At 50.4% G+C, this 70,456-nt stretch overlaps 2 protein-coding genes across 4 annotated transcripts; one reads left to right on the top strand and one right to left on the bottom strand.

The window, feature by feature from the left end:
* Positions 1-2,294: 2,294 nt before the first annotated feature.
* Positions 2,295-6,728, top strand: Ccdc177 (coiled-coil domain containing 177). Its single transcript, XM_006973094.4, has 2 exons — positions 2,295-2,670; positions 3,533-6,728. Exon 2 carries the CDS (start codon positions 3,561-3,563, stop codon positions 5,664-5,666), a length of 2,106 nt encoding a protein of 701 aa, XP_006973156.3. The 5' UTR covers positions 2,295-2,670; positions 3,533-3,560; the 3' UTR covers positions 5,667-6,728.
* Positions 6,729-42,688: 35,960 nt separating this feature from the next.
* Positions 42,689-69,867, bottom strand: Plekhd1 (pleckstrin homology and coiled-coil domain containing D1). Of its 3 annotated transcripts, none has more exons than XM_015991932.3 (14): positions 69,428-69,853; positions 62,025-62,118; positions 61,566-61,655; positions 61,293-61,369; positions 60,482-60,573; positions 59,484-59,536; positions 50,138-50,232; positions 48,545-48,638; positions 46,967-47,145; positions 46,376-46,508; positions 45,519-45,663; positions 44,999-45,148; positions 44,590-44,758; positions 42,814-42,935 (listed from the first exon to the last, which is right to left on the bottom strand). In XM_015991932.3, the coding sequence occupies exons 1-13, from the start codon at positions 69,826-69,828 to the stop codon at positions 44,592-44,594; spliced, it is 1,770 nt and encodes a 589-aa protein (XP_015847418.2). In that variant the 5' UTR covers positions 69,829-69,853; the 3' UTR covers positions 42,814-42,935; positions 44,590-44,591. The 3 variants fall into 3 exon arrangements, with proteins under 3 accessions (XP_076407071.1, XP_015847418.2, XP_042116787.2); XM_042260853.2 differs by lacking the exon at positions 42,814-42,935 and adding an exon at positions 43,586-43,709; XM_076550956.1 differs by having other exon boundaries at positions 42,689-44,758; positions 69,428-69,867.
* Between the last annotated feature and the right edge of the window lie 589 nt (positions 69,868-70,456).

Below are 70,456 nucleotides of genomic sequence, written 5' to 3'. Positions count from 1 at the left end.
CCCTTCTTTCATTCAGTGCAGGACCCTGGATCATGGGATGGTGCTCCCACATTCAGACTGCGTCTTCCCTCCACAGCTAAACCTCTCCGTAAATGCCCTTACAGACACACCTAGAGGTCTATCTCTAGGTGATTCTGAGTCCAATCAAGCTGATGATGAAGATTTAAGTATCACAGCCCCCTTTGAAAGATTAGAGTGCCCCAGCTGCAACATACGCCTGTTTTGTGTGCAGGATCCACTTAGTCCCACTCTCCCATCAAGAAAACGAACCTCATGTTCTTTCTGTACATGAGCAACAAAGTCGTTTGTTTCCGGCTCAGGAGTATCATGTCTTCTGCCAGCGTCTAGGCACCATGGAGGCTAACTTGCTAGCTTGTCAGTAGGGTACAGTTCAAACCTTACAGCTCTTAACATCATCAGGGAAGAGTCACAGGATCAGTCCCTCCCACTTCCTCAACCACCACTGTACTTTGGCATGTGCTCCCAGTCATTTGGCTATTTGATTCCAGAAGAAACCCACGTGGACTTCTGCAGCCCTTAGCTCCGGGTGCCCGTTCTTCTGAGTGCTCTGCTCACACGGCACACTCTCCTGCTCCTTATTGGTCTCATCCACACATCTCTTTTTCCTTTGAAGTCCTACCGACGATGTCCTCTTATCAACCCATCTTTCCTCCTGGGTGATCTCACTCCTATTATGGGTTTTAACAACTGTCTTGGTTAGGGTTTCTGTTGCTGTGACAGGAACACCATGACCAAAGCGGCTTGGGGAGGAGAGGGTTGATTTCCGCTTACAGTGCTACATCACAGTTTCATCATCGAAGGAAGTCAGGGCAGGAACTCAAGGCAGGAACCTGGAGGCAGAGGCAGCGGGGGGGTGGGAGGGGTGGGGGGGATGGGGGCTGGGGGTGGGGGGGTGCTGCTGGCTGGCTTGCTTCCCAAGGCTTACTCAGCCTGCTTTCTTAGACACCCCAGGATCACCTGCCCAGAGGTGAAACCACCCACGAGACGGGTAGGCCCTCCCACATCAGTCACTAATTAAGAAAACGCAACGCAGTCTTGCCTACGGAGCAGTCTGGGGGCACATTTTCTCAATACAGGTGACCTCTTCTTAAATGACTCTTAGCCTGTGTCAAGTCAATTTAAAACTAGCCGAGACAGGAACCTTACGTAGGTGATGACATCCTCAATCTAGCTCCAGCCCAGACCTCTAATATGACTTACCCAGCCCCCTGGAGAGCAGCCTTCCTCTCTACTCAACTGATGGAGACCGGGCAGCTCTCCGACACCGGCATCCCGTACCAGGTAGTCCTCCTCACTGGACCCACTGTCTGCCCGTGACGCACACGGCATCTCACTATTCCAGGCAGTCGTCCTTGGTCCCTCCCTTTTCTTTACACCCTAGAGCCAAGAGATCTTGGAGTGTTGTTCTATTTACAGAAGCCCCCTCCTCTTTTCCTACCATCGCTCCCTTGCTGGCCCCAACATTCCCTGGGTTGGGAAACTGCAGTGCCTCCCTCACTGGGCTTCCTTAGTCTTGTTGGCCTCTGGGTAGCTTTGATGCCTTTCCTGGAGCTCACTTGGTAGCCCAGGCTGGCCTTGCACTCACAGAGATCTGCCTGGCTCTGTCTCCCGAGTGCTGGGATTAAAGGCATGGGCCGCTGGCTCCCTGTCAGATTCTGACACAGCACAGTTCACGGTATTCTCTAACGCTGTGTCTCACCCGCTCCAAGCTCTTCTCCTTGGAGGATTCTAATCTGGAATCTCTTTGGCCACTACCACTCAAAAAGGGAAGAGGTGGGATGAGGTGTCAGCAAACGGCCCTCATCAAATGCTACCAACGTGTTTTAGCATATGAAACCAGCAATTCAGAAGCTGCATTCGCCGGTCACCTACGTTCTGCCTGCCTCCAAACCCTATGTGTATTTTTGTTGTGTGTGTGTGTTTTAATTTAGGTTAGCATACAAAGTAATGACATCTTCAGACATGTGTCATTATACTTTGCTCTCAATCATTCCCCCATCCTAGTTTCCCTTAAATAATAAAATCACAATTTGGATCAGGTGCCCTGTTTCTACCCAATTACTTGCTGTCTAGTTGGTTTGCTTCTCAGGATCCCTTTGAGAAATATTCCATTTCACCCACTTCGTTCTACCCACCTAAGGCGCCCAAAGATTAGGTTTCTAGTGATATCGCTATATCCACACTTCTCTGTATGTGTGTATTACATACGTATGCATATATATGCTCATATGCATACATAGATATGTGTAGTTACTGTGTTTTTAATTGCTTTGTCGTCCTCTAAGCAAACAAACGAACACCCTTAAGTGGCCACCAGGAGGCGCCAGGGGCAGCGAAAGACCTGCGGTACCTTGGCGGTAGAGGTGGAGATGGATGCAGCGGCGAGGGAACCCAGCTTCCTTTTTTAAGAATCAGTGTGAGCAACGGAGCAGAGGCACGCTATTTTAGGGAGATTGTCGCACTCCCCCTCCCCCGGGTAGGTAGCGTCTGGGATGTGTGCACCCTGTTCGTAGTCCCCCATGGAGAGACGCTGGCTGCTGCAGCCGGCAGTAACCCGACCCTGCCGGCGCAGGGACTGAAGAGGCGCCGGGGAGAGCAGCGAGGGGTGAACAAAAGCCCTCGGCGTAGGGGCCGGAGCCCAGACCTGGGGTAAGTGAACCCTCCCGGGGACCTAGCAGCTCCCAGCATGGAGCGGTAGGGTTTACAGCGCGAAAAGCCCACTTCTCTGAGATGCGCTGAAGGAACTGGTGGGCATCTGGGGCTGGTGTCTGAGTCCACCATACTGGGGCTGATGGTACCTTTAGCTGCACATTCATTCAGCCTTGGAGATCTGGTCGGATCCAGGTGCCTTGTGCATCCCGGGGAAATATCGGGTGGGGGTTGGAGGAAGAAGCTTGCTGGGAGCCCTGCCGGAGAGGCAGGAGAAAGAATCCATCACTCCACTCAGAGAGGAGCCTTTGGAGATTTGTCTCAGCCCTTCCATCTCCCAGGGGCCCTGCGCCCCGGGTCCTTTTGGCAGAGAGAAATCAACCATAAACTTCTTCCTAGGCAACTGGGGCCCTCGCCGCAATGCACTTTGGCATGAACAGGCCCCTTCCCCTTTTGTGTTCCTGCAAAGCAGCATCCCAGCAGCCCGCCTAAGCTACAAACAAATAGCTAATCCTCCCGGGAATCCTCCAGCGCCTCCCTTGCGGGCTGCTGCCTTGCGCCTCAGTCTTAGCAGGAAGGGGGATGCATCTAGCGGGCCTGACGCCAATGTAGTCTCCCCATAGGCCCTGCATTCTAGGACCGAGGGAGCTTGAGGCTGCTGCCTGAGCCCCAGAGTCCCCCCCACCCCCCTCCAACTGCTCAGCCTGGGTTTTGAGGGCATCGGTTTTAGGATTTACGTTCCATCAGGCCCCTGAGCCTAGTCTGAAATCGGATTAAGTTGGGAGGGGTGAATATGATTGAGGAGGGAGAAACAGCTCACTGATGCATTCCTCTATGACTCCCCCCTCCCCCGTCAACTCAGGGACTCCAACAAAGGACGAGACTCAGCTATGGTGGACCCGGTGCCAGAAGAGGAGAAAGAGGGAGCGGGGCCCGGTGGCTCAGAAGGGGATGAGGCCACAGCGTCCGTGCCCCCCGATGCCCCGGGAGCCCAACAGCCTGCAGCCTCCTCGGCCTCCGCCTCCGCGGCGGCGCCCCACAAGGCCGAAGTCCCCTGCGGGGCAGAAGGTGGGCGTCGGGAACAGTCCCCGCTGCTGCACCTCGATCTCTTCAACTTCGCCTGCCCCGAGGCAGAGGGCAGCCGCTACGTCCTGACCAGCCCCCGCTCGCTGGAGGCCTGTGCCCGCTGTGCGGTCAAGCCAGTGGAGCTGCTGCCCCGGGCCCTGGCCGACCTGGTGCGCGAGGCCCCGGGCCGATCCATGCGAGTGGCCACTGGTCTGTACGAGGCCTACGAGAAGGAGCGGCTCGCCAAACTGCAGCAGTGCCGTGCCGAGCGCGAGCGCATCATGCGCGAGGAGAAGCGGCGCCTGTTCACGCCCAAGGGCCCGGTGGCGGCCCCGGCCTCCGCCTCGGCCTCGGCGCTGAGCGCGGGCAGCAGCAGCAGTTGCAGCAGCAGCAGCCTCCCGGCCTCGCCCGCATCCAGGGTTGCTCGAAGGACTTCTCCCAGTCCCCCAGCCAGGACCCGACCTCCGACCACGGGTTCTCGGACAGGTAGGAAGAGCCATTCGCTGGACTCGCTGTCCCGCCGGCGGGACGGTGCCCTGAGCTCCGAGTCCGGTGCCTCGTCATCGTCCTACAGCGGGGAGAGCCTTCGGGAGCTTCGCTGGCCACCTCGAGCTTCAGCCAGGAACAGCTGCCCTGCGGGCTCTGCGTCGTCTGCACCCAACCCGCTGGGCCGCCCTTCGGCCCTCGATCTGGTCCCCCTCACTGCCCGCAGCTTCAGCCTCGGCGACCTGAGCCACTCGCCGCAGACGGCCCAGCATGTGGAGCGCATCGTGCGCCAAGTGCGCGCCGAGCGAGGCCTGCGCGGGGTACCCGAGCGCGACCGCAAGATCGCCGCCCTCATGCTGGCCCGACACCAGGAGGAGCGCCTGTTGCTGGAGCAGCGCGCCGCGGCCCACGGCCAGTGGGAGCAACAGCGCTTGCGCGCCGAGCAGCGGCGGGAGCGCGAGGAGCGCGAGAAGCAGCGCGCGCTCGAGCAGGGCCGGCGAGCCTGGGCCGCGCAGGTGGAGGAGCGGCGGGGCCGCCGGGGCCGGGAGGAACGTGAGACCGCGCGGAGGCGGCAGCAGCAGTGCGAGCGCAGCGAGGAGCGGCGGCGGGAGCTGGCGGAGCGCCAGGGCCTGCTGCGGCGGGAGCGGGCGGAACGCGCGGCGCGCGACGACCGGCTGCGCAAGCTGCAGCAGGAGCAGAACCTGAAGCAGCGGGAGGAGGGCCTGCAGGAAGGGCGGGAGCGCGCAGAGCTGGTCCGCCGGGAGCGCGCCCAGCGCGCGGCGCGGGCCAAACAGCGACAAGAGGGTCAGCTGCAACGGGAGAAGCGCGAGCTGAGCCGGGCCGAGCGGGCGCGCCACGAGGCGCTGCTTCGAGGCCGGGTGCGGCAGCAGCACGAGGAGCGGGAGGGCCTGCGGAGCTCCCTGGAGGCCAGCTTGGGCCGCGCGCAGGAGAACTACGAGCAGTTGCTGGAGCAGCGCGCCCGGGAGCTTCGGGAGCGAGCCCGGAAGGAGGAGCTGCAGGGTCGGCGTGCCAAGGAAGCGGCCGAACGCAAAGAGCGGGAGCATCAGGCGCACTTGGAGGCGCTGGCGCGGGCCGGGGAGCGGCGGCTGCAGCACGCGGCGCAGGTGGCGGAAGAGGCGGTGCAGCAGAAAGCCCGGCGCGTGGTTCAGACTCGCCTGGAGAAGGAGAGGACCCAGCGCGCCAACAAGGAGAAGGTGGAGCGGGATGAAGACTGCCGCCGCCGGGAACTGCTGCAGGCCATTGGGCGCAAACTGGAGCGCAGCGAGCAGCTCTCTCGAGAAAGGCGAAGCGCGCTGGAGAGCGCTCGCTCCACGGCCCGGGCCTCCTTCCACGTGCGGGAGAAGGTGCGGGAGGAGACCAACACGCGCTCTTTTGATCGCATGGTGCGAGAGGCCCAGCTACATGCCAGCCTGGACCGCAAATGACAGCTGCCCTGTGCAGGCCATACTGCCTTATACAGACAGGTGGGGCCTCCCTTAGCCACTTTGACCAAACCCCAGGCATCTCCAGTCCAGATGCCACACCGTGAGCTCCCCGGACTAATGAACCGTGAGAAACTGAGAAACCAGACGTGGTACTTTTCCGTCTGCCACCGTTGCTTTACAGACTTAACTTCGTTTGGAAATGACATGGCACAATTTACCCACATCACCTTTGTCTTTGGATTGGAATAGAAAACAGCTGGGGAGGGGGAGGGTCCTCCTAGGAGAGAGCACAGAGGTGAATGTCGGGGGTTTCTGCCACAGCTGCCTTGGGCATCTTTCTGACATTTGTGTCCAAGATGACTTTCAGTTGCAGCAGCCGAGGGGATATCGCCCAGACTCACCTCTGTCTTCCAAAAATACAAGTTGCACAGAACTTAAAGTCTCCCAAGAAAGCACAGCTCTTCAAAGACGTTAGTTCATGCACAAATGACCACAAAGGCTATTAGTTTTGGGCGCGGGACTATTTATTAATCGGACACCTGAACACATTCTCCTGTTCCCATAATTTTTTTTTCTCAGCTGAGTCCCTAGGCTTTCTAGTTAGACAATCATCTGCAGATAATAATCATTTACTCTCCCACGTGGCATAGGAGATGGGTTGGATGGGTGATGCTGGAGGAGGCGGTGGTTGCCCCAGGCTGCAGTGTTCTACCCCAGGAGGCTTCCCTGGATGGTGACGTGTTTCAGTGGAGGCAGGGTCTGATGTCCACTTCCCTGTGTGGGGCCAGCTCCTGCAGACAGAAGCTATTGCCTTACAAAGCACAGCTACCTTCTGTGCCTGCCCAGGCCACTCTTGCCTAAAGCTCCAGCCTTGAAGGAAGTCTCAAGGGTGAATCTTGCAGAGTCTGGAGTGTGTAGGAGTCCCTCTGTGAATGAGTCAGTTCAGTGCCCTGAGGACAGTTTGGGATCCTTGGCTACTTAGCTGTAGTGGCTGAAGGGCTAGAATTGCCTCTGTGTAGTCGTGCTATTGTTGGTAGGGTATCACTCTTCTCTCGTGGGGGGCGGAAAAGAGTCTTCCCTCTTTAAATTCCTGGTACCCTCTCACTTATACCTGAAGTATTTAATCAGTCTCTTGGTGCCTCACCTTTCCCATCTGCCAGATGGGGCCATCAGAACTCTCCTGGTACCTCAAGGTCTCCTGGATCCAAAGCACCACTTGAGTGTTATTTGTGGTCTCCTTTGTGCCTTTCTTGACCTGGAGTTGGGAGGCAGGAGGACTGCTATTAGCCTCGTTTGTTTCTGGTAATGTGGGTCCCTGGCATTAGACAGGGTAGTTCATCACAGAGAGATGGTCATTAGTGTCTGAGGGGTGTGTGTGTATGTGTGTGTGGCTAGGGAGGGTCGGTATTTGCAATACCAAGCTGTTCTCTGGCCGGAAGTTCAGTTATTGCTAGGCAGTTTTAACCCATAGAGTGCTCCTTCTATAAAGGTGAAATCGACCCCACTCTTACCCATCTATCAGCTGTATCTTCACCAGGGAAAGTGGGAAGTCAGCCCTCCCTTTTTACATTAAATCAAGGTCAGGAAGTAAGAAACTTACCAAAAAGACAGGAATCAGGGTAGAGACATCTTGCATTAGGTGTGTTTTGTGTATATTCTGCTGGCAGAATCGTCCCCAAAATGACTGGTTATTGCCCACACCCCTCATCGACCCTACCCCATCACATGCTAAGAGTAGTCTTGTGTAGAAGAAAGCTGTGTTTAGGTGTCACGTGTGAGATAATGTGAAACAGGAAAGGAGCTATGTACCAAGGCTTATTTCTTGAATGGGTGGTTTTCTCCTCAAATTTCCTTCTTGTCCGTGAGCTGTAATAACTGGTGTTGTCTCCGAGACAGGAGCGTTTAACTAAAAAGTTAATGTGATTATGGTTCTTTGATCTTGTGGTTCCTGAGTTGCTTCTGAAACCTTCATAGAATGCTCCAGCCTCAAAACTGCTTTCTTCATAGCACGAGCATTTGTTGGAGGAGGCAATCTGGTGTAAGCCAAGCACCAGGACACACATAGGCGGTCTTACCTGGTCTTTTACCCAGTTTACTTCCCGCCTTACTGGGTGACTTCGGGTAGATCACCTTTCTGGGCCTTAGCTCCCACACATGCAGGATGGGGATCATGGTTCCTGACCTCTGGTTTGTGCAAACCGAGGATGACAGTGACAGGTGACTCCCATGTCTATCACTCTGGAACTGCAGGGTGACCACTGTGGCTGGAGAATGTCATATGCCATCCTGATTTGGTGCAGAAGGAGAAGTCTTGAGAAGCACATTACAGATACAGTGTCAAATGTGCAAAAGGCCCAGGCCTGAATGTCACCAATTTAGACACTGAGAGAACCACTATGTAAAAACACAAACATTTTAGATTTTTACCGGAAAAGTCCATACGGCCGAGTATAATTAAAAACAAAAACAAAACTCAGATCTGGTGGCGGTAAGAAATGGTTCCTTCGAGTTCCAGACCATCTACTACAGTATGCTAGTGGAATCGGACATGGGGGGGGGGGGTCACACCTACAGCCGCAGCCCTGAGGATGCTGAAGCAGAAGGATAATTAAATTGAGTCCGTGAGACACTGTCAGAACAAAACAAAAACGGAAGAAGAACCACCCATAGACATTAAAGAAATGTTCATGTTTCTCCCTAAGGATGAGTAATGTCCAAAGTCTTTCATGGGCCCCTCATTTAAGTTTCCAGAGAGAAGTTTTATTTTATTCTGAGATGCAGCAAAAGGACACGGGGAGAGAGCAGGGATGACAGGTGGAGAATTGTCCCCACACAGCGTTCTGACAGGCATCCAGAATTGAGCATGCTGGAAATTTCTTGCTACCCAGGAAATCCCAACCTTGAAGTGGCCACAGCCTCACGTTGACTCTCTTGGAGCATCTCAGTAAGGATGCTCAAAAAAGAGAAAATGTAAAGTAATATGAGTGGGTATGGGAAGGGTTGGAAAAGCTTTAATTCGGTTGAATGCCAAGAAAACAACTTAAACTATTTCAGAAGAAATCACTGGTGAAGCTAGTCTAATGTTCTGCTGTGGCAGGGACCAGCGTCTACACCCATCTGGACAGGAAAATGGAAATTTCCTTTCGGAGGCATACAGACTGGGTTTTCAACGATTGGCAACCAGGATTTGCCAAAGGCAAAAGGTCTGCTCGGTAGTGGAGCTAGGGTGATGTTGTGGTCTATTTTATGTGGCTCTAACATAATACCCCAGGCTAAGTTAAAAATAAAGAGATTTGTTGCCGATAGTTCTGGGGAGGCTAGAGCATGTTACCAGTATCTACTTGCCTTCTGATGAGGACTTCAGGGGGCCAGCACATTCAGAGGCACCTGGTGGGGGGAGTGTTTCACAATAAGACAGGAAGCGAGAGACCAAGGAGAAACCAGACACACCTGTATATCAACCCACTCTGAAAGGAACCCAGCCACTCCCACAAGACCGAGCCCATTCTGCAAGACCAGCGTTCACCCCTTCAGAGGGTGGAATCCATAACTGCCTTCCATTGGCTCCCACCATCTCAATACTATCACCATGGGAACCAAGGCCCCAGCACATAAGCTGTCTGAGGGGCAAACTGTATCCAACGTATGACAATGAGAATGTAGTCTGTAGTCTGGATATTATATAATCTGTTACTTCTTAGTCTCCATTACATAGTCCGTTGCGACAGATGTGACTCTACGTAGGGGCTGCATCTTATTTACCACCAAATCGCCTGTAGCCCATGGTATAGAACCTCACTTAGAATAAGTACATAAATACTGGATGGAGAGGAGGTTGGAGGTATGGATGAATGGATGACAGACAAATGGTGACCAGAGGAAATCTGTATAGAACAGATTGACCTCCATTCAGTCAACAAATATTCATTAAGCACCCACCACATGACAGATACTACGCTTGGTTTTTTTTTTGAGACAGGCTTTCTCTCTGTGTAGCGCTGACTATCCTGAAACTTGATCTGTAGACCAGGCTGACCTCAAACTCAGGGATCTGCTTGTCTCTGCCTCCTGAGTGATGGGATTAAAAGTGTACACATGTACAACTGGTCCCAAATACTGTTCTTGATGTTGGTGAAATTGAATCTCTCGGATTACTGGCCTTAGGGGTATTTTGTGCTACAACATCATGAACATATCTGTTTCCCCATTGCGCTTACCTACCTTCCTACCTGGATATATACATTCTCAGGTAAACCTAATTGTCCCTTGAGGCACTAACTTCAAGCCTTTTTGGTCTCCTAGAGACAAGCCATCTGCCAATCAACCATCATCTAATCATTGCTGCTCTTTTTTCTTCACAAAAGACTTGGTTAATTGGCTCAAATTTACAATGCCATATACTTTAAATTATGATTCAGGGGAGAGGGAAAGAGAAAGACCAAGAATATCACCTTCCAGGGTGTCATATGTCATTTTAGAGAGGAGGCATAAATAATGATTGCAAACCTAGAAAGCCAAGCCTCAGGCTATATATACAGAGTCCCAGTTCACCAGATGGGGTGCCTGTTCCATCATTCCGCTATTCTTGCTAAGTCAAGAAAGTTAACATTTCAAAAATATTTCCCATCTAAAAGCTCTCCTAAAGTTAGACTTAACTTCTGGTTAAGTCTAAATTGATGAGAAAGTTAAGCAAGTAAGAATATCCCACTCACAGAAACCTAATTCAGAGCTTCTAGGTAACTGATATCAACCACAGGTTGCTGTCCAGACTTGCATTTCCCCCCACTGTATAAGTACAGCTCTATCTTAATGTCTTAGAGAAGCTTGGCAGAGCATAAGGAAACAGGTGTTTTTAAGTTGTGTTTTGTTTTTGAGACAGTTTCTATGTGGCCCAGGCTAGTCTCAGTCTCGCAATCCTCCTGGCCAAGCCACTCAGTCTCAGGATGGTAGGTGTGCATCATCATTGTCCAGTAACACTTGGCATCACGACGCAGTTTGGAAAGGGCCTCTTAGGGACCCAGCAGCAGACACCTCTAGATTCTTGAACTGCTAAATGTTCTGTGTGTTGCCTGACTTTGCATGTCTGGAGTAGTGCCTAAGTATTACAACTGGCCACATGCTTTGGTTATGTGTGTCTCTACAGACCCTTCATTGACTCAAAACATGGAGCTCTCTGGCATTCACTCTAATGCTCCTCTTTCTGCTTTATCCATACCCCCGCCAGCAGTTTGCCCCAGCCATTCACAGCTACCCCTGACACTGCATGGTTTCTGACAGGTTAGGGTTACTCCAGGCTAGAGGCAGTAGGATGTTAAGGCATGGGATGTGGGACGTTTTCTTCCGAAGATCGCTGCTAACACAATCATTTGCAGAGTTATTGCTCCCCAATTCATCATGCGCAATCATGCCCCTTGTGATGACAAACGCCTTCCCCCATTCATCATGCACGATCACTCCCGTCGTGAGCAGAAATACCAATCCCACGTGATTTTTAAATCATCCGTCACTTTGAAGGGCTTACGTCTTTCTTCCTCTCCACTGGCACAGTGCCAATACCATGTCTTCGCATCTGACTCTTTCACAGTTTACAAGACTGTCAGCAAGATGATCCACATCTGCTACTGTCTGTACACATGTGTGTATGCACACCCGCCCTACCAATCCTACTGTTGAGGTTCTGAAGAGAGAGAGCAAGCCTGTGGCCCTCATGTTCTCCCAGGAAGCAGTAAACTGTTCCCAAGGGAAATCAAGCTATTCTTTGGTGGTGTGTGTGTGGGGTCTGTTCTTTCCACCTTCCTCTAGTGGGCTGGAGTGTTTCATTCAAAGACTGCTTCGGACTCTGGCCTATTAAGCGTGGTATCTGCATTTTTCAGGTCCTCTATTGAACTTCATGGATGACAAAGGTTTTTCAGGTTGTACTGTGCTCCCCACCTTTCCAGTGTGTTCCTTCACTTAGTGTGATGGATTGACTGGGAGATGGAATTTAGGTGTCCTACTGTTGACATTTGGGACCATCTGAGAGTAACAGAAGGAACGGCATTCACAAAGCCGTGACAATCCATTCCACACGGTCACCACACTTTCAGAGCAAGGGATTTGCCAAAGGAGCAAGTGCCTTGGCTCATTTAGATCCATCCAGCATTCTCCCACCTGCCCCTTTGTTATGTGTTAAATGGAGACATAAATCCTACTTGGTAGGACGTTGTTAAAACAGTTCTTTCTTTGAAGGCTCTGGAAAACAGCACTCAGTTAGTGGACAGTATTGGCTGGTCTTGGGGTGTGGTAAAGGAAGGAATTGGGGTGGATAATGGATAAGCCTGGTACTGGGGGGTGGGTGGGTACAAGATTTGGATGGTATCTCTTCTGAAGTTGTCTGTGTCAATCACTGTGTGACAAGACCCCAAATATCTCAAAGGAGTTCTCCTGGGGCTATGTGTTAGTCCAAAGCTGAAGGGGGTGTATTGTTTACTAAACTACCTTGTTAAGGAGTAAAATCCACATGGGTGGTAATTTTGGAATTTGTGCTGTACGGCTGGCTGTACATTGATCCACAGAGACACTAAGCAGATGGACTGGCCTGTGCTGTACACTGGACATGAAGATAAAGAACGTAACAAGCTGCTGGGTGGACTCCCACTTTGTCTCCTTTCATCTGTCCTTGGATCTCCTAATAGGGAAGCCCCAGGGGATCTTAGAGGTCTCCAAGAGCCCTCAGCAAAATGAGAGTAGGCAGAGTGTGCCTCCCAGGAACAGCTGCTTGTTTGAAAAGAGCTCACAGGATGAACAAAATGCATAGCAGATGGGAAAATGTGCTAAGTTTGGGATAGGATTACAACAAGAATGATAATAGCTAATGCATTCAAAGTCCTTACACTGTGAAGGTGAGAATTTTTTTATTATTATCATTTTAATTTTCTGCATGTGAATGTTTTGCCTGCATTCATGTCTACACTCCTGGTGTGTGCCTGGTGCCCTGCCCCAAGAGGCCAGAAGGGAGCAGAGGACTCCCTGGTACTGGAGTTACAGATAGTTGTGAGCTGCCATGTGGGTGCTGAGAATCAAACCTGGCTCCTCCAGAAGAGCACCTGGTGCTCTTAATCATGAAGCCATCTTCCTATCTTCACTGGTCACATTTTAAAGCACTTCTCACAAGATGTCTATGAGATAAGTACGATTAGTCCCATTCTACAGGCGATAAAGTTGAGACACTAAGCAGTTTTTTTCAGAGTCACCCAACAAAAGTGCAGAGCTGGTTTGGACTCAGACTGGCTGGACAATACACATATTTATCCAGTGTGCTTTGTTGCTCCCCACAATCAGTGGGAATGGTATTTTATAATTTTTTTTAAGATTTATTTATTTATTATATATACAGTATTCTGCCTGCATGTACACCTGCAGGCCAGAAGAGGGTACCAGATCTCATTATAGGTGATTGTGAGCCACCATGTGGTTGCTGGGAATTGAACTCAGGACCTCTGGAAGAACAGCCAGTGCTCTTAACCTCTGAGCCATCTCTCCAGCCCCGGTATTTTATAATTTTTAAGAGGCCTTTTCAGTGTGTCCTGATCACAGCTATTTGTAGCCTATCAGTGGATCTATGAGACTGGGTCCTAATGACAGTAAGATGGGATGAAATTCACTGACCAGAGACAAGGGGCCAGTGTACTGATGCTAATCTGACCATATCCGAGATAGTGCACCTTCTAAAAGCAGAGAAACTCAAAGAGTGGTCCACAGACCAGTAGACCAGCATCAGATACCAGGAGTAAGACCTTCCGTCAGGGTTTTAGCTACCTCTCTGGGTGATTCTGACATGCACTCAAGTTTGAAAACCACTACTGTAGAACTATCCTTCCCAAATGAGTACTCATGAGTGACACGTGTCTGTTTAAATTTAAGGTAACTAAATTTAAATAAAACTGGAAAATTCAGCTCCACACATGGCAAGTGGTCAGCAGCCACATGCTGGAGTGGCCATGATATAGGATGGCACAAATCTAGAACATCACAGAAAGTATTACTGCAGCGGTTCTCAACTTGTGGGTCACGATGACTCCTTTGGGGTCGCTTGACCCTTTCACGGGGGTCGTCTAAGACCATCGGGAAATACAGATATTTCCATTATGATTCGTAACAGTAGCAAAATTACAGTTATGAAGCAGCAATGAAAATAATGTATGGCTGGGAGTCACCACAGCATGAGGAATGGTACTGAAGGATCGAAGCAGTAGGAAGGTTGAGAACCACTACTGTTTGAAAGCACTGCTCCAGCATCTTCTACTTGAAGACATCCACAGAGCACAACATTGGTACCACCCAGGAGTCTGTTAGATAACTTGAGCTCCATCTCAGACCTTTTGCATCAGAGTCTGGCTTTTTTTTTTTTTTCAATGTCCCCAGGTGGTTCATGTTACATATTCAAGTTGGACCATCCTCATTAAAGATGACAAGCCCAACTCAAGTTCAGTTTGCCTCTATGGTAAACTCCCATTGGTAGATTCTCCCTACCTCCCTGTATTAGTTTCATAGACTTTTTGTCTATTGTCCTTGCTCTACTGATTCTAGGACTGAGTCAAAATATTATGACTACAGGTGTATGTGGATGATGCAACTGTTCACCTCATGGTGAACAGGAAGCAGAAAGCCAGGCAGGGGTCAGGGGGTGGATATAATCTTCAAAGCCAAGCCTCCATTAACATATCCACTTCCTCAAGCTAGGCCGCACATCAAAGTTTCTGCAGCCACCTACAACAGCACCATCAGCTGGGACCTCATTTTCAGCACATGAGAAATATGTCACATTTAAGCCATAATATTCCTCTACCTCAGAGTCCCTCAGTACCTCTTCCCTTGCAGTTGAATTGTGTCCTCTGGAGTTGACTTCCACATTCTAGGCTTTTCAATGATATCTTCACGTTCAGTGCTGGCACCATCTCTTCATCCATTCCCCATTCGAATGCTATGAATGAGCATCTCCTCAGCCAAATGTTCTTGTGCTGGGAGTTCCCACTCTGGACACTCCATGCATTGTGATGTATGGGGTAGCTGCAAGGGTCCAGAACTCAGGTTCCAAGTATCTCTAGGTTTTCTGGAAGACTTTGTCCTTAGCATAAAACAAACAAGTTAAAAAATTTAAAAAGTAGTTAGAGTACTTTAATAAAAAAAAAAAATCCCATCTTTTGCTCTCAGTATTTTGAAGCTTGCCAGTAGTCCACTTTAATCTATTTTTGGGTATCATCAGAATTCCCAGTCATAAGCAGCTACTCCTTCTGTTGAAGGGGTTTTTCTTCAGGACTGCCAGCTCCCAAATGACCACACAGGGACTTATTACTAAATGCTCAGCCAATAGCTTAGGCTTGTTACTAATTAGCTCTTACAACTTAAATTAACTCATATTTCTTATCTACACTCTAACATGTGGCAATACCTTTTTTCAGCATGGTATGTTCTCTGTTTTCTCTGTATCTGGCTGGTGACTCTGCCTTCCTGCTTCCCAATGTTCTTTCAGTCCGGCTCTCCTGCCTGACTTCTTTTTGCCTAGCTATTGGGCAGTTGGCTTTTCATTAAACTAATGAGAGGAAGACATCTTCACGGTGTACAAAAGGATTATCCCACAGCATCCTTCAGACACAGGCAAGACTTGTTTCCACTAGTGAAGCCAGGGATCTGGGTAGGAAAGCCTGCCTAAGATGGGGACTCCACTGAACTGGATTGTGTCTCACTTGAAATGCATGTGACACTAGCCAGAGAAGCCCTTCCTGCTTCTTGCCCAAGATTCACAACATAAAAGGATTAGGAATGAAGCAGTTTTTAACTACTTAATGTGGGTGTAACCAAAAGCTCTGGGTTTCAGACTCCATTGCCACAGGCAAAGGGAGAGAAAGGAGGAACTGAGCAAAACTTCTCCAGTAAGATAAGGGCTGGCTAGCCGGGCGGTGGTGGCGCACACCTTTAATCCCAGCACTTGGGAGGCAGAGGCAGGCGGATCTCTGTGAGTTCGAGGCCAGCCTGGGCTACCAAGTGAGTCCCAGGAAAGGCGCAAAGCTACACAGAGAAACCCTGTCTCGAAAAACCAAAAAAAAAAAAAAAAAAGGATAAGGACTGGCTATGAAAGTTTATTAAAACAAGTAAAGTCAGCCTTGTGTCCAAGAAAGGTGAAAATATGAGAAGAAATTTTAAGGAAGGAAGGAAGAAAGAAAGGTAGGAAAAATAAGAAGGGGGGCAAGCAATAGCTCAGTGGTTACAAGCACTGGCTCCCCTTCCAGAGGACCTGGGTTCCATCCTCAGAACCCACAGGGCAGCTCACAACTCTCTGTAACCCACAGGGGTTCTGATGCCCTCTTTTGGTTCCTGAAGGCACTGCATACAAGTGGTGTACATACATGTAGGCAAAACATGCATACACGGGAAATAAAATTTTAAAAAAGAGCATGTGAACTTGTTGTGGTAGTGCAGGGTTGTAACTGCACCACTTGGGAGGCTGAGGCAGGGTGATTTTAAGTTTGGAGCCAGTCAGAGCTACATAATAAAATCCAGGGCATTCTGGCTTACACAGCAAGATCCTGTCTCAAAAAAGGGGGTGGAGGAACACGGCTCAATCTGTAAAGGGCTTGGTGTGCAAGCATGAGGATCTGAACTCAATGCCCAGGGTCCCGGTGGAAAAGCCGGGTGTGGTGGTATGTACCTGCAATCTCAGCACTGGGGAATGGCCAGGAAGTTCCCGGATGCATTCTGGCCAGCCAGCCTCGCCAAGTGACAAGCCCCAAGCTGATGAGAGACCCTATCTCAAAAAAAGATAAACAGAGATAAACAAAGAATGACACCTGAGGCTATCTGACTTCCGCACGCACAAGTGCGTTCACACACACACACACACACACACACACACACACACACACACACATACACTCACACACACCACTGAACATAAGAGTAATGAAAATGTATAATTTCTTGCACTTCTAGCCAAACCTGTTAGCAAGTCTTTGGAATCTGTTAGGAGACACTTTTGAGATGCCTCTTCTCCATGTGGGCATCGAGATGGATATTGTGTCCAGCTCAAGTAGCAGAAAAAAAAATATACAAACCTTCTCCAGGGAAAGGCAGTCAGTTCTGCAACTTTGGGGTCACAATTTCCAATGTGTACATCAGCTTGGCGTATGTGCATAGTACCAGAATTTAAAACGACTTAGAAGGCAATAGATTATACTCATGGAGCAAGGGAAAAACCTACTGCTAATTTTATTTAATGTTATTATATAATCTTGATATGATAAAAGGTGTCAAGTGTCGCAGAACTTTCAACGAGGTTTAACTGTTCCTGACTTACCAAGCAACATACAGAGGGGTGGCAGGGGCTTCACATGGGCTATCTGAAGCCCTGCAGTGGTCCAGCATGGAGCAGCACATGGGGTGTCTTATTGCTGGGACATCCAGGTCCCATGAGAAGCTGACACAGACAGCCCCGAGGAATGCTTAGGTAAGGATTCTGCTTGCACGATGCATCCATTTTTGTAGGTGTGTCTAGATCCCACTTGGTCTGTTCCCACAGAAACCCCCATTTCCTGAGAATCTGCAAAGTTTTCCACAACCTATGCCCTCTGTCTGACACAAGCTCTGTGTCAGTTTCTGCAGGAAACGAGGTGATCAGCAGGAGGCTGCCTGTCCAGAATGCCAAGTAGCACACAGCAGTACAGGCTTAGGCTCACATCCCTGCACCACAGCCGCCTTCCTTGGCGCCAGCTCTGCCTGCCCTCCCAGGGCTCTTTCTCTCCCTCCACGGTGGTTTTTCTACAAACCCACTTGTTTCCAGGTGGCAGGAATATGCCCACCATGCTTTTAAACCTTCTCCATGACAACTCAGTGTGAGCAGGCTGCCAGCCCAGAGCTAGCCAAGAGAGGCCCTGGGGGCAGATAGTATGCAGATGCCTAGGACATCTGGGGAGGATGAAATTCTGTACCGATAGCAAGGCACTCTGGAGGATAACTCATTCCAACTCCGGTGAAGTGGAGATGGAACAGAGCAAGGAGAACTAGAGTGAGTGATGTCTAACAATGACAAGCCAGAAACCAAAGTGTGCGCGGCAACTGGGACTCCTATTCTGTAAAGCAATTTTGCAGTTGAAAGCGAAGAGAAATGGGCTGGAGAGATGGACCAGTGGTCAAGAGCGCTTGCTGCTCTTCCAGGAGAACCAGCAGTTCCCAGCACCCACATCAGCTCACAACTACCTGTAACTCCATTTCCAGGGGGGCCAACACCCTCCTCTTGTTTCTCCGGGTACCAGGCATGCATGTGGTGCCCATCATATATGTTCAGGCATCCACATAAAAACATAAAATAAATCTTTTATGTAAAAAAAAGAAATAAAAGAGGAGAGAAATGATGGGAGATTAGCAAAGGAGAGATTTCTAAATAAGCTGTTAGTGCCTTGAGACTGGTGTGTGTGTGTGTGTGTGTGTGTGTGTGTGTGTGTGTGTGATTAAACCAGAGCCTCACACATGCTAGGCAAGCCTTGCCCACAGTCCCGGATAAATTTTTTATAAATCCGAAGTGCTGTCCAGATGGTGTGTTTCTGATGTTGCTCCCTGTCCTACACTCTGCATGCCCAGCGGCAGCTGATCTCACAGTGGCCAAAGCCTCTCTCTCTCTCTCTCTCTCTCTCTCTCTCTCTCTCTCTCTCTCTCTCTCTCTCTCTCTCTCTCTCTCTTTCCTCTACTATTTAATAACAGCATGAATCCTTAAAACAGGATGTCAGCACAGCAGAGGTGACGGTTTGACACACAGAATCTGCAGAGAAGTGTCTTGAGTCAGTTGTTAATGTGGGGGCGGGGCCGGGGAGGCCACCAAGAAAAATTATGAACAAGTTAGAATGCCAAAGGAGCCAGGTTGGGGTATATCTGCAAGCTGGAGAAAGAGGTAGACACACAAGACAGACCCATTCCTGCTTCGAAACGTCACTGTTTGATGTGGCTTCTTCATGCTTCAGCCGTACAGCAAGGGCAGGGGTCCAGATCTCTGGTTGGGTCTCATGCAGGGCGCCAGCTGCTCTTTCCGGCTGCTTTCTCTGCCTTGTTAATGCTGCACCTCCCCTCATCCTCACTCACACATTTAGGGAGAGCCTCTTCAAAGCCTTGGTTTCAGTCAGCACAAGACACACTGAGGGCTCTGGGCTCCAACTCACATCAGATGGTATGTTATTAGTAGTCAGGGTTCTCTAAAGGAACAGAATTGGTAGAAGTGTGTGTGTGTGTGTGTGTGTGTGTGTGTGTGTGTGGTGTTTGAATAAGAATGCCCCCTCATAGACTCATATATTTGAATACTTGGTCCCTAGTTGATAGAACTATTTGGGAAGAATTAGGGGATGTGGCTTGTTGGAGGAGGTGTGCCACTGAAGGTGGTCTTTGGGAGTTCAAAAGGATCCTTCCATTCCCAGTTAGCGCTCTCTGTCTCTGTCTCTGTCTCTGTCTCTGTCTCTGTCTCTGTCTCTGTCTCTGTCTCTGTCTCTTTCTCTCTCCCTCCCTGCTTGTGGATGGAGATGTATGCTCTCAGCCACTGACCCAGCACCATGCTCACCTGCTGCCATGCTCCCCACCATGATGGTCATGGATTCTAACCCCATGAAACTACTAGCCCCAAATAATTCTTTCTTCTGTGAGTTGTCTTGGTCATGGTGTTTTATCACAACAATAAAATCCCTATCACACACACACACACACACACACACACACACACACACACACACATACACACACACAATTTATTAGAGTGACTTACAGGTTGTGGTCCAACTAGTCCAACAATGGCTGAATGGCCAACAAGTCAATAGTTGTTCAGTCCTTGAGGTGGGATCTTAGTAGTCTCAGTATGATGTGGGAGTCTAAGAGAATCTCTAAAGAGCTGCTGGTCTTCAGTCTGTGTTGGAATCCTGAAGAATTTAGGTTCTAACACCAGTGAAAGAATGCCTCAGGGACAGGATAGATGAACTTTCCAGAGAGAATGAGGGCAAGCAGACAAAAAAGCAAAAGCTCTCTTCTTCATGTCCTTTTATATGGGCTGCCACCAGAAGGTGTGGCCTAGATTTGGGGTGGGTTTTCCAATCTCAAAGGATCCAATCAAGAAAAATACCTCAGCTGGGCATAATGGCGCATGCCTTTAATCCCAGCTCTTGGGAAGCAGAGGCAGTTGGATCTCTGTGAGTTTGAGGCCAGCCTGGTCTACAAAGTGGATTCTAGAACAGTCAGGGCTGTTACACAGAGAAACCTTGTCTCAAAGGGAAAAAATCGCTCACAGGTGTGCCCAGCTGCTTGAGATTCAGTTGATTCCAGTTGTGGTCAAAGTGACCGCCGAGAGCAGCCATGGCAATATCTGTGCTAGAATCTGAAATCACACCATTTGCCACAAGTTAAGTTAAACTCAGAAAGCCATGAGCTGTCCCCATTTTCCTGGGATTTCCAGATAGGACCAGGACTCCCCATGTCTGTGGTCCTCATTTGTTCTAATGGGTCCACCACTGGGCTCCTGCTCTGATGCCAATGTTAGCTGTCAGTGCAGTATCAATGAATGGACAACCTACCACACAGAGGAAATGGACAAGTGGAAGGCCATGGCAGGCCACCTGTTTTCTGTCTCAGATTACTACTACTACTACTACTACTACTACTACTACTACTACTACTATTATTGTTTTTCAAGATGGAGTTTCTCTGTGGAACAGCCCTGGCTGTCCTGGGAACTCACTTGGTCTATTAGGCTGGCATCACTTGAACACACAGAGATCCTCCTGCCTCCTGAGTGCTGGGATTAAAGGTATGCACCACTGTGCATTATTTTGACTCTCCTACACTGCAGCATTGGCTGTACAATCTGCATGGCCTGTGGCTAAATAACAATGCAAAGCCTCTTGTTTAGGATCATTAAGCATTTCAAGATGGCATTTAGCAGAGTATGAAACCAAGGATGAACTCTTCTAAGAACAGGGCTGGGTAGCTGCACTTCTTAGTTACTTTTATATCACTGAGATAGGACACCCTGACCAAGGCAATTTACAGAAGAAAGAGTTTAATTTGGGGCTTGTGGTTCCAAAGAGGTAGAGTCCATGGCCATCATGGCAGGGAGTGTGGCAGCAGGCAGGCAGGCATGGTGCTGGAGCAATGGATGAGGGCACACATCCAATCCACAATCACAAGGCAGAGAGAGACAATTAGGAATGGCGTGGATTTTTGAGAACCTCTAAGCCTGCCCAATGGCACACCTCTTCCAGCAAGATCACACCTCTTTATCCCTCCCACACAGCTCCACCAACAGGTGACCAGGTATTCAAATATATGGGGGCCTATGGGAACCATTCTCATTCAGACCACCACAGGCCAAGTGCATGAAGCTAACATGCCTTACCAAATCTACACCTTGTAGAAGATGTTGAAGTCAACATCACATGGAGAAATGATTTCTGGAGTTTTTAGCTTAGAGTTCTAGAAATTTTCTGTTGCTGACATAAAACACCGAGCAGGGGCTGGAAGAGATGGTTCCGTAGTTAAATGCACCGCTGGCTGCTCTTCCAGAATACCTGGGTTTGGTTCCCAGCACCATGGTGGCTCACGACCATCTGTATCTCCAGTTCTAGAAGAGTTGATGCCTTCTCTGGCTCCCATAGGCACTCCACCCCCAAGGGGCACAGACGTATACACAGGCAAAACACCCAAACATGTAAATAAATCTTGTTTGTTTGTTTTGTTTTTTGTTTCTCTGTGTAGCCTTGGCTGTCCTGGAACTTGCTGTGTAGACCAGGCTGGCCTGGAACTCACAGAGATTCCCTTGCCTCTGCCTCTCGAGCTGTGAGATTAAAGGTGTGCGCCACCATTGCCAGGCAAGGAAAGAGTTTATTCAGCTTACTCTTCTGTGTTCCAGTCCGCAGTGGAGGGAATTCAGGGCAGGAACTCAAGGCAGGAACTGAAGCAGAGGCCGTGGAGGGATGCTGCTTACTTGCTCCCTCTGGCTTGCCCAGCTGCCTTTCTTTTTTTTTTTTTTTTTTTTTTTTTTTTTTTTTGGTTTTTTTCGAGACAGGGTTTCTCTGCGTAGTTTTGCGCCTTTCCTGGAGCTCACTTGGTAGCCCAGGCTGGCCTCGAACTCACAGCGATCCGCCTGCCTCTGCCTCCCGAGTGCTGGGATTAAAGGCGTGCGCCACCACCGCCCGGCTACCAGCTGCCTTTCTTATACAGCCCAGGGCCACCTGCCCAGGAGCGGCACCAACACAGTGGGCGGAGCCCTCCCACATCAACTGACAATCAACAAAATGCTCCGGACATGCACACAGGCCAACCCGTGGTTCCTCAGTTGAAACGCCTTCTCCCCAGGTGTGTCTAGGTCTGTGTCACGTTGACAAAACTATGGTACTTAGAGCAATTAGGATTTTATAGTTGTAAAAACAGACTCAATACACAGAAAGAAAAGGTTCAGACTCCCTACTTTATGTTTTTATTTGTTTCATTCCTGTCTAGACCCTTTCTTATACATAAGTATAGGGGAGTGCTTTTTTGGGAACCATTAAATGTGGGTGTAGGATATAGTCTTTCTCAAGTTTCTTCCCACTACTGTGGCATTCTATCCTCTTACAAAACTGCAGTGGTTAAAATTGAGGAGTCAAACATCCATGGCCTTCAAGTCACCTTGGGAAAATTATATGACTTACCTGAGTCTTAACTTTCTCATCTGTAAAACGGGAACAATAACGCATATTATTGTGAGGACTAGATGAGAAAAACATATTGCCTGGCTTGTAGTGTGTGCTCAGTAATAGCCTTTGTCAGTCTCATCATGACCTTTTGTTTTGTTGAGGCAGAGTCTCATTATACACCCCTGGATGGCCCGGAACTCATTATGTAGCATGCTGGCCTTGAACTTACAGAGAACCACTGTTCTAGATCCAAACTATAATACTATGCTCCCTAGAACCATGGGAAATCTGGTTGAAATATTCACTCCCGAGGTAGCATTATTGAGAGGTGCTGATGTCCTAAAGAGAGATAGTGCATGGCTGTCAGGAATGAGTTCTCTCTCTCAGGGCTAGACCAGTTACCTCAAGAGTAGACTGTTGTGAAGCAGGCCTGCCCCTTTTGTGCACGCCTGCTCACCCTTCCACTTCCTACCAGGATTTAAAGCAACACAGGGTTCTCACCATGTTCTCGGACTTCCCAAACTCCAGAAACACGAACTAAGTAAACTTCTTTCCTACGTTAATTACTCAGCCTCAGGTATTGTCTTATAGTCTCAGGAAATTGATGAAGACAGTCTGTGAGAGACTTCCTATATCTCCCCTCCTCCTGGATTCCACCAGGCAGAAAGCCTGAGATGCCCATCAAGGACAGGGTGGTAGAGAACAAGGCTCACAAATGTGTGGGATTCTGGTGCGAATAGGTAAGTCAGTTAAGCCTGCATAATCACCCCCACTACGTCAGGGGGCTACCTTGGTTCCTAACCCTCCTAAGCCGAGTTTGGAGGTCAGTTTGGGGGTGTGGACCATGCTGTGCTTTGAGTCTCCACACCAGAGGCTGCTGGACAGTGTGGCAGACAGACTGCTCTTCTGACCCCACTAGCCATAATGAGATTCGCTGTGTGCGGAGAATGCCGAAGGAGGATCTGGCAAAGACCAGGAAGCTATAATTAAAAGCACAGCCACTGGCCACTGCCAAGGCCAATGCCTTGGAAAGCGTCTTCGATGAAAAGCTGGCAGGAGACCAGAGCCTGACTCTGAGATGTTGCTGCTAAGACCTTGGGTCTTGGAGGATAAATGACTCCTGCTACAGTGACCAGAGAAACCTATCACGAACACCCACCCCAGTTAGAGATAGACCCCACAGCTATGTGCAGTGGAAAGCAAATTATAGAGTTCACATGCTTCTTCCAGTTAAATCTGGCATACACATTCCTCCTTCTCTTCTACCAAAATACTAGGTTTTTGCCTAGGTTTCAAATCTGGTGAGGGAAATTTCTGCTACACTCCACAAAACCCTACCAGACTTCCCATTGCAGTGGAATGAACAAACATTTTTATTTTGAGACAGGGTCTTATGTAGCCCAGGCTAGCCTCAACCTTGATATGTAGTAAAGGATGAGCTTGAACTTCTGATCTTCCTGCCTCTACTTTCCAAGGGCAGGGAATGCAGGCACATGCCACCATGCTTGTTTTATACAGAGCTGGGTTTGAACCAAGGGCATTGTGCATGCAAACAAGCACTCTACCAATTGAGCTACACCCCTAACCTTGGGCTCTCCCTTTCTGGGCCCTCTTGTGACCCATCACAGAAGAGAGAGAGGTTCAAATGCCTTGGGAAGAAGGAAGAGGAGCATGGGGATTATTCTTTTGTGTTTGTCTGTGATGACCTTGTAAAAGTGCTGATCCCTTTAGGAAAGAAGGAAGGCAGTTTGAAAGCACGGGGCACCTCCATTGGTTTATTCTGCAACTATTAAGTGTCTATTGCATTCTTGATCCTGAGAAAGTGAGGGCAGATGGGATTGCATCCCTGACTCATGGTGCTCTCAGCCTTGTGGGATTTGCACACCAGTGGTGAAGTCTGTAGTGGTTTGAACGAAAATGCTCCCCCCCCCATAGACTCATAGGGCATAGCATTATTGGAGGTGTGGCCTTTGGAGTGGGTGTGGCCTTGTTGGAGGAAGTGTGTCACTGGGGGTGGGCTTTGAGGTCTCAGATGCTCAAGCCAGGCTCAGTGTCTCACTCTCTTCCTGCTGCCTGTGAATCTGGATGTCAAACTCTTGGCTACCTCTCCAGCACCATGTCCACCTGTGTGCTGCCATGTCCCGCCACAATGACAATGGACTAAACCTCTGAACTGTAAGCCAGCTTCAATTAAATGTTTTCCTTTATAGCAGTTGTCATCATCGGCCAGGCAGCGGTGGTGCACGCCTTTGATCCCAGCACTCAGGAGGCAGAGGCAGGTGGATTTCTGTGACTTCAAGGCCAGCCTGATCTACAGAGCAAGGTCCAGGACAGGCACCAAAACTATACAGAGAAACCCTGTCTCGACAAACTAAACCAAAGGAAACCAAAACAAAACAAAACAAAAAAGAGTTGTCATGGTCATGATGTCTCTTCACAGCCATAGAAACCCTAACTAAGAAAAAGTCTTCAGAGGACACTGTGATGGATGCTCCGGTGAGGACGGGGTGAGCACTCACAGGAAGCAGAGGGTCAACAGAGGGTGCTAGACCGCTTCCCAGGGAATTGTCACACAGGCCAAGGCCTGAGGGAAGAGCAGAAGGCTGTGATGAAGAGGTGTGGTCTCCTCTTGCTTGAGTCTACAGTAGCCAGCTGGTCCAGGCTGGGTAAGGAAGGAGTCCTGGCTGTCCAAGGCCCAGCTTCCTTCTCTCTTCCTTTGCCATCTTCTAGGGTATCTTCCAAACCACCAGCACCACCTGCACTTTCCAGGAGAAAAGATGATGTGCAGGACCAACCATTTCTTCTTGTAGAAGTTTTTGACCAATCACCTTGGCTCACATCCTATCAGCCAGAATCTTGTCATAGGGCAACTCCAGGCTACAAGTGAGGAGGAGAAAGAGTACTTACCACAGTGCTTAGTGCCTAGTACATCCTCTCCCAAGTCTGTTGTTCTGTCTTATCTCTTGCCCTTTCACAGACTTTTTCTCCCTCCTGTGGCCTTGGCTTCTAATTGTCTGCTAGCAACCATCTCCTCTTCAGCGAGAGGATTCTGGTTCCCTATGGCTCTTCTGAATGGTTCAGCATTGGGAGAATAAGTCCCCAGGGGTATAGTGGTTTGATGAGGCCCAGCTGTCTTCCCATGTGTTAAAACTGCTAATTCACAGACTAGAGAGTTCAGGAGGGTCAAGGGTTCCCCCCACTCAAGGCCAAGCAGTGTGAATCAGTCCGGCTTCTTCAATGCTGCTCTTGTCTCAAAGCTGCAGGGTGACCTGGCCCCAGGATTGTGCTGTTGGACAGCGCTGCTTACTGTTGTGGATGTCAGGGGTACTCATTATTCCTTTGGCCATACCCTCACAGCTACAACCTTGAAGACAAATCATTCTGAAATTTGCAGTAGGTTGGGCCTATGAATAATTCAGCAGTGCTCCTGACTGGGGGGAAGGATTCGGTTTCTGATCCTTCTTAACCAACAGAAACAGTAGCTAGAATGCTGCAGAGTAGCGTCTGCTCAGATTGGAGATGGCAGATGGAGGAAGGGAGGAGGAAGAGGAGATGGTTAGGGGAGTGTGGAGGAAAGATGTGGAATGAAACACCTTCCATGGGTCTTAGGAGTTCCCAAGTTCTTTATCCCACTTGAGTAACAGACCTGGAGGGATGCTTGAGTGACAGGTCACTTTACCTACCACCCAGGCAGCCACAGCTGGGTAATAACTAAGTGAAAAGCCTGTCCAGCAGGGGAACCTTGATCTGAACGAAGGCGGAACCCGGTGTCTATGTGTAGAGCCCCTCCTAGACGGCACAGGCCACAGGGCCATCCTCCCATTTCTGCTCAGCATTATTTTAAGACCCCCAAGAGGTTAAAGGGAAGATATGAGGAATTGGGTGGGAAGTTCAAGGCCCAGCTCTGCCTTTTTGTGGGAGTAGGATCATGGGTCTGTCACCCTCCTGTGGGATGAATGGGGTAAGGATGAGATAACAGGGTCTGAATTGTCCCATCCTGTCCCGTCCCAGGATAGGCAAAGGCAACAATTACTACTGAAGATTTTTCTGTCCTTGTGGGCCAGGCTGCCCTATGTAGGGGCACCTTGATAGAAGCGGGGACTCATTGAGGCAGCTTAATTTTCTTTTCTGCTGAATCATAAACCTGTGTAAATATTCTGTTGTAAGGAAAGTGAATCCGAAGGAAAGCTGCTGAGACAAATCCACTGGAGGGCAGAAGGTCCACGGAATTCATCTCCAGAGTAGGATGCACGCTGACTCCTCAGGCAGACCTAGGGCACGTCAGCTTCTCCAGTCACATGGTTAACTCATCGCTCTGCTCCTCAGGGGTGAGAGACAGCGGTGGGCGGGGCTAGGCTTGAGTGGCACTTTGAGGCTCTCTTGGAGCCAACACGCTGACCTGTTTCCTCATCCTTCAAGTAAGAATCATAAAAGCAATAGTCCTGCTTCCTCAGGGGCGGTGAGGAAGCAGAGACTAGACAGGTTGAGATGGTGTCAGCAACCGCAAAGAGCCCCGCTGTGGTGGCTGTACGCCCCCCCCCCCCCCCCCCCCCCCGCCCATGAAATACTGTATGAATGAAGGTGACTGTTGAGGACCGAACCCTCCTGCAGCAGCCCGAGGGGACAATACGGATGGTGGAGACAGTGCTGGCTCACTGTAGACAGTGTGTGCAAGTCCAGTGGGCCACCTGCTGATCAGGTGCTGCTGTCCTCCATACTTTGGGTCACCGTGACTCTCAGTCTGGTCCTTCACTTCGTGGGCCCTGAACCCCAAGAGACACCGATCTACCCTGAGAAAGAGATCCATGCTAGTCGGTCCCTAGTCTAGAAATAACCGTGCAGTCTTGACCCTGGAAGGCCCTCCTTCCCATCACATGCACAGAGCACACATCTCTCTGTGATAGAATTAAATCTCCATCCCAGAGTGATTTGAGGAGACTAGAGGGTTCCCTTATAAAATGAATGAGACCACAGAGTGCCGCAACACAAGGGCATGTGACTGTCTCTAACCCTTCTCACCCCATCTCTTCTTGCTGGGGACCTCGGGGTCCACTGGATCCACAGCAAAGTCATTTTCTAATCAGTCCCTTGCCTTTCTTTTTTTCTATCCTCTGTAAGCCATCTGCCAAGAGAAGACTCAGAAAGTTAGTATGCCTCGGACACTGGCTTCCTTAGGGAGACTCGTAGAGCAATCCCACATCCCACAGCTGCCTCGCCCACCTCCAGCCCCCTGGAGCAGCATTCTCTCTGTGGGTGGACCACCTGTGATCACTGCCCACAAGACCAACTCCATTCTTCAGGAAGCTCCATCCTTCCCAACCATGGCACTTACTAGCAAATAGTCCCTGAGGTGCCCTCGGCTTTTGTGTTGGGAATGGGGCAGATACTAGAGCTCAAACCCAGGCAAAGCACCAAGCAAGTCTCTTCTGTTGAATTACATCCCTGGCCTCAATTCTCTCTCTCTCTCTCTCTCTCTCTCTCTCTCTCTCTCTCTCTCTCTCTCTCTCTCTCTCTCCTCAATTCCTGCCTATAGGACTACCTGCAGTTTGAGTGACAAAAAATTAAATAATATAAATAACGATTATAATTGTAATATCTATTATTTCCAATTGTATCAAAATATTGGAGGTGGTTTCAAATTCTGTAGTGTGGGACCCCTCCCAGGAGAATGCTTCCTTCTCTCTGCTTCTCGTGAATCAGTGTTTTGGGTGACCTCCCCAAATGGTTCTTTCTTGTGCTACAGCGAATCAATCCCTTGGGCATCAAGGGTGGAAGGCTCTAAATGTTCCTGTCACGCAGCCTGTTTGTGTGTGACATAATTATTATGCAATTCAGTAACTAAAGGGTAAATTTACCCAACGGTGCTTTGGGACTCTGAGGGTGATCTGGTGCAAGATGAGGTACCTCACCCAGACTGAGATATATCGATAATCTATGTTCTACTTGTGCTGGGAACCCAGCGAATACTGGGAAAAGCACACCTGGCGCCCCCTGGAGGTTACAGATGTTACGACACATGCACTGTCAAGCAAGCCTTTTCAGTTCATTGCTGGTTCCGGTCCCAGTGGGTCCACTTCACTCACCAGGCCAAGAAGCCTAGAATGTCATAAATGACCACGTCCCTTTCCAGAGCATCCCTGGAGCATTCCCGTGATTAATTCTCCCGCAAAGGCCCCCAAGGCCTTGTCTGTCTGGGATGAGAGACCAGTGTTGAGCATCTCTTCATGGGGTGGGAAAGAGGCAAGGCCTGCTTCTCATTCTCCCAATTCATGTTAAGCGATAACCCCCAGTGTGATAGTGTTCGGGCCTGGGAACAAGGAAGTAACTAAGATGTGACCACAAAGGAGGTCATGGAGGCGCTCAGCGACTTGGCAGCCACACAGATGGTGAGGAAGAGGTGGGAATAAAACCTGCCTTCCTGGCACTGGCAGCTTGGGCTCCAGTCTCCAGATCTGTGGCCATCAGTTTCTGCTGTTCACAGTGCCAGACAGTGATGTTTTACAGCAGCCCTGGCTGAGAGACACAAGGTTGATCCTGCTAGCCTACATCCTCTGCTCACCTTCTCCTCCCAGGGCTCCCAGACTCCCTTCATCTTCTTCTTCTATTTGCCATAGCCCTCTGGGTCTTTGAACACATTACATAATTACCTTTTTTCATTACATATATTGCTTATTCACCACCCCCCCCACACACAAACATAAGCTATATGAAGGTCAAAGAGGTTTTGGATGTGTGTGTGTGTGTGTGTGTGTGTGTGTGTGTGTGTGTGTTTTAACAGAATCTAACTATGTAGCCAGGCTGACATTGAACTTGAAATCCTCCTGACTCAGCCCTTACAGGACTGACACATCACCCCCATTGTGGTGGTTTGAATGAGAATGGCCAGCCTCTGTTCATATATTTGAATACCTGAGTCCCTGTGGGTGGAACTGTTTGGGAAGGATTAGGAGGTGAGTCCTTGTGGGAAGAGGTGTGTCACTGGAGGCAGGTTTTCAGATTTCAAAAGGCCATTCCACCCACCGCTCAGCCCCCCTCTTTCCGTCTCCAACTTGTGCATCAAGAGGTGAGCTCTTAGCTGTCCCCATGCCTCCCAAACTCCCAATGGCTCCTCTTATAAACCATCTTGGTCATACCATTTTATCACAGCAACAAAAAAGTAACAGAGACATCCACCTTAGGACAGAGGTTTTAGCTGATTCGCTACATGTCTAAAGACTCAGCAGTACATCATGGGCTTTCATTAGATGAAAGCGATAAATCACTCCTGACAGGAGCGATGGAGAGCTGCTTATCTCTAAACGGGAAGCCTGGCTAGCCTGGCAGGGGTGGGCAGAGGGCTGAGCAGACTTAGGCCTAGCTGCAGGCAATCAGAGGGGAAAATGTGACTCGGGAGGGTCGGGACAAAGTCCCATGATTGGTATCCCCCCATCTGAGCGTCACCCCTGCTGAAGGGGTCATACATTGTGCCTGAAGAAGACACTGCTCTGTTCCGGGGGAAGCAGGAAGAGAGCGCCAACACACAAAGCTTGTTAAGGCCCAGGGGGAGAAGCTACCCTGGAACACAGGCTGTGGAGGAGTATGAGTGAGGGAGAGTGGCAGACACCAGAAAAGATGAGATCGTGAGGCCAAAATGGCTGTGCTTGGCGTTTGCCGAAGCTTTATTCTGCTGGGAACCTGGAGTCTGGAGGGATTGAAGCAGGAAAGGAAGGTGATGAGGTGCACTCGTTAGAAAGAGGGCTTGGGCAGCTGCTGGACCAGGAACTGGTAGGGGCAGGAAAGCCTTGTAGGGAGGGCTATTCCACCAGCCCGGCACACCCATGTGCTCTGTGGCTGTGTGCTCTTCATCTCAGCCCCCTGTGGGACGAGTCAGGTATGGAAACACATCTTTGTTAACCCCCGAGAGTCATGCACAGGCAGAATGAGCTTGGGTGTTCTCCTGCAGCCTTGGGGAAGGAAAGCCATACTCCACACCATGTATCACTGCCAACTCCTCTACCCGGGCTGAGATAATCGAAGTAGTCTTGTCATCCTTTGTCCCCCCAGGGAGAGAAAGACTCATCTGTAGGCAGATACCCTTCAAAACACTCTCACCCTAGTCTTTTTCTTGAAACCTTCCTCCATCCGGCTGTTGCCATGACAACCATGGCTGACCCAGGCTTCTGGAAGCAGCAGCTGCAGTTCAGAAAAGCTGTGGTCCTGCTGCTGCTGCTGCTGCTCCAAATTACTCAGCTTGTGATGCAGCTAAGGCAGCTTGCAGATCTCAACACACACACACACACCTTCTGTGGCTGTCCTTTGCACATATTTTTCTTGCAACACCCCACCCCCGGCAGTATTGGCGGATTGCCTGAGTAATTATAGGAGCTTATTCTCTCCACCCACTACAGTGATTTAACCGAGTGGTGAGCCCAGGACCTGAGGAACAGGGACCATTCATTCCCTGGGATGAACACTGGAGACCTCAAAAAAAGCTTCCTTCCTTCCCATGGGTGCCTCGTCTTCTTGTACCTTGTCTTCACACCAGATGTTTGCAGTGGTAGAGAGCGAGGTCATCACACAAAGACACAGCGGCAAACAGAAAGCTAGCATCCCTGTGGCAGCCAGACCCTGGGTCTGAACCCTGAGCCCCGGCTCCTGTGGCTAACACTTTGGTTCTACACCCTTTGCGGGTCACTGTGCTCTGTCATCAAAGCCCAGATAGAGTCTTCTCAGTTGGCTCCCACATGCTCAGCCCCCTCTGAAGGGATCGCATCCCCTCTGTGTGTCTCACCTTCCACAGCTCCAGTGATGGAGAGAATGCAGCTTGGTTCCAGCTCTCTCTGCTTTAGAGGGTGCAAGGAAGCCAGAGCAGGTGTAGAAGGCTCCCTGTCAGGACCAGACCAGGGGATTCTGGGATGATGCTCCAGTTAAGGAATGGTAGAGAGACACAGGGGCTGGCCTGAGGCTGGGAAGTCAAACCGGTGTGGCCACACCTGGAAAAGGGCACCTCCTGCCACTGACAGGCTGCTGCCAATAAAGAACACACACATCTGGCCCACCAGAGAGGACACTTCCACCCCAGCCTTCCTCCTTCCCAGAGAAGCCTGTGCTAGTAGCAGGTCTTTGTGACTCATCTCTGACTCTCATTTTACCCCAAATGCTGAAAGGATCGGGCCCCATCATGCATGTGTGTGTGTGTGTGTGTGTGTGTGTGTGTGTGTGTGTGTATGCATACACATGCACATGTACAAGCATGCAAAGGGTCTCAGAAGGAGGAAAGGGGTTTTAAACAAGTAGCTGATGGGCCAGGCAAGCCTTTGGTTCTGGCACTTAGGAAACTGAGGCAAGTGGAACTCTGTGAGATCCAGGTCAGCCTGGTCTATATAGCAAGTTCAAGGCCTGCCAGGGCTGTATAGTGAGAGCCTGTCCAAAACAAAACAAAACAAAACAAAACAGAAATCAATGAAACATGTCAGATATGATGAGCCGGAACAAGGTCACCATCATTCATTCAAGGAGTATTCACTACTAGGGTGGTGACAATACTTGTTATCTCAACATGGGAGGTGACAACAGGATCAGAGGCCTAAAGTTATCCTGGTTACATAACAAATCTTAGGACAGTCTGGGTTGTATGAGACGCTGTCTCAAAAAACAGCCACAGGGCGGGGAGACAGCTCAGTTGGCAATGTGCTTGCAGCACAAGCCTGAACACCTGAGTCTGGGTCCTCAGCACTTCATAAAACTGGGCCAGATGATGCACAGCTGTAATCCCAGCCCTGGGGAGGGGAGGTGCACAGCTGGAATCCCAGCCCTAGGGAGGTGCACAGCTGGAATCCCAGCCCTGGGGAGGGGTGGTGCACAGCTGGAATCCCAGCCCTGGGGAGGGGCGGTGCACAGCTGGAATCCCAGCCCTGGGGAGGGGCGGTGCACAGCTGGAATCCCAGCTCTGGGGAGGGGAGGTGCACAGCTGGAATCCCAGCTCTGGGGAGGGGAGGTGCACAGCTGGAATCCCAGCTCTGGGGAGGGGAGGTGCACAGCTGGAATCCCAGCACTGGGGAGGGGAGGTGCACAGCTGTAATCCCAGCACTGGGGAGGGGCACTGCACAGCTGTAATCCCAGCACTGGGGAGGGGCACTGCACAGCTGTAATCCCAGCACTGGGGAGGGGAGGTGCACAGCTGTAATCCCAGCCCTGGGGAGGGGAGGTGCACAGCTGTAATCCCAGCCCTGGGGAGGGGTGGTGCACAGCTGTAATCCCAGCACTGGGGAGGGGAGGTGCACTGTAAACAGAGTTTTTCTGTGCCAGCAGCCACTCTCGAATAACCACTCAGAGTCTTAATATTAATTATAAATGCTCAGCCAATAGCTCGGGCTTGTTACTACCTAACTCTTACACTTAATTTAACCCATAGTTCTTATCTATGCTTCACCACATGGCTTGGTACCTTTTCTTGGTACGACGTGCCCATCTTGCTTCTCTCTGAGTCAGCTCGTGACTCCTGACTCTACCCTTCTTTCTCCCAGCACTCTCAGTTTGGCTCTCCCACCCAACCTTATCCTGTTCAGCTATTGGCCAGTCAGCTTGTTTATTAAACCAACCACAGTGACATATATTCACACAGTATAAAGGAATATTCTACAGTACACAGTCACAATCCCAGCACTGGGGAGACAGGGACAGAAGGATCCCTGGAACTTGTCATCCATCTAGTCTTGCTGAATCACTGAGCTCCAGGTTCGGTGAAAGACCAGTCTCCAAAGATAAAATGGAAGTGACAGAGGAAGAATGACCTCTAGCCTCCACACATATGTATACCATCACCACACACCAAACAAACAGGAGTATTCATGTGATCTCTCCTCCATACTCATTCTCAATACAGTATGCTGTGTGGATGAAGTTTTGTGATTCAGTAAAATGTCCCCTACTTCTGGATCCTCACAGTGACCTGAGAGGTAGGTAATAAGAGCAAGGCTTACGAACACATAAGCAATTGTGAATGTGTATTTATAAAGGAAGCTTTGGCCTGAAGAGATGTTCATCAGTTCAGAGTACATGCTGCTCTTGCAGAGGACCCCAGTTTGATTCCCAGCACCCACATCTGGCAGCTCATCATCAACTTTAACTTCAGTTTCAGGGGATTCAACATTCTCTGACCTCTATGGGCACCTGAACACACATGTACACCGAGTTTTTTTAAAGTAAAGAAAGGAATTTGTGCATGACAGTACACACCTGTAAACCCCAGCCCTTGGGAGACAGAGGCAGGATGATTACAAGGTCAAGGTCATACCTAGCTACATTGTTAAGTTCAAGGCCAGCCAGGGCCACATGAAACTTTATCTCAGAAACAACAGGGACTGGGGATATGGCTCATTCAATGAGACGTTTGCCTTGCAAGTGTGAGGACCTGAGTTCAGATCTCCAGAGCTAAATACAAAGTCAGGTGTGGGGCGCACACCTATAATCCCAGCGATCTCGAGATGAGAGCCACAGAGGGGCAGAAGTCAGCTAGCCTAGCCTGTTTAGGGAAGTTCTAGGCCAGTGAGAGGCCCTAACTCAAACAGAAGGTGGAAAGCACTTGAGGAACATTACTCCAGGTTATCCTCTGGTCTTCACCTGCAAACACACACACACACACACACACACACACACACACACACATACATGCACGCACTGTGCACACAAACACCTGCATACACATGCACCTGCACACAACATGCACCTGCACACACATGCACCTGCACACACATGCACCCATACACCTATGCAAACACAACAAACAAATGATTCAACTGCTTGGAAATGCTGAGGAATTTGCTTACATCACACAGTTCCTAATTTTGAGACCAAAGTGCCTGGCACCCACTCTGTTCTCCATGCTGGGGCTGGTTGACCCAAACAATACTGCACTGAACTAACAACACAGTCTCTTAAAGCCCCTCTGAGCCACCAGAGGGGGCAGAGTCAGCTGGTTAAGGGACAAGCTTCCTCCACACTTGTGAAAACCCTCTTCCGCCTAAAGGTATCCCAATAGATTCCTGGTCTAGAATAAGCATCACAGACTCTGTTATAGGAATAGGAACCCCACTGTGGCAAAGCTAAGCTGACTGTTTACTTAGGTCGCCCCTGCTAGACAGCAGAAAGCCAAAGAGGCCAAATAACAAGAGAATGAGTTCACAGGGCAAGACGTCCTGAAACTGGATAGATCCAGTGCAGTTAACTCCAGGATCTCAGCGATTCTGAAGGGAGCCAGGCTCCATCTCTGCTTGGCCATCCTGCCCTCCTGCACATGCTGGCATGGTCCTCAGGCCAGTTGTCCTCACGTCCCAAGTGTCACAGGCAGACAGGGCAAGGTCAGTGGAGAGCAGGGTCTGTGGCTTTCCCGTGACTTATTTCAAGGAGGAAACTCCTTTCCCGGGAGTCCTCCAGCAGACTTGGGTCTCCTGCATCCTCCTGGCCACGCGCCTCCTCCTGAAACAATCTCCAGCAGAGAAGAATAATTGCCATGATTACACTGGGTCGATGTATCCTTGAGCTGGAATACAGCTCACCTTCCCCTAGGGGTGAATGCCTGGAAACCAACCAAGATGCTCTTCCTGTGGAAGAAGCGACCCAGTGGCAAGAAGTGCTCATCAGTCTGCATGAAACATTTGACTGTAGAAGTTGTTTGGTACCACTCCCATACACATGCACACATGGTCAGAGAAAATATTTCCCACAGTGCAACCATATTCCCCCTTATTCCAAGTTATAGTCACTGTTTTCAGTAAAGAAGGACAATAAATCATGTACAAATCGGTAAGTAAACACGATACGGCTAACAATGTCCTACCCAAGGTAGAGGAAAAAAGAATGTTCTATACACACACACACACACACCCCAAACAAATAAACAAAAAGCCTGGCGTTTCAGTACATTCTTAGAAAGCTGCAATGCACAAAAAGAACAATGGTCACCCTCCCGTGGATTTCTTTTACATCCACGCTTATTCTGTTATTGCCTTATTTTTTTTATTTTTATTTATTTATTTTTTTTGGAGACAGGCTCTCAAACTTGCTAGGCAGCTGAGGATGACCTCTTGTGTCTGACCTTCTTTTCATTCTCGTTTATGCAGGACTGGGGATTGAACCCAGGGCTTCGGGCATGCTAGGCAAGCTCTCTGCCAGCTGAGCCACAGCCTCAGTCCCACCCTGCAGCCCCACTCTAAGGCAGCTGCTTCACCCAAGGTCCCTGTAACATTGAAACTTAATGTTCCAGTTTTGCAGAGAAGCCAGAATCATTCATCGGTCGCTAGAAGAAATCAGAGGCCACAGTAGGATTTTCACAGGAGAAATGTGGTCATGAGTTTCTTCTGTGGTACAGGAAGGGGCAAGAGTGGGTTTTAGTGTACCAGCCCTCACCCCCCTAGTCCTGGTCAAGTGCTTAGCTGGAGGCAGCATCCTGGGTCTTCACCCTGGATGGCAGGCCCAGGAGCAAGACCGGCCGACCGCTTTGTTGAAGGGCTTATTGCTGCCTAAGGTTGTCTTCAGAAGCATTGATAAAAACAAAGAAAGAAAGAAAGAAAGAAAGAAAGAAAGAAAGAAAGAAAGAAAGAAAGAAAGAAAGAAAGAAAGAAAGAAAGAAGCATTGGTGTTTTCCCTTCAGTTTTATCATACGCCCGGAAAAAACTTAAAATTTGCAATATTTAGCATTTTCACAGTCTGTGCCCACAACAAAGAGTAAGGAAGCGTCTGCCCCATGTCCCCTTGCCCACTCCCTACACAAGTTAGGCAAATGCCACCAGGGACCAATGGAATTCCTCGGGTTAGAGCCTGGGAGGTGGTGCTAAACCCCCCCCCCCAAAAAAAAAAGATCATGAGTGGTGCTGGTATTTGTTGCATGGAAGGTGACATTTTTTTTTCCCCAGAAAGCATCTCTGGAGGTGCGAAGCTACAGTCTACACGGGACCTGGATACAATCTACACTGGACCTGGAGGAGGGCTGTAAGAGCATCCACAGTCACACATGTGGCAATGGCGGTCCAGTCAGGGTTAACATTTTTCAGGGTGTGCTGCAAAGAACGCTGGCCCTGAGCTACAAAACCTGAACTTCCGTTTCCAGGTCATGTGACCTTGGGCAAGTCCCTTAACCACTGTGGACTTTTTTTTTTCTCTTGTAAACCAAGGAAAGGGGTGTTGTGAGAACACAAAAGAGAAACCCGTGTGGGCGCGCCTGGCATATAATGCACTCAATATACGACGGTCAGAACCTTTGTTTTCTATTCTAAGGGGAAGAATGACCTACGGATTCAAGCCAATCACACAGCACTGCGCAGTCACAAAGCCCTCCCCGGGCTGCGGAGGCCTCAGCTCACTTTCCCACCAGAATCTGCAGGCCTGGTCAGGGCATGCTGCCATCTGCTGGGAAGAAGGAGGAAGTGAACAGCCAAGCGTCCCTCAACTGTCGGAGGCCGGAGTGGAGGAACCGCTGAAGAAAAGAAGGATAGAGCTGGACTGTGACCTCTTGTCCTTTGCGACAGGCGGAGCTCCCTCCACTGGTCTTGTCAGAAGAATAGTATTTCCGTTAGCTCTTATTGTTTAAATGGTAGGATGTTATTGAAGGAGAGAACTGTCCACGCTGACACACTGTAGAACCTTGAGTGTTCACCTTGGGTGAACCTTGAGGGTATTATGCTAATGAAGTAAGCTAGTTAAAAAAACAAAAATCTGGTTAAGAGCACCAGGTGCTCTTGCAGAGGACCCTGGTTTGGTTCCCAATACCTGCACGGTGGCGCATAACCATCTGAAACTCTAGCTCCAGGAGATCCAATGTCCTCTCCTGGGCCCTTTTGGGCACCAGGCACTGTACACACACACACACACACACACACACACACACACACACACACACACGCAGGCAAAACAGTCACAAACACAAAATAAAATAAATCTTTAACAAAACGAACAAACAAAAAAATGGGCCGGCAAGATGGCTCAGTGGGATCAAACATGAGGATTGATGATTTGTGTTTGATTCCAGAAACCCTCGTGGCGGGAGGGGAGAACTGGTCCCAGCACCTCCCCTCCCAGACCCACATGTGTGCTGCACAGCACACAATAAATACAAACGTGTAAAGAAGAAGACAAAGACCGCGGAGTCTCACTCACCTGAGCTTTCTGTGTCTAAACCTGTCATGGCACCGGGAGCAGCATGGTGGTTGCCCACAAGAAATGAAGTGGGGAAATTATTTCTTAATGGGTTCAGAGTTCAAATCTTTGCCAAATGAGAGCATCCAGGAAACTGATTGCAAGACAATGTGAATCTACCTAACATCACTAAGCCACACGTGTAGAAATCGTTCAAGTGATAGATTTTGTTTGTACATTTTAAAAAAATTTTGTTTATTTTTACACAAGTGCTCTGCATGTATACCTAAATGCCAGAAGAGGGCATCATACCCCTTTATAGACAGTAGTGAGCCACCACGTGGGTGCTGGGAATTGAACTCAGGACCTCTGAAAGAGTAGCCAGTGTTCTTAACCACTGAGTCATCTCTCCAGCCCTTGTTCGCACATTTGACCACAATAAAAAGCCCAGGAAAGGACAGGACCAAACCCCCGGGAGGTGCAGGGCTCCACACAGTAGAACCACAATAAACACTGATGGATTGGAGGTGGGAGAATTGGCCTCAGACACAGGGTGAAGGCAACATTGGGCATCTTCTATTTACTAGAAAAGCTTTCCACGGGACAACTACTACTTTCTCCTTGAGGTGATGAATTGGTTGTCTTTCCTGTTCTTATCTCAAAGCCAAAATGAATTCATTGATATTTGAGGCAAAGTTTCACCATAGAGCCCTGGCACATTAAAGGCATGCACCACCACAACCGGCTCAAATTTTTCTATAGCAGACAGTTTTGAGGACAGTGTGGCACTGAGTTCAGCTGACCAGTGCCTTCTCCCTGAGGCCTGTTTTCCTGACCCCTAGTAGCGGTCACAGCCAGATTTCTATAGGCTACAGAGAGTAAAATCCTGGATTATGGAAGTCCATAGCCAGGTGTCCTCATGAAATTGAAGAGGCCTTTCTCCTGCCGAATAAAAATAAATAGATACATGCCAGGCAGTGGTGGCGCATGCCTTTAATCCCAGCCCTTGGGAGGCAGAGACAGGCAGATCTCTGTGAGTTCCAGGCCAGCCTGGGCTACAGAGTGAGTTCCAGGACAGGCATCAAAACTACACAGAGAAACCCTGTCTCGAAAAACAAAATATGTATCATTATAAATCGTGGCTCCTCGATGCCACATGACCAGCAAGTGACCAGCAGAGGCTTGACCTTCGACATCAGGGCCTTCCCACCACCTCTCCACAGCAGCAGGGAGAGAGGCCAGGTCCTCCCTGGGGTCTTGTCAATTTAGACACTGCTTAGCAAGGGACAGACTCTTTGCAGACACCCCAAGCCCTAGGACAGGGTAACAGCAGGACTCTCACGTATCAGGTCCCCTAGGACCATGGATCCCAAACGTCACCTGGATGGCTCCCGGACCCCCTAGATGTACAGTGTCTGTCTCTGAGTAGCCCTGAGTCGCCTTGGCCTCCCCACCTGATTACCAGGTTACCCCCAAGGCAAAGCCACAGAGACACAAGACAGACTGCGTTTCCAACTGTGGAACTAGGGGCAGAGAGATGCGTCACCAAGGAGTTTGATTTATTAGATCTCCATCCCGGCATTCCTGGGCTTGGCCTGTTCCCTACCCTTTCAAAGACCCTTCATCGGACCCCACTAGATGGAGTGGCTTTCATTTTCTACCAGGCTAAACCAACTTTATCCTCTCTCCAAGCCTTACCCCTCTACCCCTCCACAAGAAGTGGGGTGAGAGAAGTCAGTAGCTCTTCCCTGAGTTAGAGCCGTGGGGTTTCTGACTTTGGGAAGACTCTGCAGAGGGCTGGAGATTTGAGTAGCTCCCTGCTGGCAGGGGCACGGGGATCCATGGACCCTGCTGGAGGTTCCAGGCAACTGCTCTGCCTGGTAGTTTAACAGCTGCGGTCTGGTTAGATCACGTCTGACACCCTAGGCTGCTCCTGAGACTGGGACACATACCTGTCCTCCAAACAGGCTGCCCAGGTCAGGCTAAGCCATGAGCCATCAATGGTTTGAGGGAGATGGAGAAGGGCATCAGGTATAGGAAGACTCGGAGTCAGCTCAAGACACCCCAGGATCAAGTTCTCAGCACAAAGGAGATTTGTTGGCCCCAGAGGAACAAAGGGCAGGGAACAGAGACAAAGACTGGGGACAGAGGATGAGGGAGAAGGGAAAGGAACCAGGGGGAGCGGGAGGGGGTATTTGTCCAAGAGGGGAGGACAAAGGCCTGCCTCTGGTTAGAGAGGAGACAGACATGGCACACAGGAAAATGGCAGTTTATAAAGGGAAAGGGGGAGCCCTGTGTTAGGATGAGGTTTTTAATTTTAACTGGACATGTTAATTAGCTGAGCCAAAGGGGGTTTTTGATTGCTGGACTTCAATACTTTGGAAGCTGGCCTTGGTAGTCAGCCTCAGGAGGAAGTGGCCCAATAAGGGAATAGACTTTTGGTAGCTAGCGTTAGGACTGTATTCTGATAGTTTTTAGCAAGGCTAAAATGAGGGAGTGGGGGGGGGGCAAGGCCTGCCAGAGCCATGTGTGCCATGCTCGGGATGGCTGGAGTCCCTTCACCAGATCCTTCCCGGGCAGATGTGGGTGCTTCCCAAATCACTTATCTTCTCCTTTAACCTGTCTTTGGGGGGTAAGATGGTTAATACTGTCAACTTGCTGGGATTTAATCACCACGGAAACAAACCTCTGATTGTGTCTGTAAGAGATTATCTAGATTAAGTTCATGGAGGTTGGAAGGTCCACCGGAAACATGGGTGGGATGATTCTATGGGCTGGAGTCGGGGTTAAATGTAGAGAGCTCAAGTGTGGTATTCCCGGCTCTCTGCCTCCGGACTACAGAGGCAGGGTGACGGCTGTGGGAACGGCTTTCTCTGGAAACACTCTTGACTTCAGAGGCTGAACTTTTACCGGCCTTGCAACCGAGTTAATAATATGCCTGGAGATCACTTAAAGCTATGTGCTTAACCTGTTCCCCCACTGTGTATTCAGCCTGTTTATCTTGCTTTAAGAAAACAATGTAGTCAACTTTACTAGGCCTTGGCCTTGGACTTGCCCTGTAACCCACTTTTATAAGCTAAATTGAATGCATGGCTTTACTCTTGGACCAAATCCCCTCTGGCCTTTGTGATTTGTCCATGACCCAGAAGAGCAGAAGAGTGTGTGTGTGTGTGTGTGTGTGTGTGTGTGTGTGTGTGTGTGTGTGTTGGTGTGTGTGTGTGTGTGTGTGTGTGTGTGTGGTGTGTGGTGTGTGTGTGTGTGTGTGGTGTGTGTGTGTGTGTGTGGTGTGTGTGTGTGGTGTGTGTGTGTGTGTGTGTGGTGTGTGTGTGTGTGTGTGTGGTGTGGTGTGTGTGTGGTGTGTGTGTGTGTGTGTGTGTGTGTGTGTGTGGTGTGTCAGAGAGAGGGAGACATTAGTTAACTCATCGGATGAAAATGACAGCATTGAAAACAATAATTTAATTGTCCACCATAAATGTTGGAAAAAGCATGTAGATATAGGTTCATAACATCTGTTTGCAGTTTTGAGCGCTAGTCTGGGTCACTGGGGTTCAATAAAGTAAACTCTTGTAAACTCTGGTTAAAAAAAATAAGTCAGGCTACTCCTCAATCCTTTCCTATACCATGTTTTCTGTGTTGGTCAATAACGACAGAGCAAAGTCCTCACGGACAGACAATGGGCACAGGGAGAAAAGTGCAGAATCCCAGTCTGGGATTGCTCTTGGGATAGATTGCCTCAAGAGGAAGACTCTCTCCTTTGAGATGGCACTTTCACAACCAGCTGCCTCAAGCTTCTGTCTCCATGGCTTCCCCACCATAATAAGGGACAGTGCTCCCAAACTGCAAGCCAGAATAACCCCTCCCTTGTTTTGTATCAGGTATCTGGTCACAGAAACAAGACAAGTCATTAAAACTGTGGCAAAGTATTAGATGCAACTGGATACAACATGACTATTCTCAGGGGACCATTCGTGATAGGGAAATGGGGAGCCACTGGGTATGCTGGGAAGCAGGACACACCAGGGCAGCCTGGCAGGACACATACCATCCATCCTTAGCTAGGGAACCAATCAAATGACAGGAGAATCCAGTAGCTCATTTGTGATTCTCCTCTGATTATGGAACAAAGCATAAACTCTCAACCAGAGCAGGCTGACTGTCCATTCCTAGTGTGGACATTGAAGCTAACAGGCAGTTTCTTTCTTTCAGGCTGCCCCTTCAGCCTATACTCAAATCAGAGGAAAATCCTTCTGATTGTCCTATACCATGGGGACATTCAGGACCTCGGGTAGAAACACATATTTTTCAGCTAGTTATTAGCAAGTCAGTCACAGGAGATAAGCCGAGGCTGGAACATGAAGGAAGTGATGCTACAATTCCAGGGATGGCCTGCAGGGGGCAGCACCTACCTAGAAATGACTCCACTGCCTACTTCAGAGACACGGCAGGAAGCAGAGCATTTAATTAATTGGCCAATGAATAAGAGTTACTTTTAGAAATTGATACATAATATTAATATTATATATCATGCCAATATGTTTCCAGTAAGTAATTTCAGCCCTCCAGATTTTCATATAGGAATGCTGCGTGTGCATATACTGTGTTAGGTATGGTTGGAGATAACCCAGACTCATCTAAGGCATGGAAGGTAAGTGAGAACAGGAGGGAAAGAACTAGGGTATCGGTGCTTGTGTTCAGACCACCCCGCTGCAGATTTGAGTCTGCCTCCTCCCAGACTCATGTTAAAACTCAATTGCCATTACAACAGGGTTAAAAGTGGGAACCCTAGAGCTTTAAGAGGTCCCTACAGGAGTGGGGTATCACGGCAGCAGGTTTTCTTGGCTTTGTCTCAAGACGGGGTCTCAGTCTGTAGCCCAGACTGACTTTGATCTCAAATTTGTGATGGGTCCCTGCCTCAGCCTCCTGAATGCTGAGATTACCGCCCAGCAGCTTCCATTCTTCATAAATTACTTAGTCTGGCTGGGTATGTAGCTCAGCCCTCGGGAGGTGGAAACCAGTCATTCTCAGTAACATTGAGTTTAAGGCCAGCCTGGGCTACATAAGACCCTGGATAAATAAACAAAACAGGGTCAATACACACTTGCAGGTGTTCTGTTACAGGAGTACTTCCCCCCTCTCCCCCTGTTAATACCTTGCCCAGGAAAACCAGATGCATTTGAAATTTCCCCCAAGAGCAAGCCATCATTAACTCTTTAAAAACAAACAAAACCAGTACTCTTGATTTTATAAATCTTCATTTCAAAATCCATTCCATATACATATTATATAGACAAGCTCTGGGCTTACGCATGTTTATACACATTTAAAGCTTTATATGTACACACAAATGCATTGATTCCAAAGTACCCTGCCTGAGACCACCCCTACCAAGAAGGCACCACTGAGAACAGGGTAGCCTAAGCCTTGGCAAGGGTTCTTCCCAGGGGCTGCTTCTTTAGTCCCTGCCTCAGAACACTTCAGTCTTCTGAAGGAAAAAAAAAGGATGCCTTTGTTCCACCAAAGTCTTAGTGCCCAGTCCCTTTTAAACAGTTTGTTGTTGTTGTTTTGGTTTTTTTTGTTGTTTTGTTTTGTTTTGTTTTTTGAGACAGGTTTCTCCATGTAGTTTTAGTGCCTATCCTGGATCTCACTCTGTAGACCAGGCTGGCCTCGAACTCACAGAGATCCACCTGCCTCTGCCTCCTGAGTGCTGGGATTAAAGGCGTGCGCCATCACCACTCGGCCCCTTTTAAACACTTCTTAAAGATTTATTTATTTTATGTGTATGAATGTTTTGTCTGTCTGTATGCACATGCACCATGTGAGTGTCTGGTGCCTGTGGTGGTCAGAAGAGGGTGTTGGATCTCCCGGCAATGGAGTTACAGATGTGAGACACCATGTGGGTGCTGGGAACCAAATCTGGGTCCTCTGTAAGAGCATCAAGTGTCCTTAACAACGGCACCGCCTCTCCACTAGCCCTCCCCCAGTCTTGTTCGGAGAGAATGATAGACTCAGGCTGCTTCCGAGGGATGAGCCCCTAGAGACTGTCACAGATGAGGAACGCGGTCCTTGGCGTCCTAAAACATAGTGGTCTTCCACAAAATCTGCAGGCTGGTGTTACAGTGTCGCCATGACAACAGCAACGAACCAGCCAATGGCTGCTGGCTCCCCACGGGCCCATGTTCCCCTGTGGTGGGTTCACGGCTGCATTGGTTCACTGAGTGAAGCCACTTCTGGGAGCGGAGGCAGCAAGCAGAGCCAGCTGGGAAGGAGACAGACCTCTGTGGTCTGTAGCAGTAGGGCCACAGCAGCCTGAGGCAGCCAAAGCTCTGCCTGACTGTGGATGATACAGGAGCCTTGGCTTCCCCACTCCTGATCGGGCTGTGTGTACTCTGGGGAACATCCTGGGTTGAGCGCTCCCAATCAGGGCTGATTTTCCCCAAGTGGGATCACACACTTCTCCTGGGTGGCCCTACAGCCAGGGCAGCCCCCAGAAAATAGAATACTGCAGGGAGGGTGTGGGGTTGTGTCTTAGGTCCCGCTCTTCCCTCTCCAAGGACGTGGACTAAGTGAGGAGCCTGGACAAAGGTTGTATAGGAGGAACAGGGGCAAAGAGAGAGTTGGGGGGGGGGGTCCTGCGACCAGGGGCAGAGCAGTGGAGTCACAGATGGCACCAGGGAAGGTTTTTCCAGTCCTCAGCCAGTGGGCAGGCCCTGCCTACCCTTGTGGAATAGACATTTTCTCTTCCTTACCAACAGATACCACACACAGTCGGGCCTCATCATGACAACCAGGTAGCATCCAGTGTGGAGCCACCTACCTAGTGTAGACCCAAGGTCAGGGCTCAGGCCTGGAGAGATGGCTCAGTGGTTAAGAGCACTTGTGATCTCTTCCAGAGGACCCAGGTTCAATTCCCAGCACCCACATAGTGGATCACAACCATCTAGAACTCCAGTTCCAGAGACTCCAACACTCTCTTCTGATCTCCAAGGTCAGGGCTCGACGTAAAACAGAGGGACTTATCACCTCCTTCGAGAATAAGGGTACCCCTCCTCTAGGGGTGCTCTGGTGGAGAGGAGCCGAGGAGTCAGGCCTCCCTCCTACCCTACCAAGGAGAGAGAGAGGAGGTGGGAGAGGATTACCATCACTTTCCACCCCGGGGGAGTGCAGTGGCCCCAGGCTGGGTGGCCATGATGTGGTAGATGGATTCTCGGAAGCGCTGGTCTCGGCTCAGCCGCTTGGCCACCTCCTTTAGCTCTTCTATGTTGTTGGCTTCTAGCTGGGAGGTCATGAAGGACTGGGAGGGCTTCACTGGGGGGACAAAGACCAATGCATGGCACTCCCCCATGCTGTGCCCACCCCCTCTCCCTCGGTCCAGCCCTGCATGCTGCTGAGCTGCACTTGGCCCCTTCTGACTACGTCTGGTAGAGCCAGGTTCGAGGACATACTACCCAGCCTTGGCTACTTGTTCCCAAACCAGCCCTCTTCCTGCCCTGTCGCCGACAGCCTGTGCCACCCGACCCCACAAGAGGCACACGAGTGAGCGCTCACTGTCATTCCAGGAGGTACTGGACCGGCGACGGTGGAAACGACAGCTCTTGATGCGACGAGTGGCAGCCTTATGGATGTACACGGAGTTCTTCATGATGACCGGCATCTTGGCCTCAAGCTCTGCATTGCGGATGCACTCCTCGAAAAACCCTGTGGTGATGGGAAGGAACGGTTGACTGCCTCTTTCTCTGGGCCTGTCCTTCTCCTCCTAAGTACTCATTTGGTCTGGTGGGAGACATGTGGTCTATCCTTTGGAGGACCCCGTTCCTCCTCAGACCACAACCTGCGGCTCTCGTAGAGAAGATCTGCCGGGAACAGAGCTCTGAGCTTTTGAAAAGAGGACAAGACTTCAGGCTTTCCTCCCCTACCCTCACCCCGGGTCCAGCTGCCGCAAAAGAGGCTCTGCCAAAGGGACTCCTACAGGATGGTGTCTGGAGAGGGGGTTCCAGGGAGGACCGCTTCACCCATGCAGGCCCTGCTCCAGGCTCTGCTGGGGCTGGGCCCTGGAGGGAGGCCTTACTTTTCAGGTGGCTCACATCAGCCCGCATCCTCTCTTCCTTCTCCTTGTTCCGAACCTTGGAATTGAGCCCTTGCTCCAGGCTCCGCAAGGCTGCCTCTGCCTCGCGAAGTCGTCTCTCCAGGTCCATGCGTACCTTCACTTCAGCCTAGACGGAGGGAGAGGCAAGAGGGAAGGCGAGTCCAGGAAGCCGTCTCCTCCTCCCCAGAAGCCTTCCGTGGTGGTGTATGATCTTTGCTAATTGAACCAGACTTAGGATCACCTAGGAGACACACCTCTGGTGTGTCTGTGAGGGCATCTCCAGAAGGGTTTAACTGAGGGTAGAGGATGCACCCTGAGTGTGGGTGGTACTGTCCCATGGGTTGGGGTGCCAGACTGAACAAAAAGGAAAGGGGAAGAGGTATAGATTCACCTCTCTGCTTCCTGACTCCAGACACAATGTCACAAGCTGCCCCATACTCCCCCCCGTCATGACTTCCCCGTCATGACAGACTACATCCCCCAAACCATGGACCCTCCTTCCTTAAGCTGCTTTTGACGGGAGCTTCATCACAGTAATGGGAAAAACGGCTAGCCCACCGTTCCCGATCATCCTGGGCTCAATGGGCTTGGATGGAAGTTTCCATATCTTGGTTCCATGCCTTACCCATGACCCAGATGACCGGGCACGGCCCTGTTCCTAACACTTGTCTACCAGGGATCGAGATTGTCACCTCTTGTGATAGACCCATCCCTGAATCTGGCCAGCTGGCCCCCCTGGGAGAGAAGTTTAGGGTAGCTGTGGGGTGCAGGGATGGGCAGGAGCCCCCAGCCGATGGGAAGGGCCCAGAGCACAAGGCCCATGCGGGCTGGCTGCAAACCTTGAGTTCCCGCTCAGCCTGCAGCTTCTCCGCAGTCAGCTCCTGAAGCGAGTTCTGCAGAGCTTGAGACTGGCTTGAATAGAACTCCCGTTCCTCCTCCAGGGCCCGTGAGCGCTCTTCATTCTCCTTCATCCTGTGGGCGGGAGGGAGGCTTACCCAGTGCTCGCCCACAAAGGGAGGTGCCCCTGCTAGAGTCACGGCTAGAGAAAGGCTGACTCCTTTTGGGGTCCAGTCAGACAGGCGATGAGGGGAGGTGGTATGGAGTGAGGGGAGCCCTAGGCTTAGAGGTTCAGGGATTGCTACTTCTCTGACCTCAGGAAGACTGCCAACCCCAGTGAGGCTCAGTTTCTTCATGGGTCAGGTGGAGAGAAGCTAAGGGAACCTGCTGGCTGGCCACAGGCACTGTTCTGAGGACTTGATGCTGCTCTGAATGGTTTGTCAAGGCAGCTTTGGGAAAGCCGGGTCATAGGCAAAAAGGAAGTGAGTGGCCCGTCTCGTCAATGATAGCTGGAACTCAAGTCCAGTTGTATAACTGGAGGGCAGTCGCAGCCCCCAAGCTGCTGGAGGACCCAGTGGTCTCAGGTGCCTCACCGCTTCTCGGCCAGAAGCTTCTCTGCCAAAAGCTCCTGCATCCGCTCTTCGATCTGCCTGAGGTTGCTATGGAGTCCATCACTGGCAAGTGGCTGCTCACTCTGATTGGTCGATGGCTGTGGCTGGTTCTTATCTTCCTCCAGCATCTCTAGGGTTTTCTTCTTCTCTATGGAGAGTTCCTGGCACAAAGGCAAGGAAGGGTGGGAAGGAGCAGGGGTTAGCTCTCCAGCATGGCTGCCCTGGTCTCCTTGCAATTCCAGGGAGTGATCTGCTCCTCCCTCAGTCCTCCGTGATGGAGATTTCACATGCCTCATTCCAAGATCTTCTTCCTTACAACATGGCCAGGTTACTCCTCCATCAACAGACAGGCAGACAAGGAGGAACCCAATGTGACTTCTAATAGAGATGGTACCTATGAGGGCCAGGTTCCAAGGCCTCAGGGCAACATGATTTTTTGAGGTCCTTGTTCCTCAAGGAGAAAGGAGATATATTGGGCCCATGTGAAAATACCCCCAAAGGACCAGTCCAAGAGTGCATCTAGACATCCTCTGCATTTATCAGTCAGGATCATAACACTACAGTGAAATTCTGGGGTTGGAAATATCCATGGTGACCGCACCCATGACGGGGAAAGCTAGACCAGCCAAGGCTCCAGTCACTCCAGGGAGACTGAAAGTCTTGTAGCCTTCATGCACTTGATGGATTCAACTAAGGTGTATGGTCCCAAGCTCACTTCAGGTGCTGGACTTTGGGAAACTGTGAAGACATGGCCAAGTAAAGATCACAGTTTCAAAAACACAACCCGGAGTTTATCCCACAACAGATGTGCAGAATGCATGGGAACAGAGCAAATACCGACCTAGAAGAATCAAGGAAGCTTGACTAAAGAGACATTTTAGCTGAGTCTGAAGACAAATAGTTCTCCAAAGAAGAGATGAAAAAGATATGTTGTGTAGAAGCAACAGTACGGTAGAGGTGTAGGGGATCAAAAAGCTTGTTTTCCTTAGGGGCATGGGCTCAGTGGTTGGAGCAGGGGATGGAGTGTCTTGGAGCAGGGGATGGAGGGGCAGCAGGGGAGGAAAGGCTGGGGGGTTTGTACTCGCATGCTATGCTAAGAAGTTTGTTCTCTGTCCTTGACACATGCTGCTTGTCCCTCCCCCTCTCGGTCTCATGCATCAGATGAAGGTGACCTGGAAGTTGATTTCCCTTCATGCTCAATTTCACCAAGGAGCAGCTAAGTGAAGGAACCACAGGAGGATGTGGTGGGTGACTCCACCTCTCACGCTAATCAATCCTGCCTCTGGTGTAAGAACAGCACTACAGAGAGCAGGTTTCCTGAGGCCACGGTCATCACAAGAGCAAGGCAGAATGTTTGTTCTGGGTCTGGGAAGAACCAGTCCATGCTTTGGGTTTCATGTGCCAGCTAGAGCTCCCAACCATGCACAGACAGGGTCCTTCAGATAAGCTCCCCTTCATGCTTATTCTCCTGTAAGTACCTTCCCTAGGAAATACCAAGAAATCCAGAATTACGTAGCCCGACCCGTCAACTCACCCTCCTGGGCAAGCAACCCTCCTCACCTCCAGGGTGCGCTGTAAGGATTCTGTGAGATTCCTCAGCTCCTTCTTCTCTTGTTCCACACCCTTGAGGCATCTTGCAGTGAGTTCTAGCTCCCTGTGGGCGACGGAGAGCTGGAATGGCAGTGGGCACCCTTGCCAACCTCTGCCCACAGGCATGCTTCTGTCACAGCTGATGTGGCTCAGTAGGTCCCTTGGACAGCCAGTGCTCGGCAACACTGGCTACTGAAAACAACTGCAGAATCAGGGCTGCCAGGAACGCTCAACCAAATGAGGTGGGTTTACTCACCGGACAAAGGAAGGTCCTGAAGCCAGGAACTTAGCTTCTAATTCAGTGTCCAAGAAGTGCTTGGTGTTTTACTTAGGGAGACCCTCTCAATTGTACACTAACTTCAAAAATTAGGAAAAAGAGCCTCCGTATTTCTCCCTCCCCCAAATACATATCTAAATGATTCCCTTAAATAAGGTCGTCCCGAGTTAAGTGTTTCTGGACTGTCACTGATAGTCCGTGTGGTGGTGAAGATGATGATGGTGGTGGAGGTGGTGTGACCCTGAGCACCATCAACCACAGAAGCAGTTTCCAAATTCTGGATAGACTACATCCGAGTCACCTGGGTTGGGGACACATACACACTTGTCCCACCTTTATGAGATTATGATGCAATTAATGCTTATCATGGGCAACTAGATTGGTACATAATACATCAGACTGAAGATCCCAATGTGTCATGAACTAAAATGTGAAAGGATTCCAGGGGAGATGGAGAATGTTGGGGGTTTTGGTGGGCAGTACTTCTAGGCCAGGCCAGCTTGTTGCCAATAACTTGGGTAAGTGGCTCTCACAAAGGGGGTGGTGGTGGCGGTGGGGGGGGGGGAGGGAAGAGGTTAGCCTGCAGTCATCCATGTCTCACCCTTTTGTCCATACCTTGGCAAGAGGTCATTATCAATGATTGGAAATGACCTACTGGGGGGGGGGGCATATTTTCTGGGTATACTCAAGACCTGGAACATTGGGAAGACCAGGCCAGACGTGGGTGGTTTCCTGGTAAAGCTCTCTGCAGGTCTGGCTGCACATGGGTCTGCCAGGGCTAGAAAATCACCCTGCTGCCCCTCTCAGAGCCAGGGCATTCCCCCTGTTGCCCCACTCATCCACCCAGGGCCAGGGTATCCACCCACCTGCTGCCCCTCTCAGTGCCAGGGCATCCCTGCCCGCGCCCCCCGCCCCCCTCCCGTTCCCCCTCCCAGGGCCAGGGCATTCACCCATGTTGCCTCTCCTAGGGCCGGGGCATCCCCCACTCCGTCACCCCCCCCCCATCTTCCAGGGCCAGAGTATCGTCCCTGTTGCCCCTCCCAGGGCCAGGGTAACCCCCCCCCCCGCCCCTCCCAGCTGCCCCTCCCGGGACAGGGCATGCCCACTGCCCGCCCCCAGGCCCGCCCCCAGGCCCGCCCCCAGGCCCTCCCCCAGGCCCGCTCCCAGGCCCGCCCCCAGGCCCGCCCCCAGGCCCGCCCCCAGGCCCGCCCCCAGGCCCTCCCCCAGGCCCGCCCCCAGGCCCGCCCCCAGGCCCGCCCCCAGGCCCGCCCCCAGGCCCACGTCACCTCTTGATCTGCTCTTGCTCCACCCTCAGCTCTTGCACCACCTCCTCAAACTGCTGCTTCTCGGCCTCCAGCACCTGGTTCAGACGTTCAAGCTCCTGAAGAGAACCAGAGAAGAGGAAAGTCACAGGAGGCGCAGGGCCCCTAGGCTCAGGACGATTCCTCCTCTCGCTAGCCCAGGGGACACTCGAGAATTTGGCTCAGTTTAGGGCATAAGGGCAAACTTGTAAATCCCAAGGAGCCATTCAGTGGCATGTGGTCTCAACTAACGCAAAAATGTGATGAAGCTGGCCCATGAAGACGGTTAGCAATGATCCCAACAAGGGTCCTCTGACAGATAGGACCGTAAACCTGGATGTGGTTCCGCTGGGCAACACTAGGGTCTAACACCCCAACGTGAAGGGGTTGTTCCTCAAGCATGGAACAAAAACAAAACAACCCCGTGGAGTGTGTATTTCCAGGACACAGAATGGCATCGGGTATAGTGGCAAAGCGAAGCTATTTCCAACCCAAGAGTCAGAGAATAAGGTTTTCTTTATCTCTGGGGACGGGCAGCTTCCCTCTCCTCAGACCTACCGGAATAGGAGTGTCGGAAAGCCCAGGACAGGTCCCTTCAGGGAGCTGGCCAGCCTCAATGTTTCCCCCACCAGGTTGGAGCCTCTAGGCTAGGGATCCTATCTTCCCTGGATCTGTAGCAGGTGGCATTAGGGATCCAGTTCATGAAGTTTAGCTCGCGGTTTTTGTTTGTTTGTTTTCCACATTTTATGCTGTGGGAGCATATTGTTTCTGCATCTGCTTTCTCACTTTCCGGTTCTAAATTACAATCTAGTCACCTAGGGGCTTTCTTCTCAAGCATAATGGCATCCTTGGTAGGGAATGGCACTGCCTATGGAGGGCGCTGTTACCACTGGCTTTGAAGAGATGCAGAGAGGGAATAAAATAGATACAGGGGAGAGTCTCATTTTAATCCGCACGCCCAAGTTTCTTACCCAAGTTAAGTTACTTCCTTCTCATCAAATCCTTGTTGGCACATGGCTACAAACTGCCTCTGTTTGCTAAATGTTGCCCCCACCCGGGGTGCTCCCTGGCGTTCTGATTGATGCTCCTGGGCACATGCACGGCTCCAGTACACTGGCTATGGGTAGTGGGGCTCATGGGAGCAGCTGAGGCTGACGGAATGTGAGCAGGAGGACAGATATCTTTTGAAAAGATGGTGTGTGGTGGGCTATGGTTCCTTTCCCCTGGCATAGATAGGGGTCCCCTTAGCCTGGACCCCCAGGAATGAGGACACATGAAACCAAGCTCCCGCCAGCCCAAGTAGCTGAGAAAACACATTCGTGCTGTTAAAAGCCATGGACATATGGGGGTTTTTGGTTGCTGTAGAAGCCATGATCTAGCCATATCTATATTTGACACGTCTTATATTAATAAGATATAAATTAAATTTATTCTTGCACATATCCCCCCTCCCCTTACAACTGAAAAAAATGTCAGACATTAAAAAAAGAAATATGAGGCTGGGTGGTGGTGGCACGCACCTTTAATCCCAGTACTCGGGAGGCAGAGCCAGGCGGATCTCTGTGAGTTTGAGGCCAGCCTGGTCTACAGAGCGAGTTCCAGGACAGCCAGAGCTACACAGAGAAACTCTGTCTCAAATAATAATAATAATAATAATAATAATAATAATAATAATAAATAACAATGTTAAAAAAGAAACATGAAACTCTCTGCTTTAATACACATGGCACTGCTGGTGCCGAGAGCCTCTCTGGCCGCAGAGTCCACACACTTGACCGATTCTCCTCTGGTGGTGTTTGCCAGTTATGCAAGGGCTGTTGAGAGGCCCACAGAACCCACTAGCCAGAAGCACCTGAGCTCCATAGTGGCTCTCACAGGTCCCAGGGCTTCTGCTGTTTCAGAAATGATCACCCAGGACTCAGTAGAGGACTCCACCCTCCAGCCTCACGCACTCCAGCTCCCCGGAGAGGTCCCTAGCCCTGCAGCTTACAGCCGCCTCCCTTCACTCGTTATCACAGTGGAATAGCTTCTGTCGAACTGTCAGTCAGGGTCTGAAACTCAGACCTTCCCTCCCTAGTGCCCAAGCACCTCAGGACACTAGCAGATGCTAGGCAGTGTCTCTAAGAACATTAAAGAGAAAAGTAACTTTGAACACAACAGGACAACAAACACAACCCAGCCATCGGCCTTTCTTCTCCACTCAGAGGTCCCAAGCATATGTGGTAAGATTGTTTCTGCTTGTGTCAATGACTAGCTCTGCCCAGGGAAGCATGTGCTGCTGCCTCAAGGGGCCAGCAGAATGGGTGCCATGAACCAGAGCCATCCTGCACCAAAGCAACTTTAAAGGAAGTTCAGTCTTCACGGGATGCTTGAATCCCCTGATGATTTTCTGCCAACAGGTGGTCAAGGCTGGCTTGAATATCTCACGGTAGAAAGTCAGGAAATCGGTTTCAGCTTTGAAGAACCTAGAGAAAGGCCCGCCCTCTGCCAGCCCTGCCTGGCCCCACCCCCACCCCTTCTCTAAAGGCCACAGATACAAAAGCATTGGTGAACGATGAAAGGTTCTGTGGAAATCTCCACAGGGAACCAACAGCATGGCTCACCTCATTCATGCCACAACACTGCTCCTCTCCCAGTCTCTCGAGCCACCACCTCTGGCCTTGCTCAAATGTTCTCTCCCTTCAGCAGCCGCCTCACTCCTGGCCTTTGTCACACTCTCTTTCCAGGCTCTCTCTAAGTCTCTGAGTCCTGTGGGACCCAGTCCACAAAACAGGAGCTAGCATATATAGTCCAAGCCAAACCGCAGACCCGCAGGGCCAAGAGCAGCGGCCGGCACCTGGTCACTCCAGGTTGCTCTAGTTGGAGAAGCAAGCAGCCTATGTTGTCCACCAGTTCCATTTCAGCCCAAATCTGCCTCCCCCTCCACCCCCCAGCCTCCCTCACCAAATCTAGCTTCTCCTTGAGCCATCAAATAGGACTAATTTCTTTTCCCTTCAAGTATTTAAAAAAAAAAAAAATTCTGTTCCCAAGATTCCTGTCCTCCAAGCTAAACACATCTTGTTTGCCATGCTTCACAGACCATGCTTTCTGGTCCTCAATAAAACTAATTATACCCATGAAGAGAATGCAGCCACAGGAGCTCCTGATCAGGAAGCCTTAATACAGGGAGGATTCTTTGCAAGTAATTGACAGGCTCAATGCAATTCCAGGAAATAGCCCAGTGAGATTTTTTTTTCTCATAGTTCTATTCATTCATGCTACATCTATTTACCAAGTGCATCCTATGTTCCAAGCACCTGCTGGGCTCTGCATGGGGCATCTGAAGATGTTCTTACAGAGCCTATGGTGTAGTGTAGCTACTAAGAAACCCAGACCAGGATTTCAGATCAAATGTAGGAATCCAGTATTACTAAAATAATCCGGTATCTCGGAGAGTACTACAAAACAAGATGCAAGTCCTGCAGGACAGGGACCCAGTTCCAGGTCAAGCTGTCCTGGAGGTAAGTAGAATAGAAAACTCCACGGAGGTGGGAAGAGGGGCAATCAGTTGATTCTTGAGCTGAGAGACAAAGCTGGGTAGATAAATGGGTTGGAGATTTAGCTCAGTGCCTTGCCTAGTTAAGTACAAGAGGAAAGAACATCCCAGATGGAAGGAATAGTACATACAAAGCCTCTGTGGAAGCATGCTGCCTGGAAGAACCAAGCCAGGCCCGTATGAAACATGAGAGCAAATAGGATGGGCGAGAGGCTGGGGCCGGAGATGCAGGGAAGCTGACAAGGGAAACACTGTAGGCCATGCAGGACCGCAGGCTTAGGCGAGGATCTTTTGTTGTTGTTCTTCCTGAACAAAATAGGTATGTACCTATTTTCTCATTGAAGGACCGACCCTCTGGGTTGTTCCAGGTTTCAACAATTATGAATGGAGCCATTATAAACACACGTAGATAGTTTGTTGTGCATGGACAGACACTGTCAGTTCACTTGAATAAGTAACAAGGAAATATATATATATATATATATATATATATGTTGTTGTTTTTTTTAGACTTAGATCTCAATATTTAATTTGGTTGGGGAGTTCTCTTGAAATCATTTCTTTTTTTTTCCTCGAGACAGGGTTTCTCTGTGTAGTTTTGCACCTTTCCTGGATCTCGCTCTGTAGCCCAGGCTGGCCTCCAACTCATAGAGATCCACCTGCCTCTGCCTCCCAGGTGGCCGGGCGGTGGTGGCACACGCCTTTAATCCCAACACTTGAAATCATTTCTTAAGACCTAGACCAGAGAGGGGAGGGGCAGTTGAAGCCCTGCCCGAAACGAGGAAGCACGGTCTTGTAGAGTTACCAGGAGGGTCGTACAAGTTCATTCATGCAAACTGCTTGCCATTAGTAAGTGCTTATCAAGTGCCATCCAGGTCAGGCTTTTAATCTCAGCGCTCGGAAGACAGAGAGGCAGGTGGATCCCTGGGAGTTGGAGGCTAGTCTGGTCTACATAGTGAGTTCCAGGCTACCCAAGGCTACATAGAGAGACCTTTTCTCAAAATAAAGTATAATATACAGTTTAAAGAGATTATCAGAACCAGAGTCAGATAGCAGGACTGTTAAAATGATCAGACCAGGAGTTAAAAATTAAAAACAAACCCAACTGTGGGTTGTGTGCTAAAGACTTTAATAGAAAAAAATAGATATGTAGGCTGGAGAGATGGCTCAGCGGTTAAGAGCACTGGCTGCTCTTCTAGAGGTCTTGAGTTCAATAGATATGTAAAAATAGATGATTAATATATGTGAGGAGATGGGAATTTCATACATATGCACACACACATACACACACACATACACACACCCCAAATGCAAGATTCAAAACACAAGACAATTAATTAGACAATGGCCAGGTGTGATGGTGTGCTCTTGTAATCCCGGAACTCAGGAGGTGGACACAGGAAACAGAGATGATCAGGAGTTCAAGGCTGGCTTAAACTACATGTCACTCTGCCCCACAAAGCAAGCAAGCAAACAAAAACACAAAACAAAATAACAAAGCCACACTCTGAAAGAATAAAGAATGTCTCTGCCAAGAGAAACTTCCAAATACACCAGAGAGCGTGCTTTTCATGTCGTCCCATGTGTGGACAAGGCGGGACGTAGAGTACACCATCAACTGGCAGCTGTCTATGGGAGAGACCTCAGAATGAAACTTGTCTTTTTGACAACTTGATCTTTCATTTTCTAGTCTTCAGAACTCTGAGAAATAGATTGCTCTCGTTGAAACCACTTGGCCTGACTTTGTCATGGTAGATCAAACTTCTAGGATTGACAAACCACATCGTTTATGGCATATTCCACGTTATTCCCAAGCTCCCATGGAACGTTCATCGAGAGAGCCTGGACTCCACAGGAGGAGATACTCCTTAACAAATTTAAAAGACTAAAAACCGTATAACATTTGCTCTTAATCAGTAATGAAAATATACTAGAAACTCATATCAAAACAATAGCAAGAAAACGCACAAAGTGATTGGAGATTAAACAATATATTTCTGAGTGACGTGAGTCGAAGGTGATTCCAAGAGAACTCCCCCACCAAATTAAATATAGAGACCTAAGTCTAAAATATATAACATTCCTTGTTATTTATTCAAGTGAACTGACAGTATCTGTCCATACACAAAAAAACTATCTATGATTGTTTATAATGGCTCCATTCATAATTGCTGAAACCTGGAACAACCCAGAGGGTCGGTCCTTCAATGAGAAAATAGGTATATACCCAGATAACAAATTTATTCAACTCTGAAAAGGAACCAGTGGTCAAGCCATACAAAGGCACAGTGGATGTTTCAGTGTACCTTACTAAGTGAAAGACGGTGATCTGAAAAGCCTACATGGTGCATGACCCCAACTCCATGACCCTCCGGAAAGAGCAAGCCTTTGGAGACAGTCAGAAGATCAGTGGTTGCTGGGGTTAGTGGTGGGAGAGACAAACAGAGGGAACACAGAATTCTTAAGGCAGTGAAACTATTCTCTGTGATATCACAATGGTGAATTAGTGGCATTTTATATTTATATCAAAATCTACAGAATGTGCTACACTAACAGTAAAGCCTGCTGGGTGGTGGTGGCACACTCCTTTAATCCCAACACTTGGGAGCAGAGGCAGGCAGATCTCTGTGAGTTCAAGGCCAGCTTGGTCTACAGAGTGAGCTCCAGGATGGCCAGGGCTACACAAAGAAACCCTGTCTTGAGAGAACCCCCCCCCCAAAAAAAATGAAGAAATAAATAAGTAAATAAATAAATAAAAAGAGTGAAGCCTGATGACCCTGGAAGATATGCCCAGGCAGTTCTCTATGCATTCTTGGCTAAAAACACTTAGGCTAGGGGTTCCAGGCTTTCTCTGACATGTGGAAAATGCCATGGCTACAGGTACATGGCCACACCCTCCCATGGCACATTTCCCTGAATTCTAGTCCATTTAGCTTCTCAGCAACCCAGGAGAATGCAGAGCAGCTGTTACTTTTATTAAGCATTAGAGATGAAGAACACGAAGTCCAGAGGAATCAGACGACATTCACACCGTGAGTGTTGAAGCTGAGACTCTGCCAGGTCTCCTGGCTGCAGTCTCCGAGGCTCCCTCTGGGTTAGGCTATCCCCTAGAAACCTCATACATCATCAGAAGAGCCATCTTGTCTCTGGGATACAGAATTCTTTCTATGTGGCCCCAAACCCCTCTGCCAATCTCTGATCTAGAATAGGAGGGGAAGATATTGGGGACAAGTCTACCTATCCTATGGGTAAGCTAACTAAGGAAGAACAGGCACAGTGACTCAGTGTGGCCAGACCAGGAGCAGAATCTGGGCTGTTTCTGGGCGAGAGCACATCACTGACAGGGAGCTTGAGCCTGGTGTGGTTCCCCTCCTGCTGCCTGCTCCAGGAATCCCCACCACATCGACATCTGGGCTTGCACCTTCCTCGTACTCTGTAGCTGCCAGCGTCCCACTTCAGTGCTGTGGCATGAAGCGAGGCCTGTGTGCCCTGGGTCTCCGCTGCCCTCATTTCCAAGCCAAGACCTAGATAGTGTGTCTAAATTTTCCTTGGGCCAATTTCTGCCCCAGATTCAACCTCTGTTGGCTAAGTCTCCTCTCTCCATTGGGGGCTGTGTCTCCCACTCCATCCTATGCTGGGCCTCCCAAATCATCTGTCCTTAAAGTTTCTGACAATATATCAAAGTCTCATTCCAAATGCTTAGGATGCTATGGAGAAGAGGCCCAAACTCTAATGGGATTTAGATGAGAGTGTACGGGCCTTAGGGTTTGCTCTGGGGGAAGAGAGGCAAGGCACTATGGTGAGGCCAGTTCAGGCTCCTTCTCCCTCACCTGACTTCCTGGACACCAGGCACACCAGACATCCATGCAGACAAAGTGCCCATACACATAAAATACTTTTTAAAGACACAAAACCCTACTTTCAACTTCATATCTCCACATTAAAATCTTCAATCTTGTTTTTCTTTTATTTGTAATCATTGAAAAGACTCTAAAGTCTATTTGGAAGAATAAGTGGGCACAGAGGGTGAAATTTTGGAAGAAGAATGAAAGCGACTGTCATGGTGGTTTGAAATTAAGCCACAATGTAAAGTTGCAAGAGTCAGGTCAGCCCAGTCTTGATTCTTTCCACATTACCATGCTCTCCTCTGAGGCTGGGTGCTGTCACAGGACTTGGGGGGCTTGGGGTTCAAAGGAGACTTGTGTTTCTTGACTTTAGGGCACCTTTTAGAGTCCCTTGAGGGGTGGCGGGGAAGGAGCTGAATTCCTGAGCTGAGTCACAGCCAGGCACTGAGCTACAGCTGATGGCCTCAGCCCTGTGGCTGGCCTGAACGAGGACAATGAAAAGGGACCAGGGTGAAGGAAGTGGCTTGGGTCAGTCTCCTCGATGTAGGCTCCTCTGAGCACCACTTTGCAATGCCAGGCCTCACCCAGGCAGGAGTGGCCCATAATTAGCAATAACATGAGCCTAATGCTAAGAAGAACAGCTGGTCACTGAGCACACCCTGTACACACAGTGTGTCAGACGCTTTCGATATAACGCCCTGCTTAACCATTACAACAGCCCCAAGAAGTCGGGTTTTATTATTTTCCTCAGGTTCTTGGATGAGAATATTGACATGCAGAGAGGTTAAGTAACTTGTCAGGGACCGTCCAGTTAGAAGGGCTAAGGTCAAATACAACCACAGGAGGTTGGCTCCAGGCTTCCCTCTGCTTGCCACATGCCCTGCCCTTCAGGTGTGGGAATGGAGCAGATTCCAATGATCTCGGAGGTTCTCAAACCCCATCACTCTTATGTACCAGAAGCCCCCCCCCCCCGCGCCAGTACCCCACCAAAACTAAGGCCATTACAACCTCCTGTGGATACCAGCGAGATGTTGCGAGATGTTTATGAAATGTTTAGATGGCTTTGTCTCTAAGACCTGCTCCTCACTCATTCCTTTCCTGAGGGTTCACAAGAGAAATATGCTTCCCACCAAGGTAAAGACACCGTCATCTGGTGGCCTCACTGCTCCATCCTGTCTGAGGTCTCTCAAGCAAGTCTCCGGATGCCTAGCACCACTTCCCCCCACTCCACACACACACACACACACCAGTGCTATCTCCTAATGCAGTGGTTCTCAACCTTCCTAATGCTGAGACCCATTATTACAGTTCCTCGTGTTCTGGGGACACCCCCCAACCACAACATTATTTTTGTTGCTACTTCATAACTGTAATTTTGCTAGTGTTATGGATCACAATGTAAATCTCTGTGTTATCCAATGGTCTTAGGCGACCCCTGTAAAATCAACAACTCCCCAAAGGGGTCATGACCCACAGGTTAAGAAATGCTGCCCTTGACCTGCTGACGTCCCATGCAACCTAAGTCAGAAGCTCATTTTTTAGTAAAAGGGGGACCTGTAGGGCCCTGGCCCCCATTTTGGGTAATGGTTGCCTTGCTTGCTGACCTTGACCTTGATATCCTCCCTATGCTAATTCCCTGCAGGGTTCCATCCTCCTGAATGCTTAAATGTATCCTGCATAATGGACATTAACAGCTTAGAAGCAAGATTGTAAAACATCAGTAGGGAACTTCTGCCTTCTGGGGTTCTCCCATTGTGCTGTAAGCTTGTATTTAAGACCTCTTCCCTCCTTCAATGAACAGCATTCAGCATTAAATAATAAATAAATAAATAAATAAACAAACAAACAAACAAACAAACCTGAATTCAAAAAAAGAAAGAAAGAAATGCTGCCCTAACGCCAGCCATGAGGGGGAGTTGAGTCTTTCTGCACACTCACACTATGTGCTTACCTCTCTCTGCTCCCTCTGAAGGCACAGTTCCTCCGTCTCCTCCATCAGCTTGTCTGCCAAGGCAAGCACACGGTCACTGAAAACAGCCCAGGGGTCCTGAGGGCAGGGGCCTTGGGTGGTCTCTGTCACCTCTGCCATCTCCCGGGGAAGAGGTCTGCACTCCTACGCAGGGGTGGGGTCCTCCTGTTCTGCTGAACTGAAGCTGCCTCCCTGGCCCAAGCTGCCCTTTCGGTCTTCTGCCCTGTTCCGTGCATCCTTAGGTCCTCAGGGGACTTGACCATGGAGGCTCAGGTGGGTCTCTGCAGTCTCCCCTGCCCCCACTAGTGCCTGGTTAGTCGGAGAGGGCACTTTCCAGGGAAGGGAGGGCTGCTTAGAGCAGGCAGAGACGGGCCAGGGCCTGAGCTGTCTCAGCAGGGTTTCCAGGAAGAGGATCGACCCATTCTCATCATCTCCCAACTGGGGGCATTTAGCAGACAGTTAGAGCATGGGGCCTGGGGCCTTGCAGCTGGGTTTAAAGTGGGTTTGGTGAGGGATGGAGAGGAAGGGCACAGGACCTGGGACTCAGGCAGGATAGTGTTTTTCCATTTTTAGATCCTTCAACTGAAGGTCCGACCCATTACACTTACACACACCCAGGGATTTTCCCTTTAAGCTGATCTCCACCCCACCTCTAACACCAGGGACCATTTCCATCTTGTCTTTAAGGAGCAGGAAACTGAGGCTTATAGAGACTGCATGTCCTACAGATCCACACATCAGCGAGGTAGGTGACAGGGCCGTGTCTAAAGCCAAGCACTCTGCCGCTTGTCTCTCCTGACTCTAGCTCTCTGATCAAAAAGATGTTTATCACATCATCAAGAGCTCTAGGTGTCAAGCTCCCTTCCAAGCCCCAGAGAGACCTCCGGTACCACTCCCACCCAGTCCCTCTCCATCTCTCACTCTGGTCCCCAAGTGCCGCCATCGGGAAACTTCAGATTCCAGTTCACCTCGTAACTAACCTAAATATTCCTGCTTTTCCTTCGCCAGCTGTAACCCCTGTGCCTCCAGGCTTTTGATCATAGCTTCTCCTAGCTGGGCGTTTTTCCAGGTCCTGGGGAAGGGAAGGCAGATGGGAGAGAGGGGAGGGGAAATACAAACCGTTAAACCAGGAGCAAGGCCCAGGGAGAAGGAGATTGTACATTCTCTGTGCTAGCCCCTCCTCCGCCCCGCTGAATCCCAGCTCAGTCTGGCACCCAGGGCTCTGGGCACGCCACCAGCATTGATCAGTTACAGTAACTGGAGGCTGAGATTGCAAAGCGGGCCACAGGGACGGAGCCAAGAGCGCTCACAGAGGACAGGGGGGATGCTTCCCTTGTAGCCTTCTACACACTGCATGCCCACCACCTGGCTCCAGGCTGGGTACTCGGTGTTATTGGTTGGGTTAGAAGCATGGGCACAGGCTGTGTTGGTCAGGTGGTCTCTGTGATTTGCAAACACCATCTCTGGTCCTCACTAGGGTTAATTACAGGTCTGGGAAGGCAAGATGGATGCACTGAGGTTCTGAATATGAGGAGTGGTGATTGACTAAGTCCCAAGAATTGGAGGCCACTGGTGTCCACATCTACCACCTATAATTGCAGACACCTTCCCAAGCTCACCACTTAGGGCACCCTCACAGACGCTCTACAGCTTGAGCTATCTCTTCCCACACACCCTGGCCAGCTTCCACGGACCCGTCTCAGGACCCAGCAGACAGGCAGGTGGGCAGGGCCAGCCTGGCCCATCCGCTCTCATCCTGGCCCCTCAGAGGCCCTGCTGGCAGACACTTACACCTTCCCAGACTCCTGCAGCATCTCGAGCCATTGTGTCTGCTCAAACTCAGACTCAGCAGCCAACAAGACATTTCCCTGCCGGGAAGAGGAGCCAGAGTGAGAGGTGTCCACTCCAAAGGAAGGGGAGGCCATTTCTTCTCTTCTCCCCACCCCCAACAGGCCTGGGCCCTGACAGTCCTCTCAGGCTAGACTGCACAGGGCTGTTCCCAGGGGATCAAGACGAAGATGCTTAGCCCTGTGGACCCTGGGCTCGGGGAAGGTCCTCACTCACGTGGAAGTCCTGATGCGAGATCTTCATGGCGTAGGGCATGCTGGGTTCTTCTCTGGCCTCCACCAGGCAGCCGCCCAGTGGGATGACACCCTGAGGAAGAAACAGAGCAGGCAGCTCCCACCCCACTCAGCTCACATCACTTAAGAGTCCCAGGAGGCTCCTGGAGAAAGCCGAGGGCTTGCCAAGGACCTCAGGCTGGACCACATCCCAGGGCTATGACATCAAGACTAAGACGGATTCCCAGAAGGAAGAAGAGCTGGGGCGGACTCTGTGGCTAAGGAGGTGTGTGTGTATGGAGTGGGGGGACTCAGTGCAGAAGTTACAGGGGGTGTCTTGAGCCCTGAGAGGATTTGTTCTCTAGATTCTAAGCCACATCAAGGCAACAGATAGTTCCCTGCCATTCCCAAACGTCCCCAGTGGGCCCTCCCTCGCTGTGGCCCTGGAAAGGCGCCTCCTTACCTTGGGATGGATATTGAAGTATTTATTGGTTTCAAAGCTCTTCTTTTCACTCTCAGAATAGTAAAGCAGAAAGCTTTCTTTGATGATAAAAAACCTATGGGGGAGGCATGAGAAAATGGTGAAATCTTAAGGGTCAAGAACATCCTTGGGGGCCCTGGACTCACATCGTTCTGGATGGGTGTTTTAGTGTAATCAAGTGGAATTTGAGTCTATCCTAGCAGGGGAAAGTTCAGAGCAGCGACATATTGGAACCTGCTGGGATAGACTCACAATGGCCAATAGCGTGACTCTCTTACCTGCTTAGCATTCAGTGACAGGACAGTGGTGACCATATAGACCACAGCAGGAGTGTTTGTACTGTGAAAATCAACTACAGCAGAACCACGCCCCAAGAGCCTGTTATTAAACCATTCACTTCCGGTGAGGAGCGGACCCCTGCAGGTTCCATCCCCCACGTGATCTTCCCAGTGAGCACAGCAGCTTTGGCCCAGAGTGGAGGGGCAGGACCACAGAGGCTTTGGGGCAGAGTGGAGGACCACAGTGGCTTTGGGGCAGAGTGGAGGGGCAGCCTGAATAGCTGCAGCAGTCCTTCTTCAAGGTAACTGAAGCTCAACTTGGTGTTTTGGTGTGAGCTCATGATTTTATTCCCTCCCCCGCCCCACACACACACACACATTTTGAGATGGAGGTCTTGCTAAGTTGCCTAGGCTGGTCTTGAACTCATAGACTTGAGCAATCTCCCCCATCTCAATGATGCATGGCCTGGTGAGGACCCTCTGCTGGAAATGCAGGCAAACAGAAGAGCGCTGCCTCCCCGCCCCCACAACAGTGCCTCATGAACCCCTTCATGTGTTGAATCCCTACCTGCAGAGGGACTGTCTCTGGAAACAGGATTTCTAGGAGGTAACTATGGTTCAGTGAGCTAATAATGAGGCAGGACCATGACCTAGTGGAGCTGTGGCTTTACAAAAGAGGAACTGGGGTTGGAGGTGTAGTTAAGTCTATGCAAGACTGCGTAGAGAGGCATTCCTCTTCTCACACCTTCCCTCAAAGGCGTCCTGTTCTAGACACTCTCACTTCAGTGTCCAAGGCTGGGCTAACCTCCCTTGGGCCCTGCAGAGCTGGGCAGCCAGTGTAAGGGCTGGTCACAGTCACCATTTCTACGTATTAGCGTCTGTGAGGCAAGTTATGTGAGGATCAGAGAACCTGCCTCTCAGACCAGGGCTGGAGGCGGGGCCTTTCACTCCCAGGTCGCAGGTGAGGGAAGAAGGGTTTAGATATGACGTCGCATACAAAGCCTTACAACTGCGGCAGAAGGATTGGAACTCAGGACCACCAGGCCTGCCTCCTGCTCCCTATATGGCTCATGGAGCCGCCGTCCTGGCTCAGGACACACCCAGGGTAGAGATGTGGGAAGCCACGTTGCAATGGCCAAGGCGGGGGATCTGCCAGTCACCAGGAGTGACGGGGAGAGACATCTAGTCTTCCTGGGCCTCAGCTCCGTGTGGGTGACAATTAAAGGCTATTTCTCATGGCTGGGAGGGAAACGAGTCTGATCACGTGAAGACCTGGCTCGTAGTAAACACACAGGCCGTGCTCGTGGTTGTTCTGGTTACTGCTGTTCCTTATCGCTGAGTTCAGCGGCTTTGCCGCCACCCCGCCCCTCTTCCCGTTTGTGTTCACACAACAGCCACTGAAGAGGACATGGCTGCAGCCCAACTGGCTGGCTTCCTGCTTTCCAAACACAGGCCGCAGCCCTGTCCTCCTCCTGTCTGAAGTGTCCCCCATCTCCAGGGCCAGCGTCTGTCCTTGGAGAAGCTTTACCGTCCTGGGTTTGCAGGAAGCCTGGAGTCTGTGCATGGTAAAGGTTTCATGTCGGTCCTGGCTGCCTTCTCTCTCTGGTTCACTATTAATATTAATATTAATTAATTAAATTATTATAGTGACTCAGGTGGTCAGGCTGGTCTCAAACTCACCATATAGCTGATGCTGACCTTGAACCTCTAACCTTTCTGCCTCCACCTCCTGAATGCTGTGATTATAGGCGTGAGTCACCATGCCTGGGTTATGGAGAGCTGGGAACTGAACCCAGATTCTTCATGCATGCTAGACAAGCGATCCACCGAGTCAGCCATATCCTCGGCACCCGCTCTCTATTTCACCTCCAGATGGAAGAACTTAGAAGTCAGGAAGGAATGCCCTTTGCTACACATACTTGACTGACATTATCTTATTTAAGTGTCTCCAAGTGATGGGCGGGGTTTTTGGTCTTCCAGTACATTGGTAAGAAAACTGGACCACAGTGAGAGGGCGCAACGGGCGAGTGGTGAACTCGGAGCTCTGTTGACAGAGCTCAAGTTCTCGGCTGCCTGTGATCTGGGATGCCGGTCCTCCTCGCCGCTGTCACCAGCTGTCTGACGCCCTCGAGCTGACCCTGGAGTTCGGCTGCAGCGCCCACTTGGCTCAGGCCAGACGCCTGTTACAGAACCAGTTACTTAGCCAAGCAGGTACTGTGCTGGGCCCTGACAGCTTGGTGAAGTCCCTGTCCCCAAGGAGCTCGAGCGTTGAATGCAGGAGAGAGCGTGTGGCAAGAAAAATTTTTTTAAAAAATAGCTCATGTTTATCAAGCTCCATCTTTGTACCAGGCCCTGTCTGAGCAAGAACAGTTCGTGTAGTGATTCATTCACTGCTTGTTCAAGGTAGGTGGCGAAACTGGTCTGCAGAGGAATCAAGCAATAAGTCCCAGATCACACAATGGGTAAACGGGGGAGCTAAAAATATAAAGCACTTGGCTATGGGGCGACACTGTCAGGCCGTGGGGATACACAGCAACGTAGAAAGTACCGCGGGGGGGGGGGGGGGGGGCAGGGATGCTATTACCCCATGAAGCACCGGGATCCATTACTGTGACATTTTACCACAGCAGAGTGTCTGGAGGATACACAGCCACTACAAAGCACCAGGACCCAGAGCAACAAGGGAAGTTTGTGTGAAAACCAGAAGCGTGGCCATCAAGGAGATGAATGCTCTCTAGACAGGGGGCGGGGGGGGGGGGGGGGGACTATGTAGAGAACAGTGTGCTCAAGGTCATCAAAATACGTCTGGTGTTATGTGCAGATAAGTGCTAAAGGGGTGGCCGGGGCATAGGGGGAGGGGAAGGAGAGAGGGCGGGTCTGTAAACAGGGGCTGAGAGCAGGCAGACACACACACCCACCTTGCACAGATATCAAACCAGTCCTGGGAGGTCAATTTGTGGTTTTAGAATAAAGAGAGGAGGCCCTGAGGAGGTCACATCTGGGCAAAGGGGTGAACCAGAGTTATTAGAAGGTAAAAATCAGCAGAGTATGCTGAATAGTTAGACAGGAGCAGGGTGACCTAAGTCCGATGACACCATGGCCAGGATTTTAGCTCGAGTGACAGGATGGACACACAGATGTCATCTAAAGTGAAGGATTTTCATAGTGTGGCTTCTTTTCCCTTTACCCTGTGCTCTGAGTATAATAAGGGTCCAGCCAGAGCTCAGTGGTTGACACTGGTCTCCTGAGAGATCCAGTGGAGGCAGAGAAAAATGTTCAGAGCACAGATGCAGTGTATATCAGACAGGCCTTTTTAAAGAAGGACCAGCCCGGCGCTGGAGAGATGGCCCAGTGGTTAAGGGTACTGGCTACTTTTCTGGAGGACCTGGGTTCAGTTCCCAGCACCTACACGTCAGCTCACAACCGTATGTAACTTCAGTTCCAGAGAATCCAATCCCCTCTGTGGTCTCTGCGAGCACTGTATGCACAGGATATACAGATATGCACGCAGGCAGAACACACACACACACACACACACACACACACACACACACACACGATATAAATAAGTAAAATCTTAAGAAGAAAATATGATGATGATAAAGAAGGAGGAGGAGGAGGAGGAGGAGGAGGAGGAGGAGGAGGAGGAGGAGAAGAAGAAGAAGAAGAAGAAGAAGAAGAAGAAGAAGAAGAAGAAGAAGAAGAAGAAGAAGAAGAAACAGAGCCAGAAGTAGTAGCCAGTCTGCTCTACTGAGCTCTTTAGTGCTCCAGTGTTTGGGGGTGTAGACCCAGGGCAGAGAAATTGGAAGTTGGGGACATCCTGCAGGGCAGGAAGGAGGAGGTGTGATGGGTAAGTGCAGAGGAGAGAGGGTCTCAGTAGCATGCCTGAGTCTGGACCAGAAGAGTGGCATATGGTATACATACATACAAGCAGGCATGCAAATATAGATGTAAATTTTAAAAAAAATAGACAAAAATCTAAAATCAACACACCAAAAACTGAAAAATAAACTGTCAAATAAAATAGGCTTCAGAGCCGGGCGGTGGTGGCGCACGCCTTTAATCCCAGCACTTGGGAGGCAGAGCCAGGCGGATCTCTGTGGGTTCAAGGCCAGCCTGGGCTACCAAGTGAGTTCCAGGAAAGGCGCAAAGCTACACAGAGAAACCCTGTCTCGAAAAACCAAAAAAAAAAAAAAAAAAAAAAAAAAAGGCTTCAGAAAACAGAGGAAAGAGCCCATGTGAAGGCGAGCGCCCCCTCAGCCTCCACGCTTTCAGTATGGTTTACTCCGCCCACAAAGACCATGTGTGAGAGATTAGAGGTGTGTGGCAGTGGAAATATCGAGTTGGAGGTGGGGAGGCTGAGGAACCAGAGTTCCTGACAGCAGGACATCTCAGTTCAACACCTTCTGGGGATTAGCGGAGACAAGATGCAGGATTTAGACTTCTGTGGGATTTTGATCTCGGAGCCAAAGTTATCTCACCCTCAAGAGGATACCCAAGGTATGGTTTCCCAGCAAGGACATGGTGAGCTGAGTCCTGGAGGCACCATGGTGGTCTCAGAAGGGCATCCCAGGTACCCCTTGCTGACCCTGGCTGAAGCTAAGACCATCCTCCTCCTCCTGTTCGGAGCACACAGGTCTTTGCATCTGAGTTTATGCTACCCCCAGAGGAAGGAGAGGACCGTGGCCAATTTGCCCTCTAGATCCTTCTGGAAATTCTCCTTTCTCTGTTAATGAACACTTGGATCCCTTCCTTTGCCCACAGGAAAGTAAACTAATAGTGAGGGCATCTTCCCACTCCTGTGTGGGCAAGGTGGGGCTACTGGAGGCTCCCCCTAAGACAGACTCTGAGGAGGAGAGGTTTTATAGAACTCAGCCAGCCACAGCCAGTTCCATCCTGCCCAATGGCTGGTTACGACGATGCAGCATGGAGCCTTTCTGCGCCTCTTCCCTCAGCTGCCCACCAGAGCATCGATTTCCCTAATGGTAAGTCTCTGCAGTGGTGGGTGTTGGCTGCCCTGTCCCAAGCCTTCCTGTGGCCACTAATTAGCTGAGGTCCAGAGACTGCACTTCATAAATGGGAAGCTGGAGCCCAGAGGCCCTACTGGGAAGCCAGAGAAGGCTGGGCTGGGCCTCAGGCTTGCTTCTTTCTGACTGTTGCTGACTCAAAGGAAAATCGAGGGTGTATGGGGTGGAGGATGGGGCGGTATTCTCCCAGAGGTGGGAACATGGACAAAGGTCTAGAGCTGGCAGGTCAGAGGAGGGAGAATCTTTGCATTGTGACAACCCCTGAGCAAGGAAGGTGTGAGAGGTGACAGTCTCTTCCAAAGGGTAGAGAACTTGACTTGGCACTGGGACTTATTGTTTTGACTTAGACTGGTTTGTTTTGGGTGGCTGTGGGGACGACTGACGGAGATTCTCAGGGCCCCACCCCCAAGTGTCCTGGCCACTACAACCATGCTTTTAGCTAAGAGGTTTTCTCCGGGCACTTGTGGGCCCCAAATCAACTGCATATGCAGTAGCCAGGTCCCCCTGTACCTACAGGGGAAAGGGGAGCCAGGAGACTCAGCCTAGGGGTCCAAGGCACCTACCACGTAATGGATGCAACCAGGTGAAAATGCCTAGCAGAAAAAGTCTTAAATGAGGACAAAAAGTCAGGCCCGATGGAGAGAGAAGGCTGCCTGAGGTAGCTCAGGACATTCTGCACAATGGCCCTGGCACAGTAAGTCCACAATAGCTCCTCCCCGACTCCCCATACTCATCCAAGAGCTGGGGCAGAGATTGGACGCTCACAGCCCTCAGTGGCTGCGGCTCAGACAGCAACCCTGTGAGCCTCTTCTCATATAACCTTCATACTGCTCCAAGCCTTCACTTAAAGTATCAGAGAGAAACTCAGCTTGGAGGGACTCAAGGGGGCCTGCCTCCCATTAAATCCCCAAGGGAAATCAGCCAGAAATAATAAAAGTGTATGAAACCATCTCTGCAAAACGTAAAGTCCCATCCACACCTCCATTTGTTCTGAGGTCTTACAGGAATATTAAATTATTCATCAAAATCGAACATCAAAACTAAACCGCTACCACATGCACGTGATCTGCGGTCCTGAAAACATCCGAGGCACTCAGACTCGTGGTGTGGGATGGAGAAGGGGCTGTGGTTCCAAGAATGGCCATACCCTCCAGGGAAGGGCCAGGATGCAGTCTGCGTTTTCTATACACCAGCAGTAAATCCTAGTGGGCGTGAGGAGGAAAGCAGTGTGGAAACTGGTCCATTGCACTTGCAGCCAGCTTTGGGAGGCTCCTGTAAGTCCAGGCCTGGTTCCTCCTCTCCCAATACCTGTCAGGACCGTTTGTACATAGAAGCCAGGTTTATCTGGAGCCTTCGATTGGAGTTGGTGCTGAGAACGGGGCCAAGGTTGCTCTGGCTCTCCCCAGCCCCTCTCCAAACATCAATCCTTTGAACAGGACCAATCTACCCTCTCTCCCACTCCAACTTCAGGTGTGTGTGTGTGTGTGTGTGTGTGTGTGTGTGTGTGTGTGTGTGTGTGTGTGTGTGTGAAGGCACAGTTGGAGGGGTTGCCAACACAATTTCTTACAGAAGGTTTGTGGTTCTCTCTCCTGAGTCTTTCAGAATGGCCAGTGATCTGCTGGATAGAGTGGCGCCCATCTCCCAGCCCACTTTAAGCCTCAACAGAGGGATGGAATTGGCTGTGGAGGTCTCTGCAGACTCTCTGGTGGGAGATGGGTGGTGGGTGGTGGGTGGGGGGATTAGGGGAGCTAGGGGGGAAGGGGGCGGCTCCTGCTCAGTCTGGCCCAACTTAACCTCAGTCTCTCTAGCCCATATGCAGCCGCGCCACTTGGGACCTGGGACTCAGTTCATTTTTCAGAGAATTCCCGGCAACTACAGGCCAGTGATTCCATTCTAGCTCCAGCGGCCAATTAAAGTCGCATTTTGGGGACAGCACAGACAGAAACTGCCTGGGCGGGCCAAGGTCACAGAGCAAGGCTGAGGCAGGGCGGTGACTGGTGGAGTGGGAGGGGTCCCGAGGCCCGGGGCTCCCTCCCAAGGTGGGGAGGGGACGTCTCCCCGGACGCGGGGACTCACTCACCGCCTGGACCACTTGGCCGACGATCTCCCGAACGGCCGCTTCCACAGAACCCCATAGAGCTGCACTTTGGTGCTGATGTCCAGCGCGTCCGCGTCAGCCTGCTCCAGGGACGGCGATGGCGACACAGAGTTGGACTTGGACGTGAACATCCTGTCTCGGAGGCGCTGCCCGGCCCGGGTCCACCCCCCTCGTGGGACTGGAAGGGACAGGGAGGACGGCGGGCAGCCTGGGCACGACCAGCGAAGGCAGCTCCGGACGCCGTCGGGGCGCGTCCCAGCGAAAGGAGCGGGACGCCAAGGGGCGCGGGAATTGCAGCCAGAGGCTGGGACGAAGCTCGGGAGCGCCGCCGGCCGGGAGGGAACTCCGCAGGGAGGGCAGCTCGGCCCGCAGGCTCGCAGCATCCACTCCCCCCACCCCCACCCGCGCGGGCAGCCTCAATTCTGGTGGCCTGGATTGGCTGGGAGTGGCAGGTGAGCCGGCCGCAGGCCAGCCGCGAGCGCCAATCAGGGCTGGCGCCGGCTGCACAGCCCAGCTCAGTGATTCCGCAGGGTCCCGGCCTGGCGCTCGCCCGGGGATTTGGCCACTGCACCTCCCCACCCCCACCCAGGCGTCCAGTGCATCCCCACCACCACCACCCGCCCGCTCCTCAAGGTCCGTGGAGTCTACATCAAAACTCTGGCTAGGTGGCTTGGTGATGGGCAGGAGTCACTCTGCAGACACCTGCTTGCCCCTGGGCGTGGGCGTGGTATTAGGGAACTGGACTTGTGATTCCAACTCCAGGCTTTAAATGGCTCTGCAAGCCGCTGGACCTTGTTTTTCTCACCTGAAAAGCAGAGACGCTCCTACCTCTTGGGGCAGGCCGGTGGCCAGCTAAGACTTAGGTAAGTGCCTAAGGACCCGCTTCGAAAAAAGATTCCAAGCCGGGCGGTGGTGGCGCACGCCTTTAATCCCAGCACTCGGGAGGCAGAGCCAGGCGGATCTCTGTGAGTTCGAGGCCAGCCTGGGCTACCAAGTGAGCTCCAGGAAAGG

The sequence above is a fragment of the Peromyscus maniculatus genome, chromosome 14, assembly GCF_049852395.1.
Source record: "Peromyscus maniculatus bairdii isolate BWxNUB_F1_BW_parent chromosome 14, HU_Pman_BW_mat_3.1, whole genome shotgun sequence".
Lineage (NCBI taxonomy): Eukaryota > Metazoa > Chordata > Mammalia > Rodentia > Cricetidae > Peromyscus > Peromyscus maniculatus.
This window is presented reverse-complemented; position numbering and strand designations above follow the sequence as displayed.

Coding starts and splice junctions, on each gene's coding strand:
- Ccdc177 (XM_006973094.4), top strand. CDS start 3,561: ATGGTGGACCCGGTGCCAGAAGAGGAGAAAGAGGGAGCGGGGCCCGGT.
- Plekhd1 (XM_076550956.1), bottom strand. CDS start 69,828: ATGCTGCGAGCCTGCGGGCCGAGCTGCCCTCCCTGCGGAGTTCCCTCC. Junction 61,370..61,565: donor TCTCGCATCAGGACTTCCAC/GTGAGTGAGGAC, acceptor TCTTCCCGGCAG/GGAAATGTCTTGTTGGCTGC. Junction 46,509..46,966: donor AAGCTTCTGGCCGAGAAGCG/GTGAGGCACCTG, acceptor TCCCGCCCACAG/GATGAAGGAGAATGAAGAGC.